This window comes from Macaca mulatta, chromosome 7 (genome assembly GCF_049350105.2).
Source record: "Macaca mulatta isolate MMU2019108-1 chromosome 7, T2T-MMU8v2.0, whole genome shotgun sequence".
NCBI classification, from domain to species: domain Eukaryota; kingdom Metazoa; phylum Chordata; class Mammalia; order Primates; family Cercopithecidae; genus Macaca; species Macaca mulatta.
This window is the reverse complement of record NC_133412.1, coordinates 80,776,438-80,838,293: the sequence shown is the minus strand read 5'-3', so window position 1 is coordinate 80,838,293 and position 61,856 is coordinate 80,776,438. Positions and strand designations below refer to the sequence as shown.

At 54.3% G+C, this 61,856-nt stretch overlaps 3 protein-coding genes across 63 annotated transcripts; all 3 read right to left on the bottom strand.

The window, feature by feature from the left end:
• Nucleotides 1-5,689: 5,689 nt before the first annotated feature.
• Nucleotides 5,690-24,471, bottom strand: MAN2A2 (mannosidase alpha class 2A member 2). 22 transcript variants are annotated; one of them, XM_015143034.3, is made up of 25 exons: nucleotides 24,279-24,471; nucleotides 23,396-23,597; nucleotides 22,402-22,551; nucleotides 21,253-21,510; nucleotides 21,038-21,182; nucleotides 20,745-20,916; nucleotides 20,262-20,389; nucleotides 19,841-20,014; nucleotides 19,259-19,445; nucleotides 17,274-17,451; nucleotides 16,768-16,970; nucleotides 16,377-16,559; nucleotides 16,105-16,219; nucleotides 15,828-15,895; nucleotides 15,516-15,681; nucleotides 14,785-15,021; nucleotides 14,400-14,522; nucleotides 14,050-14,164; nucleotides 13,635-13,768; nucleotides 13,293-13,434; nucleotides 10,797-10,930; nucleotides 10,391-10,465; nucleotides 8,665-8,859; nucleotides 8,298-8,408; nucleotides 5,690-7,261 (listed from the first exon to the last, which is right to left on the bottom strand). In XM_015143034.3, exons 3-25 carry the CDS (start codon nucleotides 22,531-22,533, stop codon nucleotides 7,109-7,111), a joined length of 3,528 nt encoding a protein of 1,175 aa, XP_014998520.3. In that variant the 5' UTR covers nucleotides 22,534-22,551; nucleotides 23,396-23,597; nucleotides 24,279-24,471; the 3' UTR covers nucleotides 5,690-7,108. The 22 variants fall into 22 exon arrangements, 20 of the variants coding, with proteins under 20 accessions (XP_014998520.3, XP_077796477.1, XP_014998518.3 ...); XM_077940351.1 differs by lacking the exon at nucleotides 24,279-24,471 and adding an exon at nucleotides 23,867-24,081 and having other exon boundaries at nucleotides 19,841-20,043; nucleotides 20,213-20,389; XM_015143032.3 differs by lacking the exon at nucleotides 24,279-24,471 and adding an exon at nucleotides 23,867-24,081.
• A 6,481-nt stretch (nucleotides 24,472-30,952) lies between these two features.
• On the bottom strand, nucleotides 30,953-43,152 carry FES (FES proto-oncogene, tyrosine kinase). 27 transcript variants are annotated; one of them, XR_013396003.1, is made up of 20 exons: nucleotides 42,656-43,152; nucleotides 41,943-42,164; nucleotides 41,616-41,789; nucleotides 40,140-40,236; nucleotides 39,827-40,010; nucleotides 37,204-37,341; nucleotides 37,011-37,130; nucleotides 36,685-36,807; nucleotides 36,371-36,557; nucleotides 36,166-36,249; nucleotides 35,459-35,668; nucleotides 34,976-35,098; nucleotides 34,543-34,596; nucleotides 33,844-33,962; nucleotides 33,475-33,569; nucleotides 33,255-33,378; nucleotides 32,860-33,017; nucleotides 32,621-32,743; nucleotides 32,278-32,523; nucleotides 30,953-31,313 (listed from the first exon to the last, which is right to left on the bottom strand). XR_013396003.1 is itself a non-coding variant. In XM_077940371.1 (19 exons), exons 2-19 carry the CDS (start codon nucleotides 42,153-42,155, stop codon nucleotides 31,171-31,173), a joined length of 2,532 nt encoding a protein of 843 aa, XP_077796497.1. In that variant the 5' UTR covers nucleotides 42,156-42,164; nucleotides 42,656-43,152; the 3' UTR covers nucleotides 30,953-31,170. The 27 variants fall into 27 exon arrangements, 21 of the variants coding, with proteins under 21 accessions (XP_077796497.1, XP_077796504.1, XP_014998517.1 ...); XR_013396002.1 differs by having other exon boundaries at nucleotides 34,976-35,152; nucleotides 42,561-42,857; XR_013396004.1 differs by having other exon boundaries at nucleotides 42,561-42,857.
• A 592-nt stretch (nucleotides 43,153-43,744) lies between these two features.
• On the bottom strand, nucleotides 43,745-58,871 carry FURIN (furin, paired basic amino acid cleaving enzyme). 14 transcript variants are annotated; one of them, XM_077938582.1, is made up of 16 exons: nucleotides 58,738-58,871; nucleotides 51,260-51,595; nucleotides 50,797-50,895; nucleotides 50,593-50,688; nucleotides 50,125-50,253; nucleotides 49,938-50,014; nucleotides 49,535-49,623; nucleotides 48,848-49,020; nucleotides 48,213-48,425; nucleotides 47,659-47,759; nucleotides 47,435-47,538; nucleotides 47,225-47,342; nucleotides 46,938-47,117; nucleotides 46,405-46,529; nucleotides 46,181-46,291; nucleotides 43,745-45,937 (listed from the first exon to the last, which is right to left on the bottom strand). In XM_077938582.1, exons 2-16 carry the CDS (start codon nucleotides 51,434-51,436, stop codon nucleotides 45,345-45,347), a joined length of 2,385 nt encoding a protein of 794 aa, XP_077794708.1. In that variant the 5' UTR covers nucleotides 51,437-51,595; nucleotides 58,738-58,871; the 3' UTR covers nucleotides 43,745-45,344.
• Nucleotides 58,872-61,856: the final 2,985 nt, after the last annotated feature.

Sequence of the window (61,856 nt, the reverse complement as noted above, 5' to 3'; positions counted from 1 at the left end):
CAGTTCACTGCAACCTCCATCACCCTGGTTCAAGCTATTCTTCTGCCTCAGCCTCCTGAGTAGCTTTGACTACAGGCATGTGCCACCAGCCCAGCTAATTTTTGTATTTTTAGTACAGACAGGGTTTTGCTATGGGGGCAGGCTGATCTCAAACTCCAGACCTCAAGTGATCCGCCCACCTTGGCCTCCCAAAGTGCTGGAATTACAGGCGTGAGCCACCGCGCCTGGTCTTGTTTAGGTTTTATCTTACATAATTTGCAATATATCTACATGAGGTTATTGTTATTATTATTATTATTTTTGACACGCAGTTGTGCTCTTGTCACTCAGGATGAAGTGCAGTGGCATGATCTCAGCTCACTGCAACCTCCATCTCCCGGGTTTAAGCGATTCTCCTGCCTCAGCCTTCCAAGTAGCTGGGATTACAGGCTATAGGTGTGTGCCAGCATGCCCAGCTACATTTTTTGTTTTGTTTTGTTTTTTGTTTTGTATTTTTAGTAGAGACAGGGTTTCACCATGTTGGCCAGGCTAGTCTCAATCTCCTGACCTCAAGTGATCTACCCGCCTTGGCCTCCCAAAGTGCTGGGATTATAGACGTGAGCCACTGCACCTGGCCCGTTTTTTTAAATGTACCTTTCTTGGAACTTAATGAGCTCTTTGATTCTGAGATCTCACATCATTCTTCAGTTCTGAAAAATTCACTGTCTTTGTTTTCTCTTCCCTGTATTCTCACTAGTCTTTTTTTCCAAAACTGCTATGAAACATTATGCCAGAGCTTCTCAGCCTATCCTCTGTCTTAGCTTCTTTTTTATATTTCTTTTATCTCTGTGGTGCATTCTGGGTGATTCCTCAGTTGTTTTCCAGACCTGCTAAATTTTTATGTCATCTGCTTCCAGTCTAGGATTTATCCCATAAAGCATAATTCAATAATTGTATTTTTACATTTCCAGCATGTATAATTTGTAAAATCTTACTTGCTTTTCGGTCATTTTCTCATTGCAAGACTATCTTCCTTTAGCTCTTTGGTGATTGCACATATAGATATTTTAAAGTATTATTTTAGGTTGCTTGCATGTCATCCTGTTTTTGTTTACAGCTTACATTTTTCCTGCCTGTGTTCCTCTCAGAGTATGGTTCTGGTCTCCTGATGTTACACTTGGTTACCTGTCCCATGTGGACTCTGAAGTCCCAGCACCTACCATCCTGAACTGGTCTCTACTTCTCTCATGCTGCATAGCCTCAGCCTCTGCTAATGGCTGTATTATTCTCTCCATTCTTTGTCAAAGATTTCCTTTGAGTTTGACTGTTTTTGCTTTTTTTTTTTTTTTTTTTTTTTTTTTTTTTTTGAGACGGAGTCTTGCTCTGTTGCCCAGGCTGGAGTGCAATGGCTAGATCTCAGCTCACTGCAACCTCTGCCTCGTGGGTTCAAGCAATTCTCCTGCCTCAGCCTCCCGAGTAGCTGGGATTACAGGTGCCCACCACCATGCCTGGCTAATTTTTGTATTTTTAGTAGAGACAGGATTTTGCCATGTTGGTCTGGCTGTTCTGGAACTCCTGACCTCAGGTGATGTGCCTGCCTTGGCCTCCCAAAGTGCTGGGATTACAGTCGTGAGCCACCGCGCCCGGCCTGTTTTTACATTTTTAATATTTGTTTAGCAATTTTTGGCATTGGGAGTTGAGAGGGCAGAATTATAGGTGTGCTTGCGCCTCTAGTTGGAATGCAAGTCTCTGGGTATCTTAGTCTGTGCTGTTATGACAAAATACCTGAGACTGGGTAATTTATAAAGAACAGAAATTCATTTTCTCACAGTTCTAGAGGTAAGAAGTCCAAGATGAAGGTGCTGGCAGGTTCAGTGTCTAGCAAGGGCTGCTTTCTTCTTCCAAGGTGGTGCCTTGTTACTGCATCCTCACACGGTAAAAAAGCCAGGTTGTGTGAAGCCTCTTTCACTAGGGGCTTAATCCTATTCACGAGGGAGCTCTCATGACCTCATCACCTTCTAAAGGCCCCACCTCTTAATATGCTGCATTGGAGGTTAAGTTTCAGTATGAGTTTGAGAGGGACACAAATATTCAAACTTACAGGAGGCATGCTGATTGGGAAACACCAGTGCTTCCTCCTCCACTGAGGGGCCTTCTCCAGGTCTCCACACTCAACCCTGTCACATTCTGAATGCTGGAGGGTCCGCATCTCCAACACCACTTTGGTTTCCTGTGCCCAGACTACCAAACTACATGGATTTTTAGTTCAGGTTTATTCTCAACTAGGGAGATCCAAAGTCAGGAGCCAAAATGAAGGGAGATTGCAGACCCAGTTCGTCCTGGTGACTGTTACCATCTGAATTGATTTCTCACTGACCCTAAGTAAAACTGAGGGTCATTGTGAAGGATCTGGTATCTTATCTCTTCTCACGATGAAAATGAGAATGACCCCTTGAAGTGTTTGTCCTTCACACACTTTTTTGTTAGGGAAGAACAAAGATTTTGTTCAGAGATCTCTATTGTGGATGGTAAGCCTCATTCCCACCATCCTAGACTGATTTTCCCCCTCTGTGAGTGCACAGATGCCTCATTACTAACCACAGTCACAGAGCAAGGTAAGCAAGTCAGGTTCAGGTCAAATTAAAGATGCTGCTCTCTCTGCACAAGTGTTCAAAGTTTTACGTTTTACCTACCCCGAGGCAAGCCATATGAGGACACCGTCTGGGTTGGCTCACCCTACATGGGAGGACCAGCTCTTAATGGTTCAACTGGAGCCTTTCTCTCTGTGGTTCCAACTGGCCATATAGCCCTTCCTTCTTCATGAAAGCTGGACGGTTCCAAGTAAATGTAGGAATAGAATCCGATCCATCTCCAGTGGTTGAAATGGCTTCTGTCATGTCTTGGTTCATTCTGATGGTAACCCTCAGAACTGAGGCTGGCTGGGCGCAGTGGCTCACGCCTGTAATCCCAGCACTTTGGGAGGCTGAGGCAGGTGGATCACTTGAGGTCACGAGTTCAAGACCAGCGTGCCAACATGGTAAAAACCCGTCTCTACTAAAAACACAAAAATTAGCCAGGTGTGGTGGTACACGCCTATAGTCCCAGCTACTTGGAAGGCTGAGGCATGAGAATTGCTTGAACCCAGGAGGCAGAGGTTGCAGTGAGCCAAGATTGTGCCATTGCACTCCATCCTGGTCAACAAAGCAAGACTCTGTCTCAAAAAAATAAAAAATAAAAAAAATAAGAACTGTGAAGTCTGTGCCACAGCTCTGTGGTAAAGGGTTGCTGCTTGCTTTAAAAGTTGGGCCATTTCCAAATTATGCACGCACAGGAATCACCTGGGAGCTTGTTGAAAATGCAAATTCTTTGGCCTCTACTCCCAGAGACCAGTTCAAAGGTTGTACCCGGGAATCTGCCTTTATCCCCCTGTGCACTGAAGTCAGCTTTTGTTTCTTGCTTCTGTTACACGGCAGTCTCAGGGCAGCTGTGGCTCTGCCCTACACATCTACATTGCAGCCTCCAGGCTGAAGGAGCAGCTCTAGTTAGACCAGAAATCTGTACTTTCAACAGCAATTCTGGTGATTCTGAATTGCACCTTGAGCCATACTGCCTTAAGTCATTTTATGTATTTTTTTCTTTTTTTTTTGAGACGGAGTCTCTCTGTGTCTCCCAGGCTGGAGTGCAGTGGCGTGATCTCGGCTCACTGCAAGCTCCGCCTCCCGGGTTCACGCCATTCTCCCGCCTCAGCCTCCCAAGTAGCTGAGACTACAGGCGCCCGCCACCACGCCCGGCTAGTTTTTTGTATTTTTAGTAGAGACGGGGTTTCACCATGTTAGCCAGGATAGTCTCGATCTCCTGACCTCGTGATCCACCCGCCTCGGCCTCCCAAAGTGCTGGGATTACAGGCTTGAGCCACCGCGCCCGGCCTTTTTTTTCTTTTTTAACAGAGTCTTGCTCTGTCACCCAGGCTGGAGTGCAATGGCACAATCTTGGCTCACTGCAACCTCTGCCTCCTGGGTTCAAGCAATTCTCCTGCCTCAGCCTACCGAGTAGCTGGGATTACAGGCACACACCACCATACCTGGCTAATTTTTGTATTTTTTTGGTAGAGATGGGGTTTTGCCATGTTGTTCAGGCTGGTCTCCAACTCCTGAGCTCAGGTGATTCACCCACCTCGGCCTCCCAAGGTGCTGGGATTACGGCGTGAGCTACCACACCTGGCCTGCCTTAAGTCATTTTAAAGGCTAGTAAATAGAATTAAGCACTCGTTTCTGTCAGACAAATAATTTCATTGCACATCTAAAGCCTCCAAAGATAATGTCCTTTATTCTGCTAATTTTCTAGGTGTTCATAGATTCCCCTCCTGTTTGATTACAGATTCTACTAGCAAATGACACCTGCCACAGTAGAACTGCTTAGCATCCTTTACTAATAGGATTATAGCTCACATTTGTGGAGCTCTTGTATATACCAGGCACCATGCTAAGCAGTTCACATTGATAATCCTATTTCTTCTGCTATGATATAAACAGGGTTCCACTCTGTGGCCTAATAGGGGCAGCAACAACTCTGATGACCTGGAAGAACTCAGCCCTGTCACTCTTGCCTTTAGGTGGCTGCTTGGCAGTCCCTAGTGACTTTCTCTAAGGACCCTGAAGCAAGCTTTTCTCCTAAAGTAATTGTACTCGATTTTTCTACGTGCTGCAAATATTTTCTTCCATATCTGTCATTTGTGTTTTAACCTTGATGTTTTCCATCACACAGAGACTTTTGATATTTTTTGGTGCAAAATCTGCTTATCTTTTCCCTTATTATATCTTTTAAGTCTCATGTTAAAGTTTAGAAGACTGTCCCACACCAGAGGTATAACATTTTTTTGAGTAATTTTGTATATTACTTAAGTATATCTGTAATTAAGTGTATCTTCCCTCTGGAACTAATTTGTATGGACACTGTGAGGTAGAGACCTAACTTACTTTGTGGTTTTTTTTTTTAGATGGAGTCTTGCTCTGTCGCCCAGGCTGGAGTGCAGTGGTGTGATCTAAGCTCACTGCAACCTCTGCCTCCCAGGTTCATGTGATTCTCCTGCCTCAGCCTCCCGAGTAGCTGGGATTACAGACACATGCCACCATGCCTGGCTAATTTTTGTATTTTTAGTAGATACGGGGTTTCGCCATGTTGGCCAGGCAGGTCGAACTCCTGACCTCAAGTAATCCACCTGCCTTGGCCTCCCAAAGTGCTGGCATTACAGGCGTGAGCCATCGCACCTGGCCGAGATCTAGCTTTGACAGCTAGTTGTCTCAAAGTACTGTTTATTAAATAATCCACCTTTTTCCCCACTTAAAACATCCCTCTTACCATATACTAAATTCCTGTAGCCCTGGGTCTGTTTCTGGACTCTCCTGTCTGTCTGACCCCCTCCAGGTCACACCTGAGGTAATGGTGGCATGAGAGTTCTCTGGGAACCTGGCAGGACGTGTGCCTTTTCCCCCTCAGCAGTCCACCCCCCACTCATTATCATTCAGAGTAGTCTTAGTGTTCTCACACATTCACTCTCCCAAATGCACTTTAGAACTGTCAAATTCCAAAGTACCAATCTCATTGGAATTATACTGAATTTATCAGCTGATGTGGGGAAAACCAGTATGTGGACAGGAACATGATGTATATCATTGGGTCGACTTACAGAATACTCTTAACAGGTCTTCAGTTGATTCTTAGGTTTTACAGGTAGGCAGTTTTATTGTCTACAAATATGACAATTATAATTCTTCCTTATTTTCCTCATTTGGCTTGTTGCAGAGGTTAGTAGTGCCGGGACATTGCTGAATAATAGCATGCCCTTGGCTAGTTTCTGACTTTAATGGGAATGCCTGTGGCATTTGACTCTTCAGAATGCCAGTAACTGTTGGTTTCTGAAACAGACCTTTATCTAGATTAGGGTGTTTCTTTCCAGACTTAATTTACTAAGAGTTTTAATAAGGGATGGATTTTAAATCTTACCAAATTATCTTTTCAGCATCTATAGAGCTATCATAAAATTTTCTTTATTAATTGAAGCTGAAATGAAGGCTCCTGCGCAGCCATACTGCCTCCTCATATACTCTACATACCCCTAGTCCCCTGTGCCAGTAACTGAACACCTCTGCAGGATAGACCAAAGGTGAAGCTTTAAGGCCTGCCTGCTAGGCGTGATGCTGAACGCCTTCTCAAGCTGCCCAAGCACATAGGGTCTTGGAGGCTTTCCTTTCCAGAGAAAGAAAGCAGGACCAATCCCCACCCCCTGCCATAATAAGAGCGAGCTCTTGGGGACAGCAGTGTACAGAGCATAGAAGCCAAAGGGGATTCAGGCAGGGTGGAGGACCCCATGCCCCTGCCACCACCCCACAAATCAGTACATAGGCCAAGTGCCTAGTTTGCCAGGGGTCTTGCTACCTGAAGTGACCTATGACCTCTGGCCATGACAATCTCTAGCGAGTCCTTCCTGCCACTCTGCAGCCTCTTAGCCAATGCATGCAGGCCAGGCGGCACTTACAGCAAAGCCATCACAGAAAGCAGCGAGGCCATCAGACTCCTAGGAGAAACAGTGATTCCTTCTACTGCTCCACCCCCATTGCTAACTCTGGGTCCCCATCCCTGTCCTCCCAGAGTCACTCTGATCCTGCTCATCACACCAGGACATGGAGTCTCTACGTAACCAAAGGATTCCCTTAGAGCTGGCTGTTGCCCACGGTGACCCTGATGCCAGGCTGTTACCCACTTAGCCTCCCTTACGTCTTCTGTCTGCTTCCACTTCTCCTATATCCCCTTTTGGAAAAAGGATGGGTGCCTGAGCCTGTGCTCAGTTGGGTGTCCACTCACAACCCGAAGCAGAGCCTGGCACTGCCCACTCTGACCAAGGGCCTTCTCTCCCTGATCTCACTGACATCTGCCCTATTTACCCATCACTGGGTTTGTGGGTTGCCCCCAAAACACAGCAGCAGCAATAAACAGAAAATGAGGGCAGAGCCCAGTGTGTCACAGTTCTGGGAGGCAGATTGGGATGGGATACCCATGTGGCCTGTCCAACGATCTTCATGTTAAGAGGCCATCTCTGTAAATGAATTTTCTCTTCAGGCCACAAGAAGCCCTAACCCAAGCGGAGGCGAAAGGTAGCAATCTCCATGGGCTCCAAATAGACGTCAGTGCTGTTGGATGGGGAGGCCAGAGGGTACAGCAATGTCAAGGAGGTTGGCTGAAGGAATACCACGTCCAGGCCATGGAAAAGGCTCCCCAGGGCTACCTGTGGAGAGGAGAGAAGGTGCAGGGTTGTGCTCAAGTGATCTGCCTTGTCTGGAACTTCCCCTGCTAGGCCGCGGGAGCTCTGAAAACATGTCCACAGCTTCCCCGCTTCTCTCCAGAAAGCCCTGGAGTGACACTTTCTTCTCCCAGCCTGTCACCGAATCTCAGCCCAGTCTTACCAAGCTCTGGCTGGGTGCCGAGACACTAAAGAATGCAGCTGTTCATCTACAATTTGTTAACTCTTTAAGAATCTCAGCCAGGTGCAGTGGCTCACACCTATAATCCCAGCACTTTGGGAGGCAGAGGCAGGTGGATCACCTGAGGTCAGGAGTTCGAGAGCAGCCTGGCCAACATGGTAAAACCCAGTCTCTACTAACAATACAAAAATTAGCTGGGCGTGGTGGCAGGTGCCTGTAATCCCAGCTACTCTGGAGGCTGAGGCAGAAGATCCCTTGAACTGGGAGGTGGGGGTTGCAGTGAGCTGAGATCATGCCACTACACTCCAGTTCCGGCTGGCCCCTCTCAGCAACACCACAGCTTCTTACACATGAGTGTGCATCCAGTATCATGGGCTTGCTGAGATTTGCTCAACCATAAAGCCTGCCTACAGATCTCCAGGTAAGAATCGTTCCACTGAGCTGTGAGCTCTGTGAGAACAGTGACCATGTCTTGGTTCACTTCTGAAACACTGGAGCCCAGCAGAGGACCTGGTGCCCGGGGACATTTATCAGTGCCGGCTGATATGAGCTTACAAAGTAACTAACAGGATGGGTTCTGGTTTTCTATTTCTGGTGTTTTCTACTTTGCCTGACAGAGGTCCCTGCTCAGGGAACAACAGTTCTCAAGTGATCTGCCTTGTCTGGAACTTCCCCTGCTAGGCCGCGGGAGCTCTGAAAACATGTCCACAGCTTCCCCGCTTCTCTCCAGAAAGCCCTGGAGTGACACTTTCTTCTCCCAGCCTGTCACCGAATCTCAGCCCAGTCTTACCAAGCTCACGCCTGCCGTTCCCAGGTGTTCTGCTTCCCCACCCTACTCACCTTGCCTTGGCTTGTGGTGCAATTGAAGCCCAAGTTCTTGGCTTCCAGGCCGCAGTCAAAACCCTTGCGGTGTAAGATGAGTGCCATCTCCACTGAGGGCAGGGTGTCCTCCTGGATGACAGACAGTGCCCAAGGAAGTGGGTGCAGGGCTTTCAGAGATTGGAGATGCAGCAGCACCTCTGCCCAAAGGCAGTGCTGGCACAGGGAGGCATGTGGGTAAGAAAAGACCAGAACCTGGTCCTGGAGGTTCAGAGCTGAGTACCTGCTAAGGGGTCTGGACTTTATCCTGGAGGCTAAGGAAGGAGCTGAGCAGGCAAGGACACCATCAGAACTCTGCTCTCAGCGTGTCACACTGAGGGACACTCACCTCAGCCTGCAGCGTACGTAGGTTGAGCAGGTGGAAGTCACAAGGCAGTGAGGAAGCCAGCGGATGAAATGAGCGCAGACCAGGGCCTGGGAGCTGCGTCCTGGCTACAGGCAGAGCGAGCGCCGGGGTGTTCAGGTACATGGAGGTCAGGTGGCTGAGGAGGGATGGGTAGCTGGTAGAGTGGCTATCTTGGACCTGCAAGATTGACCCGAGATATTAGTGAGGGACTGAAGCCAGGCTGAGGGGAGAGGATGAGGCAGGATAAAAGCACACCCAGGTCAGTTCCTTTGGAAAGAGCTTTCCTGGTGTGCCTGGACTCAAGGGTGTGCCTGGCTCCAGGCGAGGTTCCCCTAACCCTTCAAGTGTGGACATTTGCCATCTCACCCAACTCGGAGGGCTATTTCACTACGCCGTTTCTTTTCCACGTTTTAGTTTCTTGTTCACATAACACTATCATGAGCAACCCACTCCCATCAGCCATATCTCCCCTCACACACAGATCCACAGTGCAGGGAGGATGGCAGACAGGCAGACGCAGGCCTCACCGTGGAGCACGGGCCTCCAATCCAGAGTGCTCGGGGTAATTCTGTGGCTTCATGCATGACACCACATCCACAGTGCCAGCCGGGCTCTCAGGCCCAGCGCTGCCGGGGCTCTGCCAGCAGGGTTACTCCTTAGCAGCTCACCTGGACGTCAGACTCACAGGCCTGGGCTGAATATTCTGGACTTCTGTCCCTGGCGTCCCCCTCCTTCCAAGCGCCTAGCATCTCTCACTTCCCTCTGCATTCCCAGGTAATGCTAAACCCTCTTCCGTCTCACCTCGGCAGTGTCCTCATAGCCACCTGCAACTTCTCCAGCCTCTGGCCTAGTTCAAGCAGCCAGCATGTCCTGCCTAAACAGCCTCACACTGTCACCCTCCTCCAGTCTCCCTTCCCACAGGTCCAACCTGCTCCCTATTGTCAGCGTGACATGCTGAGAGCAGAGTTCTGATGGTGTCCCTCCTTGCTCAGCTCCTTCCTTAGCCTCCAGCATAAGGTCCCGACCTCTTAGCAGGCACTCAAGCTGCTCTGCCACCTGCCCTGATCTCCCCCCAGCACTCTAGCCCAGCACCAGCCAAGAGGGCATTCTGCAAGGATGGAAATATGTGACACCACATGGTCTAATACAGCAGCCACTTAGCCACTTGTGGCCACTGAGTACTTGAAGTGTGGCCAGTGGAATAAGAAAGCAAATTTTTTACTTGATTTAGTAGTATTTAAATAGCCACATAGGGCTACTGGCCACCGTACTGGACAGTGTAGTTCCAGTGTAACTAAGGAACTCACTGCTGTTCCCCAGCCTGCTGTCTTTCCTGCCTCCTACCCTGTGCCCTGGTTCACATCTTCAAATCACACCCCCATTCATCAAAGCCACACCTGGGTGACACCTCCTCGACCTCAATCTCCTTAGCCCACATTATTACCTTGCTCCTCGGGATCAGTGAGACAGAGCCCTTTTCTACCTTGCATTTTTATACACATGGCTTCTCTGCCACCCCTACTCACGAGTAAAATCCTGGGAGAGTCAGCACTGTCTGCACTTATGTCCCTCTGGGTCCTCACAGTAAACCAGGTGCTCAATATCTATCTGATGCACGAGTGACTGAGCGGCGGGCTCTGTCACCTGGGCTCCGGCGCAGCTATGCCTTGCTCATACTAGTTCCCCGCTCCCAGAGCCGACCCCTTACCTCTCGGTTACCGCTCCTGCTGCTGTGAAAGATCAAGCCCCTAAACATGGCTGCCAGTTTGGAGAAAAAGTCAGGCTGGTGGGGCAAAGAAAGCCATGAGATGAGCAGGGTTGGAGCACAGGCTTAGAGAATGCTGGGACAGGGCAGAGGAGGGCAGCACAGAGGAAGGTGGGAGATGAACATGAGGGGCACAGGCGACAGGGCGCTGCTGGGAAAGGAAGGTGCCAGGCTGCGTGAGATGGGACACAAAATGCCAGACTGCCTCCCCCAACCCCAGGAATTCAGCCCTACTCTCTCTCCCTTGTCCACCTCTAGCTACGTTCCTCGAGCCCTAGGCTGGACCCCCCCAGGCCACCCCCAGGGACTAGCTAGACCTGGCTCCCTGTGTGTCAGCCCCAGGTGTTACCTCGCTGCCCACGGTTCGCCGCTCTAGCAGGAGGCGGAAACGGTTGCAGGTTCTCTTGTTGTCCCTGAGCCCTTGGCCTAGGCCCCTGTTGTCATCCTGCATTAGCCGCCGGTCCAAGATCACCTCCAGCTGGCCTGGGGAAGCAAACAGTGAGTGCTGGCCTGCCCCCACCCCCAAGCAGACACTGACCTTTAGAAGGAGAATCCCAGCCACAGACCCTGAGGGAAAAGCCCAGCTGGAGAGACAGAAGCTGAATCACTCAGGAGAGGAGGTCACGGGTTCCCACAGCTGGGAGGGAACCTGATGAGGGGCTGGTCCTGTGCAGCCTTATTTTGCAGATGAGGAATCATGAGGCCCAGAAAGGGGCAGGCTGGCCCTGGCAGTTTATCCCCAAAGCTCTGGGATTCAGGAGTAGGGACCAGGCCTAGGGGCCCAGGCAGGAAACTGAACCAGGATAGGTTACATACAATGAAATAAACCAGAAACAAAAAACTTTGATCAACAGCCACTGATAGTGTTGCTGCATACCTCCATAATCTGGGGCAGGTTTGCTCAGGTTGGGCAGGTTTTGTTGTGACTAAAACACAGGCTCTCCTGCCCTTGTTCTACACTGGACAGCCAGACAGCCCCAGCAGGCCAGATTCAAACTCTGACTGCCTGTTAAAAGTAGGGCTATGGAAAGGACAGCCAGATGGCAAGTCAGGCAGAGGCTCATATTAAGTGTCATCTGGGGTTGCCCCAGGAAAAAGAGATGGCACGTGACCACCTTTGCTTTCTTTTCTAGAGTATGCTTGGAGCAGGGGCTCGGTGCATGGCTGATGTGTTGGGGACAGAGGCCCCCGTGTGTGCAGGTGTTGGAGGTGGGTGCAGCTGTTCTTATACAAGATCTCGAGGGAAACCACACCAGCTGCCCTACATTCCACCGGGACATATGGCCCTATTCTCCCTTTCACCTCTCCAGTCCTTACTGACTTGCATAGTTGCTCAGTCTTTTTACCCAGGACAATCACAGAAAGATGTCTGAAAATCCTAAAATGGATCCCTTGTATAGAAGACAGTCATTTTTTCATACACCACATCCCAGAGGGGTAGAGGAGAAAATCCAGTCAGGGATATTGGGCTGCTGTTAGGAGTCATGACATAGATGGACCAGGGGCTGCTACTGGCAGAGAAAGGCACACTCCTCCCAGCAGGGAGTCAGGCCCCTGCACTCACCAGCCATCAGACCACGCCTAGCCTTGACTGGGTGCTCTCGACTCAGCCCTTCGCAAGGGCTCTTCCCAGAGATAGATCTCAAGGGCCTCAGATGCTACCAAGTGCAAACTGTTCATTTTGCTCTGAGGATATGGGGGCCACACAGAGATTGCCAACATGACCAGCTGCCCGGGTCTGACTCCAGGCCAGTGCTCCCAATGCCCATTTTGATTCTTAAGAACATCAGTCTTGGCCGGGCACGGTGGCTCACACCTGTAATCCCAGCACTTTGGGAGACTGAGGCAGGCAGATCACAAGGTCAGGAGTTCAAGACCAGCCTGGCCAGCATGGTGAAACCCCATCTCTACTAAAAATACAAAAATTAGCTGGGCATGGTGGTGGGCGCCTGTAATCTCAGCTACTCAGCAGGCTGAGGCAGGAGAATCACTTCAAACCGGAAGGTGGAGGTTGCAGTGAGCGGAGATCGCACCACTGCACCCCAGCCTAGGCGAAAGAGTGAAACTCCATCTCAAAAAAAAAAAATGTCAGTCTCTCTTTTAATGATCACTAGTAGGAAAACAGTATCTATTTCTCTCATTTCCTTAATATTTCATAACACTGAGTGCACTTTACAAGCTGTCCCTACTCTCATCCCTGCCCAGAAGAGGGTTGTACACCTCAGCTGAGAATCACTGTTCAATATCCTGATGCTTCTTGCCTTTTTTTTTCAGACTGGGTCTTTCTCTGTCACCAGGCTACAGTGCAGTGGCACAATTTGGCTCACCGCAGCCTCCAACTCCCAGGCTCAAGCAATCCTCTCATCTCAAGTCTCCTGAGTAGCTGGGACTATAGGCACGTGCTACCACATCCAGCTAATTTAAAATTTTTTTTTGTAGAGCCTGGGTCTCACTTTGCTGCCCAGGCTGGTCTCAAACTCCTGGCCTTCTGCCTTGGCCTCCCAAAGCGCTGGGATTACAGGAGTGAACCACTGCGCCTAGCTTTGCTTTTTGACATTTTTTTTTCTTTTTTTGGCCCCAAGAGTCGTAACCCTGACAGTTCTTCAGGGGATCCAGTAGGACACTCCACCCAGTTGCCTATACTGCTGCCTCCATCAGGGGACAGGGGGACAGCAGGTGCCTGCCTCATGTGCCAAGAGCTCTGAATGGCTCGCCCCCTCTCCAAGCATGGAGGTGATGCAGACCAGAAAGAGGCAAGGGAGGCAAACAGAGAGGGGAGCCCTTGAGGGTGGGGATGGGCTTCTTTTTGTCTGATACCTTCTGCAGAGCTCTGGGCCCTACTCACCATCTTTGAGGCTAGAGACACCCAGGGCCTGGGCAGTGTGCAGTGTGAGGCGCTTATGTGCGTCCTGGATATAGGCCATGACTGGCATGGGATAGAAGTTGGCCTGGAGGGGGAGCTTCTTCAGATACCGTCGGGGCTGCACCTGTGGGGGCAAGGTCAGCAGATCAAGGGCACCAGGTGGGCCCCAAGCAGACCCCAGATGGAAGGAGTCCCTGATCACTCTCGCCTCTTCATTCCTCTTTCTCCATCAGGACAGATCATCCCCCAGGGCCTGTGATAGGGTCAAAAGCACAGTCCAAGTTCTACTCTGTGGGGTCTCCGAGACCCAGGCCCAGGAGTCACCTGAAAGCCATTGAGGTCTGTGAAGAAGATACCCTGGCTGTCGATGTCTGTATGGATGCGCAGGGCCAGCTCCTTGTTGACGTAGTCCCGGATGTCCACCAGGGATGATATGTCCAGAGACAGCCCCTCCACCCCTGGGCACAGGAACAAAGTGGTGGCATGGAGAGGTGTGAGGCTGAACCACAGCTAAGAGGCTGGGCTGGGGGATCAGAGCCGAGCTGGGGAGAGGCTCTGTCCACCCTCCCAAGAAATTCCCAGGGCATTTCTGGATGACTTTTTCTCTAAGAGAATGGAGCATCCCTGTCTCAAATGATATGGAACAGAGGTATGAACAGAGAAGCAGCAGAAGGAAGAACACGCCACAGCTGTAGAGCCCACACCTCCTTCCAGATAATTCCTCATGGGCGGGGCTCACCTGGCAGATTGTAAAGCCGGACCACCTGGTGAACATGCTCGTAGTATGCAACCACCTCTGAGAAGAAAGGGCCTTCAGTGACATGCAGCACAGGGGGCTCCTTGGGGACATAGGGCTGGGGAAAGAGCAGACTGCTATCGAAACTATGGCACAGAGGGCAAAGCAGGGAGGTGCCAGCCCAGGGCTGGGCAAGAGAGCACCTATTCCTAGATACCCCTGGGCTGAACAGGAAAGACAAGGCCCCTGGCAGGCAGCAATAAATCTGTGGGAAGGCCTGTGCCCCCTCCTGCCCTCCCTGCTGGTGAGACCTCCCAGGGCCTGCCAGGTTGTTCAAGGCATATTTAGCATACCTTGGCCTCGCCATCGGGCAGGAAGAGGTAGGCTCCACTCTTGTCTTTGGACGTACGGGTGCCATAGACTAGGAATTCCATGTCCACCTGCTGCTCCTGCTCCTCATCCACCCTTCGGATGCTCTGCCAAAAAACACAGCCCTGACCCCTGGCCCCACACCAGCATGTCAGGCCTGCCTCCTGGGAGGACGTGGACTAGCTTCCCCAAGGAGCCACGCCCAGCTTCCCCATGCTGTCAGGCTGGAGCTGAGATGTCCCAGGCCTGGGTCCACTGTGGGTCACGTGGCAGAATGCTCAAAGGGCCGGGAGGCCACTCTGCACAGTGCCACCACCACACACACCCTGCTCTGGCCCCTGGCCCTTCCCCACCACCCTGGCCTTTTACCTTGAGGAGCCCAGTAAGGCCTGAGAACCAGACCTGCATGTAGCGGTTGCTGAGGGCGAAGTCACTGCTGCCAGAGTCAATGACGCGGAGAGGGAACGCTTCGTGCCTGCTGACAGACAGCTGCCGGCCGTGCAGGTAGACACGCACAGAGGAGGGCAGCGTGCGGTGCCCATCCAGGCCCAGCTGTAGCTGCAGCACGCCCAGGCCCAGGGCTGGCAGGCGGACAGGCACAGACACCTGTGGGCACAGGAGGGGTGAGGAAGTGGGGGCATGGCATTCGCCACAGGGGTGCTGGGGCATTTGCTTACTAACAGAGGGCGTGAGCAAGTCCCTGTACCCACTGGGGCCTCTGCCCCACCTCCAAAGTGGAGGTGATATGATTTGCCCTTTCTTCCTCTTCAGACGTTATGATTCTCAAGTGATATTTGAAAAAGTATGAAGTGGTAACCACACATTAAGCTTTCGATATACATCGATTGACTGAATGATGGGGCATTATAACTGCTATTTTTACCATTACTATTACCATACCAACCTTCCCCTTCTTTTCAAGGACAGACTCAAATCCCAAGAGTACCTGTCTGCTGGACAACCCCCTTCCCAGCACACCTGTCCTCAGCCTGGGGAGTAAGCAGGGCCACAAGCAGGAGGGTGGGAAGCTGGCGTCAACAGGCGGGGAGGGGCCCACGATGGGCAGAGGGCCAGGCTCACCTGACGAGCCCGCACCTCACCTGGTAGACATCAGGGACCACCTCGGTGGCAGAGCTCCAGTGTGCGCTGATCTGCACGGCCAGGGGCTGACCCTCCTCCGAAAGGACGCGCACACGGGGCGAGTTGACCAGCAGGGACACCATGCTGAACCGCTCCTGTTCCAGCGGGTTGAATAGCACCACAAACCTGTGCATAGAAGGTGGGCTGACCCAGGAGGCCACTACTTCCGGTCAGGGCAAGCACCCTGCAGTGGTTCAGCACACACTGGGGCAGAGGGGCCTGAGAGCCAGGGAATGGCTCTGCCTCTCTGCACCTGGTGTAGTCCAGCTTACCTGGGCGAGGAATCCAGCTGGATCACCGTGCGCTCTGGCAGGGCGTCGTGACTTAAGCGAGTGTCATCCTGGAATTCAGTGGGCCAGAAGGGAAGAACCATCATGGGCTCAGCCTCCTCCCACCCCGCCTGCCCCGGGTGCGGACCAGCAGCTGCACTGGGCACAGAACTCATTCAGGTGGGGAAGGAAAAAGAGGAGTGGCACCCTCATCCAGTAGCTCTTGGGATGCCACCTGCACACACCGGAGGGTCCCCATGCAGACCCAGGAGGGGCTCACCACTTGGAGGAAGGGTGCCTCAGGGTCAAAGTGGTAGGTCTCCTTGTCCCCCAGCACCAGATAGTGAGCTGCATGAATGATGACCTGCTTCAGGTTGACAAGGGAGCGCAGAAGCCTGTGGGTGGTGCAGGAGAGGGAAGGAGAGATGATCATAGGGAAGCCGTCTGCTTTTTCAGCAGGACAAGCCCTAGGCCGACCTATCCCCTGACCACCCAACATCCCTTTGGGACAGTGAGCAGGGGACCTGACAAGGGAGAAGAGAAGGCTCCCACCTGACCCCATAGTCCACCACCACGGCCTCCTTGGCAGTGCCAGTGATGGCGTCGTGATGCTGGAAGAGCCCCAATGTGCGCCGAGCTTCCGTCAGGAGGGTGAAGTCAGACAGCGGGTACCGGCCAGCCAGGCCAGAGTGGCGGGAGTGAGCTGCAGCCAGGCTGTACAGAACCTCTGCCCCCCTGCCCAGAGAGAGAAGTTAGCTGCCAGCCTGCACCACTCCCCAGGGCCCACCCACGCTCTGCCAGTCCAGCCTCCTTCCTTCCCACCCCTTCTCTACCTGCCCTGGCCTCTGGGCCTAGCTATTCCCTTCTGAGCCGATCCAGCCCCTCCTTAAATCCCACAGGCTGACCCTCCCCCTCCAGCCTGGAAGCGGGGACAGGGTCTCACCGTAGGTGGGCTTCCAGGACTCGGTCTAAGCTCTTGTAGAAGGGCCGGGAAGTGTAATAGCCTGTCCAGTAATGATCCTCCCGGTCCGCATAGGAGAAGAAATCCCCGCTCAGCACAGGAAACCCTGGAGGCCGGGCCCCTGGCTCCACCCCTGTCCTCTTGTACAGGGCATCAAAATAGTCAGAAAGAGTGCCAAACTGGGCCTGTGGGAACCCCAAAAACCCACTCCCATCAGTTCTAGAGCCTCCTGGAAATTGTGGCCACAGTGCTGCAGTCAGGGGTGAGGCAGGGGCTCTGGCCTCAGAAGCAGGAACTGTATATCCTGCCATTCTGGACTTAACAGAAGTGGGGGAGCCTGGGAATTAATTCTGACACAAAAGAGGCACCTTGCCCAAGAGTTGGGAAGGAACCCCTGCTTTGGAGTTGGGAACCCAGGGCACGGTCTCACAGGAAGGGGTGGGCTGCAGCACTGCGAGGTCCCCTCCCCAGACAAGTTCCCCTCACACCTGTACATGGAGGTTAGGCCTGCTGTTGAAGAAGTCAAAGAGCCGCTGGTAGTTGAAGAACTGGGCATCCCACTCCTGGGGCTTGTCGTATCGGAAGTCATCTCCAAGAGGCACGAGGAGGACGTTGCTTCGGAACAGCCGGGACTTCTTCCGGTATTGGTCCAGGAGCAGGGCTGCCCTGGGGCAGGAAAAAAACATGGGCCCAACATGAAGTGTCATCAGTAAAAGAGCGCCACGCACAGCCATCCCACCAGCAAGCCCCTGGAAGATATCCCGTCCATCAAGGAGTGGTTCAGCGCAGATGGACACCTCCTGCACATGAATACCAGCCCCAGGGAAATCCAGTGTTCTCTGGGCAGTTCTGACAGCCGGAATGTTGTTTTTTATGCTTAGGCTGTTGAGATCTTTTGGGATCCTTGTTCTGACACTCCCGCCTCATTTTGCCCACAAGTTAGTGATGCAGCACCAGAGTTAAGAGTCTGGATCCCAGAGCCACATCACACCAGCTCCGCAAGTACTAGCTGAGGGACCGTGGGCAAGTAACCTCTCTGAGCCTCCGTGTCTGGCAAAATAAGGATAACATCAGTAGGTACCCATATAATGTTATGAGAATTAAAATGGATTGAATGGGCTGAGCGCAGTGGCTCACGCCTGTAATCCCAGCATTTTGGGTGACCAACGCAGGCGGATCACCCGAGGTCAGGAATTCAAGACCAGCCTGGCCAACATGGTGAAACCCCATATCTACTAAAAATACAAAAATCAGCCAGGTGTGGTGGCGCACACCTGCAATCCCAGCTACTTGGGAGGCTGAGGCAGGAGAACCACTTGAACCCAGGAGGTGGAGGTTGCAGTGAGCCGAAATCACACCACCACACTCCAGCCCGGGGGACAGAAACTCCGTCTCAAAAAATAAATAAAAATTAAATGAATGGAATGAATATTTGTTAAACACTTAGAACAGTGCCTGGTACATAATAGGAACTATACATAAACATTTATTTTCTTTTCATCCAAATTATTGGCAAAATCAGCAGAAAAACAGCCCTGTGGCATATCAGCAGAAGCCCTTTCCTGCTTTAATTGGCATGTTATAAATATCACAACCCAAAGAGTCAACTAATCTACTTAGCGGCGCTGGCCCAGCTTGTACTTTTCTACTTTGTTCTCGTGAGAGGATTCCTCAAATACTACTTTCCCCTAACTTACCAGTCTAGTAAGCCTTTCAAAGGAGAAAATGATTACCTTTCAGGGCCTGTTCTTACAAACCCAGGCCAGCCTCACTGATCACAACTGCCGCTTTAAGAAACATCATGCCTTCATAGCCCTAGACTCTTGCCTGGAATCAGCATTTAGACTTCTGGAAACAAAAGACCACTTTATTTCCCTTTTGGTCACGTGTTTCAACTCTTGGCCATCAGGGAGAAATCAGAGCATTGCAACATAAAAACCAGTCCAACTTGTTGTATTCTTAAGGTTCTGACTAAATTGCCGTTTGGATCAACTCTTCACCAACACTTTCGCCTGGGCCCTGATTTCAACAAGAGTGATATCTTTAGGGGTCCCTCAATTTTCTCAAAGGGGACAGGTCTGTTTTCTCAGAGGCTGGAGGCTATCTTGTGGGACTGAATATGGATCTGAACAGGATTCTCGTGGTTGACTTAAAGCCAAGTCAGAACACTGGCACTAAGTGAAGACACAAGAGCCTGAAGTTTGTAAGCTACAATGCCTAACAAGGGAATCATTCACCTCTAAGCTGTCACCTTGCCCTGGCAGTTTGTTAGAGCACCAAAAAGTACTCACATGAGAAAATAAAAGTATTCTGTGAAAGGTGGTTGCTAGAGCCATTCGTTTTTCAGGAGACTTAGTAAGGAGCTGCTGCTAGCCTCAACTCACCATCTGAGCCCACCCTCCATGTGGCATGGCCCAGACCAGAGCCAGGCCTCCTGATTCCTCTGTGAAGTGAAAGGGCTGGAAGCAGATACCTCTCTGCCACATTGGCCTCTGTAATGGCCCGGGGTGGCACCTTCCAAGGGCAGTTGATGCGCCCACCAGGCAGGCGTTTGAAATCAAATTGGCAGCAGATCTTGGGATCCGGGCCACAGGTATGGGGGACGTCATAGCTGTAGAAGGGCATCATGTGACAGAAGATGTCTGTGCTGGAGTCCGAGTCTGCAGAAGACACACCACGTGGTCAACGCCAGCAGGCAGCCTTTGGATGTCAGGAGGGCAAGGATCTGCTTGGGCAAAAGGCAGCCTTGATAGACCATGAGGCTGTAACTGGACCTAGGGCTGGAGAGAGTGTGTAGGCCAGGGGGAAAGACATGAGGCGCTCCTTCAGGGGATGGGCACACAGGGCACACTGAAGCCCTTGGGACAGCAGGCCCTGTAGAGGCCAGAGGTCAATGTGACCCTCCCCTAACCAGAGGGTGGGACCATTTCTGGCAGTTCACACCAGTGCCTGCAGGTCTGCTCTGAAGAACAGTGGGGGTCTTAGTTCTGATATCCCTGCTCTTCCCCAGTGAAGACTATGCTGCGTTGACCCCCTCTACCCTACCTGGCCTTACCCCATGTCTGCCTCCACATGAACTCTAGGCTGTGGGTGGCAGCAAAGTGCTTCTTGATGGCATAGTGCACTCTCTGAATCAGCATGCTGGTGAGGTTGGCACGGCGCAGCAGGTAAGGCATGGTGGAGCTGTGTCCAAAGGGGTCCACTGCCCAGCCAGAGCGGGGGGTTGCACCTGGGTAGGGCATGGAAGCCAGAGAGGCCCTGAACACACCTCAGGGCCTGGTCTCTCAGCCTCCCAGGTGCTGGGACCCCAGGTCTTGTCTTGGTAGTCAGTGGACAGATTACATCACACCAGGCCCACATGATGGCCTGTCTAGAAAGGAACCACCCCCTGCTGATCCCTGTGCCTTACAGCCCCCTGCCATAGCACTGTGGGCCCAGTCCAGGGGGCAGACCCCCATGCCTGGGCCTGGACTCACCAAGATTTCTCTCCAGCCACTGGTGTCCTTCAATGAGCTGGTCAATCAATGCAAAGTAGTGGGAGTTGGCCTCATCCGGCATCACCCAGCCTCCTGTCGCAATCTCCAGCTGCCCGTTTCCCACCAGCCTATAGTTAAGGACTCACACTCAAGATGGAGCAGGACGCTTTGCCCAGTCCTGGCAACAAGAAATTGTCAGGGCCTGTGTGCACTGGCCTCACTGAACCAGTTCTCCCAAGCCCAGGACCAAGAGAACATACACTTGCCCTCCTTTCCTTGCAGCCAACCTCCCTGCTGTTCTGGCCCCGCTTATCTCAGAACCTCTATCTGTTCTTGCCTTCCCTCCCTCCACCATCACTCATCTCTGCCACAGCTCCCTGGGCCTCTCCCTGCCACCTTGGCACCCACAGCTTAAGGTAAGAACCATCCACCCAGCCTAGGGCTCAGACGATGCCCTCCCACGCCTCTCCGCCTAGCACTGGCCTTCGGACTGCCGCTCTCTTTTGGGCATTGATGTTGTCCCACCACTTGGCGAAGAAGGAGACCTCTGCCCAGAGGAAGCGCCGCCGGGGGTCCTCCTGCAGCTTAGACACCATGCTATTGAGGATGTGTTGGGTCTGCTCTGTGTAGTACTTGTCAAAGGTCTTGATCCAGCCTAGGGAGCCAATGTAAGATCCCCTGAGGATGCCACCATCTTCTTCGACATCCCTCCCTTGCACTGGCCATCAGAAATCCCACTCCACACTCCAGCTCCCAGGAGTCTGCGGGGCCCTCACCTGGGTCATTGTGAGAGTGGGGCACCACAAACACCTGCAGGTCTTCAGCATCCCAGTCGTGCGGGTCATAGGAGATGTCGAAACCTTGCCTCCACACGCCACCATCCACATTGTCAAACGGCAACTCCTCCGACACAGTGAGCATCTGCCAGGTGAATTGCAGCTCAGTGCCCCAATTGTGGCCGCTGTACATCCCTGCCAGCTCTGACTCTTACCTGCAGCTCTGGCTTCTGGCCCCGGCCCCCCAAAGCAAACTGGCAGTCCTGGGGGGAGATGGAGAAGAAGCTGGGCCGGGGCTCCGGTGGCACCACCCAGGAGCCATTGACCGTGTAGTAGGGCAGCATGGCGGGCGGGCCCTCTGCATTGGCTGTCAGCTCCAGCACAGAGTCCTTGATATGGCTGATAATCTCATGGTTCTCCTCCAAAAGCTGCTCCAGCTGCTCAATGCGGTTCTGCAGCACAGAAATTTGGCTCTGCCAAAAAACCAAAAAGCAATCACACACAGCTCCTTATGCCACAGGGAGGGTCTCTGCTTGGGGTTCACCAGCTGAGGTCTAACTACAATTCTTCCCTCATCAGTTAAAGCCAGACCATGAGCCTACAGGGATAGATTATACCATTCAGACAAAGGGAGTTGTGCACCTCACCACTGAGGACTACACTCCACTTGGGTTGGGAGAACCTTCACTGTCTAGCCCAGGGCAAAGATTTCCTTTCACATACCTGTTCTCAACAATCAGTGTTGTCTGTGCTAAGAAGGATTTCAGTGGGGCTTAATGGCAAAGAATGCTGCAATCAATTAGCAATGTCTGCCAAGAATTCAAGAGGGGCTGGGCACAGTGGCTCACACCTATAATCCCAGCACTTTGGGAGGCCAAGGCAGGTGGATCACCTGAGGTCAGGAGTTCAAGACCAACCTGGCCAACATGGCGAAACCTCATCTCTACTAAAAATACAAAAAGTAGCCAGGCATGGTGGCAGGCTCCTGTAGTCCCAGCTACTCAGAGGCTGAGGCAGGAGAATCACTTGAACCAGGGAGGCGGAGGTTGCAGTGAGCCAAGACTGTGCCACTACACTCAAGGCTGGGCGACAGAGCGAGACTCTGCCTCAAAAAGAAAAGAAAAGAATTCAGGAGAACAGAGCGACAATACTCATTGCCATTGACATTTGTTTTCTTCCTTCCTTCTTTTCGCCATCACTGTTTTTAGCTGAGGTTTCTACAAAACCTGACTATTACTCCTGTCCTGTACTGACATTACCCTCCAGCGGGGTGGTGGGGGGTGTCGGCGGGGCGAGGGGGGCGGGCAATACCCTGAACCCAGGTGACTTGTATACAAAGAAATTAGCAACCAGGCACGACTCACCCGGGGGAAGTTCCCACCATTCTGGTGTCGAGTGGGATCATGCTGCACTCGGTCCAGCATGAGGTAGAGCGAGAAGACTGCCACACAGAAGATAGCAGCCCCACACACTGTCACCTGCTTTTTCAGCTTCATACTGGCCTCCACATACACCTGGCAGGAAGGACACCATCTGTACCTCCAGCATGCAAAATCTCCATGGCAGTCTTTCCACCAAATGCCCCAGTGAGTTCCTAAGGGCTGTTCCCAAGGAACACCCATTTGCCTGGCTCTAATAAAAAGCCAGCTTTGAAATGCCAAAACCCAACACCAGTTGGGGATCCTGACCCAGCCTTGATTTTATTGTCTTGCTGAGACTCAGAGCACAAGTAGCACATCTGGGGCTGGCCCCACCTGGTCCTGGTAGCAGCTCTGCCCCTAGGGTGAAGAGGACGTTCTCCTTTGGCTGGTGCTGTGAAAAATGGGCCCAGGATGAGAGACCCAGCTCCGACTGGAGTGTGCCACACAAGCTCCTGATTACAACAGCTTCCCTGCCTAGATAGGAGGTGCCTGTTCAGGCTCCTCGGCCATGTGCTTCTAGTTTCAGGTGAATAAGCTGGTTTCTATTTTGTTTGATTTAAAAGTTTAGCCAGAACCCAAAGAGACTAATAGGAAAGTCTTTCTCAGTGCCCTTTAGGGTCAAACTGGCACTCACCAGCAACAGCGCCTGGCACAAATCCTTTCTCAGAAACACAGAATGCATTTCTTTCTAATAAAGAAGAAAGATGCTTGTGTTTCTAGCATAAAGCAAGCCCTATGTGTTCTCCCTGTTTGTATACTGATTCCTGCAGTGGGAAACTTCCAGCCGCGGTTTGCAGAGCACTTAGGGGACCCCTAGGAAGCCTACAGTGATGCCGAAGGCCCCCTGGGAAGGGAGAGACCGGGTCCAGTGCTCGGTTGCGAGGCAACTTCAGGGGACCCGTGCCCCCAGCCGCCACCGCCCTCAGGCCCCGCTTGCCTGCTGAGGAGGAGGGAGGACGCTAACTGCCGAGCCGAGCGTGGGCGGGACGGCGCTCCGGTGTCCGCTCCGCGGGCCCTGGGGCCGAGGAGCTCTGTCGCCTCTGCGTTGTGCCCTACTTAGCGCGATCTGATTCTGCTCGGGAGCCTTCGGGCAATATTTTTAGCCGTTAGAGACTGGGTCCAGGCCAGTGTGGGTGGAGCTGGGGAGAGAGTTGGATCACAGAGGACAGGCACCTGCCGCCGCGTCTCTGGCCGCCCGCGCGCCGGCCCGGCTGCCTCCCCACCCGCCCCGACTCCGTCGGCCCCGGGGACCGCAGAGACAAGAGCCCGGTCCGGGCCTCAGGCCGCCTCCAGCCCCCTCCCGGCCCCTCTGACGCCGCAGCGCCGATCGCGCTCCCGCCGCCGGAGCCAGAGCCCGGCCTCGGTCGGGGCAGCCAGAGCCCTCCCCCGCGCGCACCCGGCCCGTTACCGGGCGCCGTCGGCCGAGCTGCCGGTCCTCACATGCCCGGGGGCGGCGGCCCGCGCTCAGGCAGCGGCGCAGGCAGCGACGCAGGCGAAGGCGGGTGCCCGCCCATCCGTAGCCCTCTGCTCCGCGCGCCTCAGCCGCGCTGCCGCTGGACCCAGGGCCGCCGGCGCGCTCCGCTGCGCCCGCCCCGCGCGGGTCCGCCAGCCTCTGAGGCTGCTAGGCAGAGCAGCGTGCGGGGCGGGGATAACCGCGCCGCCCGCCCCGGCCTGCGTGCGCCGGGCTGAGCTGACAGGAGCTCGGGCTTCCCGGGCCCGCTCCGCTGGGCCGCAGTGCGCAGCCGCAGCAGCCCGGGCCGGGCCTGGCGAGCTGCGAAACCTCAGAAGGGACGCGCGACTGAATTTTTTCGGAATCCTACCTGAGTAAGCACATTGTCGGGCAGTGGTCGAAACGCCAGCCTCCGTCTCGGCAGCCGCCTAGCGGGGTGCGTTCTCCGCGGCCTCACCCCGCTCCGGCCCAGGTAGCCTTAGGTTTCTGTCGTTGCGCCTCTCGGGCAAAGGGGTGCTGCCTCCTGTTGGTACAGCGCGTTCATCGAGTCCCTTTCCTTTCCCTGCCTGCTCTATGTTTCCTGCCAGCGCATGAAAACGACACAGACTTTTCTTAGTTGTTTCCCTTTTACTGAGCATCTAGGTTGTTGACAGTTTTTCAGTGTAATCCATACTGCCCTGAACATCTCCATGAATTCCACATTTTTTTTCTTTTTAAGTTATATATAACTTATGATCTGAATGTGATCCCCCAAATTCATGTTGAAATCTAACCCCTCAAGGTGATGATGGTATTAGGAGGTGGGCCTTTGGGGGTGAACAGAGTTTGAAGGGAGAGCTCTCATGAATGGGATTAGTGCCAGTATGAAATGACCCAAGAGTCGGCTCCTTCCACCACATGAGAACACAGCTAGAAGGCACACTGTGCACCACAGGCAGGCCCTCACCCGACACTAAATCCGCTTGTGCCTTATCATGGACTTCCCAGCCTCCAGAACTGTGAGAAAATAAATTTCTGTTGTTAATAAACTACCTACTTTATGGTGTTTTGTCCTAACAGCCCAAACAGATTAAGATGTTATTTTATGATGAATTTGCAACAATGAAGTTACCCGGGCAAAGATAAGGACAGAAATGACTGATGACACTATTGCCCCCCAAAAGACTGTACCAGTTTACACCATCAATAACAAACTGTTGGATATTGCTTAAACAATGTTTTAGTTGATTAATCAGATATACAATGCCATCTCATTTTTAAAAATTTTCCTTTAAGTTCTGGGATACATGTGCAGAACATGCAGGTTTGTTACACAGGTATACATGTGCCATGGTGGTTTGCTGCACCCATCAACCCATCATCTAGGTTTTAAGCCCCACATACATTAGGTGCTCTCCCTCACCTTGCCCCCAACCCCCGACAGGCTCCGGTGTCTGATGTTCCCCTCTCTGCGTCCATGTGTTCTCATTGTTAACTTCCACTTATGAGTGAGAACATGTGGTGTTTGGTTTTCTGTTCCTGTGTTAGTTTGCTGAGAATGATGAATGCCATCTCTTATTTAACGACCATTTATTTTTTTTTTGAGACAAGATACTGTTTGCCAGGCTGGAGTGCAGTGGCACCATCTCAGCTCACTGCAGCCTTGACCTCCAGGACTCAAGCTATCCTCCCACTTCAACCTCCTGAGTAGCTGAGAGTTACAGGCATGTGCCACTACACCCAGCTAATTTTTTGATTTTTAAATTTTTTTATTTTTATTTTTTGAGACGGAGTTTCATTCTTGTTGCCCAGGCTGGAGTGCAATGGTGCGATCTTGGCTCACTGCAGCCTCCGCCTCACAGGTTCAAGCGATTCTCCTGCCTCAGCCTCCCAAATAGCTGGGACTATAGGCACACACCATCATACCTGGCTAATTTTGTGTTTTTAGTAGAGACAGGGTTTCACCATGTTCTCCAGGCTGGTCTCGAACTCCAGACCTCAGGTGATCCACCTGCCTCGGCCTCCCAAAGTGCTGGGATTACAGGTGTGAGTCACTGTGCCCGGCCCTACTTTTTTTATTTTTTGTAGAGTGGGGGTCTCACTGTGTTGCCCAGGCTGGTCTCCAGCTCCTGGACTCAAGTGATCCTCCCACTTTGGCCTTCCAAAGTTCCAGGATTACAGGTATGAGGCACAGTGCCCAGCTTTTTTTTTTTTTTTTTTTTTTTTTGTCAGGCTCTTGTCTGTCACTCAGGCTGGAGTGCAGTGGTGTGATCATGGTTCACTGCAGCCTTGAACTCCTGGCCTTGATCCTCCTGCCTCAGCTTCCCAAAGTGCTGTGATTACAGGGATGAGCCACTGCACTCGACTGCCATTTCTTTTATCACCATCAGGAACAGCTTTCCAGGTTTGTTTACTCACTGGAATGCCTGTTATTAGGGTGTTAGACCTAGACTGGGCTCATCATCCTCTTTGTCTTTTCATGGGGAGATTTATTTTCCAGCCCTTCTATTGAATTTTCCATTTTGGTGATAATTCTTTTTTTTTTTTTTTTGAGACAAAGTCTCACTGTGTCACTTAGGCTGAAGAGCAGCGGCGCGATCTCAGCTCACTGCAGCCTCCGCCTCCAAGGTTCAAGTGATTCTCGTGCCTCAGCCTCCTGAGTAGCTGGGATTATAAGCGCACACCACCATGCCCGGCTAATTTTTGTATTTTTAGTAGAGACAGGGTTTCACCATGTTGGCCAGGCTGGTCTTGAACTCCTGACCTCAGGTGATCTGCCCACCTCAGCCTCCCAAAGTACTGGGATAACAGGTGTGAGCCACCACACTCAGCCTCATTTTGGTGATAATCTTAATTTTCTTTTTTCTTTTGAGATGGAGTTTCGCTCTTGTTGCCAGGCTGGAGTGCAATGGCACGATCTCAGCTCACCGCAACCTCTGCCTCTGGGTTCAAGCGATTCTCCTGCCTCAGCCTCCCAAGTAGCTGGGAGTATAGGCATCTGCCACCAAGCCCGGCTAATTTTGTACTTTTAATAGGGATGGGGTTTCTCCATGTTGGTTGGGCTCATCTCGAACTCCCAACCTCAGGTGATCTGCCCACCTCAGCCTCCCAAAGTGCTGGGATTACAGACATGAGCCACCGCGCCCGGCCTGATAATCTCAGTTTTCAAGAATTCTTGTTTGTTCTCTGGTGGTTCTTTTTTAAAAACTGAGGTACAGTTTACACTAGGTGGCACAAATCTTAAGTGTACAGCTTGATGAGTTTTGATAAATACATACACAAGCACAATCACCACCCAGATCAAAATGCAGGACATTCCCATCTACCCAAAAGGTTCCCCTGTGTCAAGTGGTCAAGCAGTCCCTAAGCACAGCGTAGTGGTTGTCAGACTGTCGTCCAGCTTTGCCTACGTGGCCCAAGTAGAGACGTACATGGTTGTAAGGGCACCATGGTGAACCTTTTCCCCTACATCTTCTCACACCTTTTCCATCAGTCCCCTCCAGACATAAGCACTGCTTTGACTTCTCTGTAACTTAGATTTGCCTGTTCTTGAACTTCATAAAATAGAATAATAAGTATGTACTCCTTCATGTATGGCTTCTTTACTCAGTATGTCTTTTTTTTTTTTTTTTTGAGACAGTCTTGCTGTCACCCAAGCTGGAGCGCAGTGGTACGATCTCAGCTTACTGCAACCTCTGCCTCCTGGGTTCAAGTGATTCTCATGCCTTGGCCTCCTGAGTAGCTGGGATTACAGGCACGTGTCACTACACCCATCTAATTTTTGTATTTTTATTAGAGACAGGGTTTCACCATGTTGGCCAGGCTGGTCTCGAACTCCTGGCATCAAGTGATTTACCCACCTTGGCCTCCCAAAGTGCTGGGGTTATAGGCATGAGCCACTGTGCCCAGCCACATGTCTTTGACATTCATCAATGTTGGTGCATATATTAGTGTTTTGTTTTGTTTTTATTGCTGTATATATGTTTGTGTCATTTTCTGCTTGTTCTGGACCTAAGTTTTCTCTCCACTTCTTCTGTAACTTGAATTACTCATATGGTCCCATGTTTCTTAGCTTCCATTCTTTTTTCCTCTCTGTACTTCAGTTTAGGTACCTCCTATTAACCTATCAAGTTCACTAATTCTGTTTTCTGATATGACTAATTTCTAACTGCGATTGTGATTTTATCCTTTACTTCTATCAATGTTTATGAAATCCATCCAATGAGTTTGTAATTTCAGAGGTATTTTTCAGTTCAGTAGGCTCTTTTCATTCTCTTTTAATAGATTCCAATTCTGTTGACATTCTGTACATTTGTTTCTTTTTGTCCATCTTCTTCTCTATTTGACATATTAACCATAGTTATTTAAAAATCTTTGCCAGTTCCAATATCTGGATCATCTGTGGGTCTGGTTTTATTGTTTATTTTTTCTCTTGTGTATTAGCCCCATATTTCTCCATTTTTTGCATGCTTTATGATTTTTAATTGTATGTCACATACTGGGTATAAAAGGATAGGGGCTTCAAATCTTGTTATTCCCTATAGGAGCTAGTCACCTCGATGCAATTAAGTACTAAACTGGGTTGGGGCAATGTTGCAGTTCCAGTAAAACTCAATCCCCTCCTGGTTGTCCTTGTTCCTTAGGAATGACCCTCTTGATTTTGGATTGAAAGACTGGTCAGTCTCTGTCTCTCTCAGATCTTAAAGTTCTGCTCTTCAGAGATTTATAGGGAGCTCTTTAGCTTCCCAACCCACACAGGTACAAAACCTGGCAAATACCTTATGTTGGGGAGGCCAGCTATTTGTTCACTCCGGGCCTCCTCTCTAAACACTGCAAGACTGTAGGACTTGTCTTCTCAGTCTCCTGCACTGCCTCAGAACTCAGCAAATGTCCCATGGGGAAAACGCTCTGCATTTTGTGCTACTCTAGGTCCTAATCCATAGCAAGTCCTTGCAACCACCAAAAACTGTTCCTTTCTGTCTTCCCCGGTAGAGTCTCTCTGCTTGGGCCAAGTCTGATCCTCATGTCCCAAATGGGCAAATGTTTCAGGGAAGAAAATAGCTGCCTATCACTAGTTCAACTCGAAGGGCTCTTTCCTCCTTGAACTTTTAGTCCATTCATTCTTTATTTCTGTGACCACTCTTCATTCTTTTTAAAAATAAGATATTTTCGGCCAGGCGTGGTGGCTCATGCCTGTAATCCCAACACTTTGGGAGGCCGAGGTAGGCGGGTCACTTGAGGTCAGGAGTTTGAGACCAGCCTGACCAACATGGTGAAACCCCGTCTCTACTAAATACAAAAAGTAGCCACACGTAGTGGTGTGCGCCTGTAATCCCAGATACTCAGGAGGCTGAGGCAGGAGAATCACTTGAACCCGAGAGGTGGAGGTTACAGTGAACTAAGATTGCGCCACTGCACTCCAGCCTGCGCAACAGAGCAAGACTCCGTCTCAAAAAAAAAAAGACATTTTCATCTTAGCTTTTTCCCTAGCAGTTGCAATGGGAGTGGTGGCGTGTGGAGATCTACCATCCCCTACCCAGCAGAAGTGTTTCAGTTCTGCTTTCTACCATTTCCATTGGAAGTATTATTTCACTTCCTAGTATTTTTACTTAATTACACGACAACACAACTTCCTCTTGTTTAAACAAGTTATAGGGCTCTCTCTCATCTCTTTCAAAATAGATTTTTGTTTTGTTTTTTTTGAGACAGAGTTTTGTTCTTTGCTCTTGTTGCCCAGGCTGGAGTGCAATGGTGCGGTCTCAGCTCACTGCAACCTCAGTCTCCCCAGCTCAAGTAATTCTCCTGCCTCAGCCTCCAGAGTAGCTGGGATTACAGGTGCACACCACCACGCCTGGCTAATTTTTTTGTGTTTTCAGTAGAGATGGAGATTTACTGTGTTGGCCAGACTGGTCTCGAGTTCCTGACCTCAGGTGATCCACCTGCCTCAGCCTTTCAAAGTGCTGGGATTATAGATGTGAGCCACGGCGCCTGGCCGATGTTAACTATTTCCTGAACTTTCTTGAGGGATGGCCATTTTACTTCAAGTTTCTCATTTCCCTGTTCTTCTGTATTACAAATACTTCCCACTCTGTTTTTTAGTATGTTCACACTTCCTTATCTTCTCAAACTTCGCTTTTGGTGATATTAACATTTCAGATGACTTTATAGGTTTCACTGAGACTTAGGGGAGGAGGTGAAGGCTCCCCAGTCTGCCATCCGATTCCTCATTAAATTCGTCTTGAGAAACAACTTCCTCAAAAGCATTTTCTTCATCAGCCACATCAGTCTCCTTTGAGTGGAACTCTCTTCTCGTCTCCTCCTGAATTTTATGTGAGTGTTGTACACATCCATAGTGTCAGCTGTCCTCTAATATTCATAAGCCAATGATTCACATATCTATGATGAGCCTTCACCTCCATCTGGGCTTCCAGACCTATTCATCTACATTTTAATTATTTATTATTTTTATTTATTTATTTTTGAGACAGGACCTCGCTTTGTTGCCCAGGCTGGAATGCAGTGGTGTGATCACAGCTCACTGCAGCCTCGACCTCCCGGGCTCAGTTGATCCTCCTACCTCAGCCTCCTGAGTAGCTGGGACTATAGGTGTGTGCCACCATGCCTGGCTAATTTTCTTGTTTTTTTTTTGTTTTTTTTTTTTTTTTTTTGTAGAGACGGAGTTTTACCATGTTGCCCAGGCTGGTCTCAAACTAGGCTCAAGCAATCCACATGCGTTGGCCTCCCAAGTACCTGGGACTACAGGTGTCTACCCCACACCTGGCTTCACCCACACTTTTATCTCCAATAAAATGCAACATCTCTAAACTCACATCCTCCTCAAAGCTCTGATCCTCTTCCTATAATCCTATTTCTGGGGATGATACCGCCATCTGGCCATAGCCTGTATTATCATCCTGATCTCTCCCCCTCCCCATGTCTCACATCCAGTTGCTACTAAATCATGTCCCATGCATACTGCCTGTCCTCCTCCTTCCCCACGGCCACCATACCAGCACTCATGCCTTCTGAGACCTGCCTTCCAGAGGAGCGCACATGCCAGGAGCGTTCAGTGGGCACAAGTGGTTTTATTGTTTCTGCCTGGAAGAGGAAGCCCTGGCAGCAGCAGGGACACAGAGAAGACACGGAGCTGCATCCTGCCAGCAGTGTGGATGCTGGTGGCAGGAGTCCACGACTGTGAAGAGCTGTCAGTGTGTGAGCTGGAGCCGCTGAGGAGCTGCACCTAGGCCTGCAGAGGTCACCAGCTTGAAAAGGGGGTCCCAGCCTCACCGATGCCGCTTTCGGATGCTCTGCAGCTCCTGGTAGATGGTGCTGAAGCTGGGCCGCTGCCCAGGCTCATAGGCCCAGCACTGCTCCATGAGCCTGAACACGGCATCAGGACACAGCTCTGGGCAGGGCAGGCGGCCCCCTGTGAGGAGAGGCACAGCACACCAGGCATGAGGAGGGAGTCTGAGGGTCCTCAGCAGACTCTGAGGGATACCATGAGCCATAGGAGCTGCTTAAGATGCACTGTTCTGAAGGTCACACTGTTCTCCACCAAGGGCCCAAAGGACAAACAGGCCTGGCTTCTGATCCCAATCCCACCACATGCTAGTTGTGTGTCCTCTGCCAGCCTGTTTTCCATCTGAGAAAGGGACATATTAATCCCTACCACACATGTAGTGATGAGTAAATTAAATAACGTGTGGTCTAGCACAGAACAGGTGCTCACTCAGCAGTAGCTACAGGGATATTCTATTTTTTTTATTTTTTATTTTTTTTGAGATAGAGTTTCACTCTGTCACCCAGGCTGGAACGCGGTGGTGCGATCTCAGCTCACTGCAACCTCCACCTCCCAGGTTCAAGCGATTCTTGTGCCTCAGCCTCCCAAGTAGCTGGGATTACAGGCTTGTGCCACCACACCTGGCTAATTTTTTGTAGTTTTAGTAGAGACAGGGTTTTGCCATGTTGGCCAAGCTAGTCTCAAACTCCTAGACTCAAATGATCCACACTCCTCAGCCTCTCAAAGTGTTGAAATTACAGGCGTGAGCCACTGTGCCCGAGTTTTTTTCTTTTTTCAGTCAAGGTCTCTCTCTGTCACCCAGGTTGGAGTGCAGTGGCATGATCTCAGCTCACTGCAACCTCTGCCTCCCATGCTCCAGTGATCCTCCTGCCTGAGCCTCCCGAGTAGCAGGGACTATAGGCACATGTCACCACACCCAGCTACTTTTTGTGTTTTTGGTTTTTTTTTGAGATGGAGTTTTGCTCTTGTCGCCCAAGCTGGAGTGCAGTGGCACAATCTCAGCTCACTGCAGCGTCTGCCTCCTGGGTTCAAGCAATTCTCCCATCTCAGCCTCCCAAATAGCTGGGATTACAGGCACGTGCCACCATACCTGGCTAAATTTTGTATTTTTAGTAGAGACGGGGTTTCACCATGTTGGTCAGGCCTCCCAAAGTGCTGGGATTACAGGTGTGAGCCACCGCGCCCAGCCTATTTTTGTATTTTTTGTACAGATGGAGTTTCACTGTGTTGTCCAGGCTGATCTCGAACTCCTGGGATCAAGTGATCCACCCAGCTCAGCCTCCCAAAGTGCTGGGATGACAGGCGTGAGCCACTGGCCAGGTTATTCTTATTCTGCCTGGTGGGAAGGTTGGCATTAAGGGAGTTGGAAGAGTCTGGCTGGAGCATCTGGAAGAGGGTGCAGCCTGAGGCTGCTGTCATCACAGGGTGCTTACCCTTCTCCACGAACTCCCGTGTCTGCTGATTGCTAAGGTTGGGATAGGGGGAGGCCCCCAGGCTGAAGGTCTCCCAGAGCAAGATGCCAAAGCTCCACACGTCGCTCTCGGAGGAGTAGCGGCCTGCAGAGGAGGCCAGGCAACATGAGTGGACCCTCCCTGGGACCAGGGCGAGGCAGGAAGCAGGACCCAGGCCTTGCCTCTGGCCATGCAGTCCAGGGTGGACAGGGACTAGGTACCGTAGTTAAGGGCCTCAGGTGCGGTCCACTTCACGGGGACTTGTCTGAGGCCCCCTGAGGCCGCGTAGACCCCATCAGCTTCCTCTCGGGACATCCCAAAGTCACTGATCTTCAGGACATTCTTCTCTGTCACCAGACAGTTCCGAGCAGCCAGGTCCCTGGGTGAGACAGGGCAGGGGCTCATTTGGCCAATAGTTGCCTGTCCAGCCCTGGCTGAACACTCTAGAAAAGCCAAGGACAAAAGCTGCTCCCAGCTCCGGTTACCCCTGTCTACCGGAGAGGCCCACTCCCGCTCTGGAGCTATGCCTGATAGTCCAGCAGGGGCCCTAGAGGTATAGGTACTTCTTGACTCTGGTCGGAGGTGTCGGCAGGGCCTGTGGCCACCACCCACTCACCGGTGGATGCAGCACTTGCTCTCCAGGTACTCCATGCCAGCAGCTGCATCCCCCACCATCTGCAGCAGAGTCTTCACCCGCAGGCGGGCCCCCTCCGTGCGGAGGAAGGTCAGGAAGTCGCCCCCTGCAGGTGGGGAGGACCCGTGCTGAGCCTCCTGCCGTAGGGGTGCCACCTGGCCAGGCTGTGCACCCTACCTGGAGCTCAGCACCCCATGCTCACCCTGCACAAGCTCCATGACGATGTAGATGGGCTGCTTCTGGGTGCAGACACCAATGAGACGCACGATGTTGGGGTGGCTGTACTGCTTCAGGATCCTGGAGAGCACTGCTGCTCAGACTCCATGTGGCCAGGCCCATCTCCCCAGGGCCCCCCAGGGATGACAGGAGAAGAGCTTGGCCTCCAAGGCCAGCAGACCCAGACGTGTGACCTGGGGCAGCCTCTACCCCTCGGCACTATAAGGGGTTACTACCTGCAATGCGGGGCCTCGAGGATTAAACGCCACCACAGAGGTCAAGCACTTTACACTGTGCCATGCAGTGTAACCTCTGTGTATGCGGGACCCGTGGTGATCATTAGTTTATCACCCACCTCGCTTCCTGTAGAAACTTGGCCTTGATGTCAGGTGGGAGCGTCTCTCGACAAGACTTCACTGCCACCAAGGTGTTGTCGGCTCGCAGGCGTCCGCTGAACACTTCGCCAAAGTTCCCCTGAAACGGTCTTGGGCTCCTACCACGGCCTTCCCAGTCCCACAGTTCTCTTCTCTGCTCCCCGCCCATTCTTTACTCAGCCCCCGTGCTCGGACACCTCACACAGGCTCTCTGGGAGTTTGTCCCTCGCTGGGGAACCTAGAGAGCACATGGGGCAGGCAGGGAAAGTTGCCTCCCATGTGCCACCCTCCCTGAGAGAAGTGACATGGAAATCCAAAAATCACTCTCCCTTGGGTTTGAAAAGCATTCTGATTTTTAGGAAAGTGACTTCTTCCCTAAACAGGTATCTTATGGCTTACAGTAACAGGGTGTCTCCCTGTGTGCACACAAGAGCTCGAGGGGGGCGGCCTGGGTGGGGGTAATGAGGTCAGGGTGCTGGCAGAGCTGTCTGCTGGGAGTTTTCAGGGTAGGTACTATCCCATTTCCCGGAGGACGGTGTGTGGTGGGGGCTGGGCAGGGAGTTGGGGTACAAGTGGGGAACCAGATGGGGCACGGAGGTCTCTGGGTGGCAGCGCAGGGGGCCCAGGCGTGACTCGGGAGAAGCCGCCAGCGACAAGGAGACCAGCAGAGGTGCACTCACCCGTCCAATCTGCTCGCCCAACACCAGGTCCTCATGGTTCAGCACCCACTTGTCCTGGGGAAGAGAGGAGTTAGGGGATCAGAAGTCTGAAGAAAAGGGGTGCTGGACCCTTAGAAGGGCTATGTCCTCCATTTCTTGATGCCTCCATATGTGACCAGGGGTGGGACCACATGGGAGCACACTGAAATGATACGGGGTCCAGGCAGGTGCCCTGACCAGGTAAGCACCAGCCTGGTGTGTACAGCCCATGGTGTAGGAGTGGCCCTGACATTCCAAACCTAGAGCGAGGCTGGCCCCGAGGGTCACTCACTCTGCACCTTGTATGTAGATGGAAGGCCTGGAAAGCCGTTTCTGCTCAGACGCTGGGTGGGCCTGACCCACACTCCCCAAGCCCTGCCACAGGTGGCATGGGCCAGGCTGGGTGCAGGCTCACCTTGGGCACAGCCCTGTGCAGGACGACACCGCTCTTCTTGGTGAGGGGCTGCTGGGTGCTCAGTAGGTGGTCGATGAGTAAGGGAATGCTGGGAAAGCCTTCCCCTTCCAGTCGGTACAGGTTCTGCAGGGCAGGGGACCCGGGGTCAACAGCCTCCATTCTGAGGGGGCCTGAGCCCTGGGAGGGGAAAGGGAGAGCAGCAGGGGAGAAACGGCCTGCCCAGGACCAGGGACAGAGAGACCTCCAGAAAAGATGCCATCTGATAGCGCATGACATCCTGCTGCCCCACCAGGGAGGACTCACACTTAAGCCTCTATTTTGTTGCAGGGACTGGGTGGTCTCTGTGGCCCCTTTCAGCCAGCCCTGCTAGGGAGGCATTCAAGACCTGGCAGCTATCCCCTACCCTGAAAGGTCATTCCCCTTGGAGAAGGGAAGGGAGGGTTAGAGTGAGGCCTGGAAGGCTCGGGTCCCAGCCCCACTCACGTCCAAGGACTGGATGATGAAGTGTCGGGGCAGACCATCCCACAGCACTGACAGCACGTACTCCTGCTTGCCCTGGCTCTCCCGCACCAGGAAGTCCCCAGAGTGCACCAGCAGCTCAGCCACCTCTGCCCTTGGGATGGCCCCGTGGTACCACAGCTGCTCATGCAGGGGCTTCTGCACCTCTGGAACAAGCTGCAGCGGTGGAGGGAGCTGGGCAAGGGAGGATCGAGGAGGATTCACTCAACCAGCTTGTTGAAGAGGCCATAGGGGCAGCCAGGGGTCTCTCTCTCCCCTCTATATGCCCTCAGCCCTCACAACCACGGAGTGGCATGCAGAGCCATCCACAGGTCCCTGGAGTGGGCAGTGGACTGGCCCAGGCTCATGCTGGGCAGAGCTGGGAAGGGAAGCCCAGGCAGGAAGACCCCAAACCAAGCTGGTGCCTCCTCCTCCAGGCCACAGGCCCCCAACCACTCCTGGAGCAGGGAGAGCCATGGAATAGTCAAGGTTGCTGGTCCCTTTAGCACACAGGGGCAATGAAGAGGGAGGGGTCAGGGGTGGCAGGGTCTGGGGACATGTGCAGCCTGGAATCCCAGGGAAGAGAGGAACTTCCCAATAAAAGCAGCCTGGGCAGAGCCTCCTCTCTAGGACATCCCAGTGACTAAATTTGAAACACAACAATAGGGGGGTCCAGGCTGGGCGTCACTCACCGAGAACTTGGGACGGAAGATTCCTGAGATGTGGCTCTTAAGGATCTCCAGCGTGGGCGTCCTTCCCCCCTCTCGCTCCTGCTCCTGAGGCCAGGGACAGACGTCAGCGGGTGGCCAGGCTTAGGGAGGGGGAGGGCGAAAATGAGGAGCGCAGCCCCAGGTGGGCAGGCCGGTGGCGGGCAGCGGCGCGGGCGGGGCAGCTCACCGAGGACGATGTGGAGTGGCGGTCATCCTGCAGGAGCAGCACGGGCGGGGGCTCGCCGGGGCCCAGCTGCTCCAGCTTGGTCTGCAGCAACTCCTGCTGGGCCTGCAGCTTGGCCTGGCTGCACCGTGCTACCTGCAGCCCCTGCAGTGCTTCCTGCAGCGCCTGCCTCTTGCCCAGCAGCTGCACCCTGCAGGCAGGGGCGGGTGGGAGGGTGGGTGAGAAAGGGCTCAGTCTGCGGCGGGTAGCCAGCAGCAGGTAGGGGAGGCAGGAGGGAGGGAGGCCCAAGAGGCTGCTGCAGGCAGGGGCCCACTCACCGCCCCCGGGGGTGGGTGTTCTCCTCTTCATTCCGGAGCTCCTGTTGCAGCTGTGTAACCATCTCCTGCCGCCTTAACACCATCTCGGTGGCCACAGCCAGTTCATCTGTCACTGAGGTCAGCCTGCACCCAAGAGAAGGGCAGCATTAGAGCCAAGCCCTCCTGCCCCCTCAACCCATGTCCAGTGCATCCCTGTAGAGCCAAGCAAGCCTGGCCACCTGGTGACAGCTCTGTGTGGGCAGTGTCCACGACCTAGCCCTGCCTACATAAACACCCGTGGTCTGCTGAGAGCCCCGCCGCGGCCCAGGTGCGAAGCCACCACCCACGTGTGCTGCACGCTCTCCACAGTCAGCTCGTTCAGCTGGAGCTCCCCAGGCTCCAGCGGTTCACTCTCCTCAAGCAGTGACTCATCGAATGTGACGCAGGGTGGGACGTCAGGTGCGGACCTGCGGGGGACAGCGCCCCATCAGTGGACAGGCCGGCAGCCCTGGGCCCAGCAGGAGCAAGAACGGGGCTTACCCATACTGTCGAAGGAAGCCTTGGTACTCAGCCTCAGGCTGGATGCGGGCAGCAGCTGCAGCCATCTCCCGGTGAATGGCCACCACCTCATCCTGCACCAGGCTGCTAATCTCCAAGTATTCCTGCAGGATCTCCTTCCTGCCCCCCACATGGAATCCCCAGTCAGGGAGGCCTCAGGCTGGGCAAGGTTGGGCCATTCAGGCCTAGGACCCTGGGTTTGGAGTCAGGGCTGGGGTTGATCCCTGCCTCACTTCGTGCTAGCCATGCCACTCTAGGCAAATTATTTAATCTCTCCCTAATCTTCTATTTCCTGATATGTATAAGAGGGACACTGGCAGTTGTAATAAGGATCCAGTGGGCCAGGCACAGTGGCTCATGCCTGTAATACCAACACTGGGAGGTCGAGGCGGGTGGATTGCCTGAGGTCAGGAGTTTGAGAGCAGCCTGGCTAACATGGTGAAACCCTGTCTCTACTGAAAAAAACAAATACAAAAATTAGCCAGGCATGGTGGCACATGCCTGTAGTCCCAGCTACTTGGCTACTTGGGAGGCTGAGGCAGGAGAATTGCTTAAACCCGGGAGGTGGGGATTGCAGTGAGCCAAGATCACACCACCGCACTCCAGCCTGGGCAACAGAGTGAGACACCATCTCAAAAGAAGGGATCCAATTGAGATCCTGTGTGCAGAGTGTCTGCTGTACAGGGAGTGCTCAGTAAACATGAGCTACAGTCATCCCTGCCCTGGGCAGTTAGCTCTGCACACCCACTACCAAATAAGCCATCAACATGCTGCCCACCCCCGTCCATATCTCTCAGCCCAGGCACCTCCCCTGGGCCCCAACCTCATGTACTCGCTCAGCTACTCAAAATGTCCCATTGGCTAGCTCTAAGACACCCCAACCTCTCTAGTTGAAAATTGAGGCCAGGCGCAGTGGCTTATGCCTGTAATCCCAGCACTTTGGGAGGCTGAGGTGGGTAGATCATGAGGTCAAGAGATAGAGACCAGCCTGGCCAACATGGTGAAACCCCATCTCTACTAAAAATACAAAAATTAGCTGGACATGGTGGCACGGGCCTGTAATCCCAGCTACTCGGGAGGCTGAGGCAGGAGAATCGCTTGAGCCCAGGAGGTGGAGGTTGCAGTGAGCCAAGATTGCGCCACTGCACTCCAGCCCGGCGAAAGAGTGAGACTACATCTCTAAATAAATAAATAAATAAATAAATAAATAAATAAATAAATGAACGGCTACCCTTGTATCCTAAACCTCTTCCTCCCACACCCTTCCCTACATAAGTTAACAGCCACTCCATCTTCCAGCTGCTCCAGGCCAAATCCCCAGAGTTACTGACTCCTCTATTTCACGCTCCACTTCCAATCCATAGGGAAATCCCACTGGTTCCATCTTCAAATTAGCCCCAGGACCTGACCGCTCCTCACCTCCATTGCTACCTCCCCGTCCTAGTGGCCAAAAGCTTGGATATGGATTCCTGCAAGAGCCTGCTCTCTGGCCTCCCAGCTTCTGTCCTTGCCCCCTGAAGTCTATTCGCAGCATAGCAGCCAGAGTGGCCTTATTAAAACAGAGGTCAGGGCTGGGCATGGTGGCTCACGCCTGTAATCCCAGCACTTTGGGAGACAGAGGCAGGCAGATCGCTTTGAGCCCAGAAGTTAGAGACCAGCCTGGGCAACATGGTGAAACCCCATCTCTACTAAAAATATAAAAATTAGCTGGGTGTGGTGGTGCATGCCCATAGTTCCAGCTACTCGGGAGGCTGAGGCAGGGGAATCGCTTGAACCTGGGAGGTGGAGGTTGCAGTAAGCCGAGATCATGCCACTGCACTCCAGCCTGGGCAACAGAGAGAGACTCTGACTCAAAAAAAATTAAAACAAAATGAAACAAAAAAACAGAGGTCAGATCATGCCATTCCTGTTCACCCAGAGCCAAAGTCCTCACCATGGCCCTGCTGAACCCTCTATCACCCAGTAGACCTTGACGCCTGACTCTTCCAGCCTCGTGTATGACTGTCCCCCTCCCTCACTCTCAGAGGCACCACTGGTTCCTGGCTATTAGTCCCTGGTACTCTTCTACCTCAGGGCCTGTGTAGTTGCTGTCCTCTTTTCTGGAATGGTCTTTCTCCAAATAGCCCCAGGATTCACTCCTGTGCCCCTCTCAGGGGCCTCTTTGAATGTCACCTCTCAAGAGGCTTTCCCAGACCACTCTGTGGACAACTGTCACCTCCTCCCTTGCCTCCGTGCTCTCAGGTCCCAATCCACTTCTCTTACTTTATTTTTCTCCATGGCTCTTAGTGCTCCTCAAATCCTCACTCCACTAACACGAAAGATCCCTGAGGACAGATGTTTTTGTCTACCATTGTTCTCTGCTATAATCCAGAGCCCGGCACAGTGCTCAATGAATGTAATAAAACCCTGGAATAATGGGACCCTGGAACAGTGTAATTCGGAGGTAAGTTGCCTGTTTCCAGTCCTTGGTCCAGGTCCCGTTCTCATGTGGTTACATGGCCAGCACTTTCCCAGCAATGGATTTTCTGGGTCCTGCCTCTGGGCCTGATGGCTGGGCTGAGGGCCGCTCAAGGGTGGGGGCCAGGGGACGGGGCTGTGGGCTTACAGGATGCAAGCCATCTCCTCGTGCAGGTCCTGCAGTGACCGCAGCAGGCCGGGCAGCAGGAGCTGGTGGTGGTGCTGGTGGTGTAGCTGTGCAGCCCGCACGCCCAGCACATAGCGGTTGTGGTGAGCAAAGAGCTTCCACAGGCTGCGCACATACTTGTCCTTGGCCTTGTCACGGTCCTTGTCTGCCGGATGGGGGGCAAGGGGTATAGATGACAGCATGGAGGCCCAGGCAGCCACCACTCTCTGAGTACCCAAGGACAGGTCAGCACTGGCTTCGGATTCCCTCCCTGCCAGCAAGGGAAGCCACGAACCTTTGCTGGCCTCCTGGTACTTGCGCTTGGCTTGGGCACTGTCCCGTGCCAGGGCTCGGTACTGGCTCTTCAGCTTCTCAATGTCCTGGCTGTGAGTCTAGGGAGAGAGGAGAAGCCAGTGTGGGGCAGCAGGTCCCCAACTATGGAGGATTCTTGCCTGGGGTGAAGCCCTGGAAAGGTCCTGTCATCAGGCAGGGAGTACCTGGAGACTTCTGGGAAAGCTGGCTGCTAGTGTGAGAGTCAAAGATCACAGGGCCTGTTAAAGACAGGCCCCTTGGGGAGGCAAAGAGGTAGACTACAGGCTACAACGGTCCCTCCTTGGACTGAGAATGGTAGCCTGATGGCAGGCAGGGCCAGTTGCAGGTGTGTGCAGCCTGTGCAGTCACACGGGGCTCTACATGTAAAAGGGCCCTGTGCTTGGTTTCATGCTCCATTATTACCACCTTGAAATTCTTAACAATCTTTTAACAAAGACCCCCACAATCTCATTTTGCACTGAGTCCTGCAAATTATGTTCTTGGCAGTAGGAATAGATGACAGCCCGAGATCAGTGTTCTTGTCCCCGTTCTTCTGTTTATGTGCTGGGATATATTGGGCAAGGGCCCAACCTCAGTTTCCCCATCTGTAACTGAACTAAATTCCTCGACTAGATCAGTCTTTTCCTTAAAGGGCCAGATAGTAAATAAATATTTTAGGCTTGTAGGCCATATGGTCTCTGTCACAATTACTCAACTCTGTCACTGTAGTCACAGACAATATGAAAACAAAGAGGCATAGCTGTGTTCCAGCAAAACTTTATAAAAATGGGCCCACCCTTGAATTAGATGATCTTTTGGGGAGAGGAATGGGGCCAGGGTGGCCACCAGGGGCCGCTGTGGGTCCATGGCTAGGCTGGGCTCTGCACTTGAGGAAGGGGTGTGGTGCAGGGAGGGTGACCAGCACACTGAATGGGGGCACTAGGCTCCCAGATAAATAGCCAGCTCCAAATCACACAGCCTCTAGACCGAGGAGCTCGGTGGGATTCAAACCTAGGCAGGCTGACTTCACAGCCCGAGTCCTTGACCTTCAGGAGGCCATGCTGCTGCCCAGTCTCTGGGGCCCTGAGAGGAGCCTGCCTAGGTGGAAGGCAAACAGACTGACCCTCCTTCCTCTCCCTGACTCTCAGAACCCAGAGTCAGATGGCATAGTGTGGACGTGAGTACTGATTCTGAGCTTCTCCCAGGCAAATGACCGGTCACTCATCCTTAACATTCCCAGCACTTTGCCCAGGCACAGAAAAAGCACAGAGAGGCCTTGCTGCAAGCCAGCCCAACATAGGGGAGGAAGAGAGGAAGCTGCATCAAGGTTAGAGCAAGCCAGGCCTGCGGTCAGGGACTTCCACTTCCCCAGTGAATCCAGTGCCTCTTGTGCAAAACAACCCCTTGGAGGCTCAAAATTTAGATAGAACTGACTGAAGCCCCATTGCTGCCCGCTCACCTTGGTGAGCTCCTGCTGCAGCTGCTGCCACTGCTCGCTGTAGGTCTTGCGAAGCTGCTGCCGTTCCCGGATGAGCAGGCTCAACTTGCTCAGGGGCCCTGAGTTCAGATCCTCCGCGTGCTGCCGCAGCAACCGGCTCAGGCCCTCAGTTTGGCTGGTGATCTCCGCCCAGGACTATACAGCACAGATGGGGGAGGCAGGGAGGAGGGGACAATGGCTCCCAAGGCTGGGCCTGCCAAATCTCCAACCACTGCCCCAGAGGGCCCCCGGGAGAGGAAGGAGAAGGCAGTTACAGCCAGCACCCACAAGAGTCCCATGGAGACCCACCTGGCTGATGGGGCTGTCGGGGCTGATGCCCCGGCTCTGGCCCCCACTGTCCTGCACGGACATGTGGTGAAGCAGTCCTGCATACTCCCTGTCACTCTTGACCCGTTGGGCCATCCACTTTCTCATGCCCTCCAGTAGACGAAGCTCAGCCTCCTGCATCTGCTGCAGGACCCCGTGGCCCTGGGGGGTGCACAGCTCCGAAGAGAAGCCCATAGTGCTGTCCTGGGGACAGAAAGGGGGCCATCCCTGGGGGCAAGGCAGCAGCTGGAGATGGAGGCATGGGAAGAGGAGGCTGGGGACTGTAGGGTCAGGATGGGCTACAGACAGGGAGGAGGTGGGGTCCTGCCTCTCTCACAGGCAGCCATGGGTACCTAGCAGCAGCCTGGCCTGGGGACTGGCCCTCATGGCTTCCTTAGTGTCAGGGATCCCTCCCCCGTTCGGGAACAGGAGCCAACCTGGAGCCTCTCTCCCCAGGCCCTTCCACCCACCGCCCCTTACAAGGACACCCTTGCCCAGGTCCTCGACAGGCCAAGGCTGCCGCAGCTGAAGCCTCAGGCGGCCACAGCCTGAGCCCTGCTCCTGCGGCCATCCCCGCCCTTCCGCGGCCCCTACCCCCACCTGGGTGGGTCTCCGGCCCTCGGAACGCCTGCTCTGCCCCTGCCTGCCGCGCCCCCTGCTCCCACCGGTCCTCCAGGCCCCGGGGCTAGAGTTACCCGCGCGGGCAGCTGCTCCTGGGGTGGCCTCGGACCGACTCAGGCCCGGTGCCGACCCCGGCCAGTTCCTGATTCCGCGTTTCCTCCTCCCGCGGTTTCAGTTGGCCCAGGCCCTGGGGCGGGCCTGTGGAGGGGAAGGGGCGGGCGGGACCGGCCCGACGGCCCCGACGCCTGCCAGCCCCCCTGCTCCGCGCTGGGCCGCAGCCTCCAGCCGGCCGCACGGCCACGGAAACGGAAGGGAGGAGGGGGCCGGCAAAGAATGGCCCAGCCGAGAGCCGCCTGCGCCCCGCAGCCCCCAGGGCCCGGCAGCGCCCCGGGAACACCGGGAAGGGGTGCAAGGTGGGAGTCAGGAGGGGGGGCGCAGGGTGAGGCCCCAGGCAGATGCTGGGCCCAGGGAAGCCCAGAGTGTCCGGGGGGAACTGAGGGGAGGTGCGCAGTCCTAGCACCAGGCCAGGGGCACCGCAGAAGAGGAAGAGTGGTCCCAGCCCTCCCCACCTCACGGAATTCCCTAAGGAGAGGCTCAGGCGCCAGCTTCCATTTGAATAAAATTTCCAAGTAAATATCCCGAACAGAGGCTGCTTCTCAGGGACAGGTCCTGGTGGCTCTGTCCCCATCCTCCTACTCCCAGGCAGGGGCTGCCTGTCCCAAGGGAGACCTGGGGCAATCAAGGGGCAGGGGTTGGGGAGTGGAGATGTGTGGAGTTTTCCATTTGGGACTCAGGCTCCTCACAGCAAGTCATCTCATTCAGTCCAGCCCCCACCTTAGGCCTCAGCCCTATAGCCCACAGCGGCCAGGTCACTTCAGCCAAGGAAGACACAATAGGCCCAGTTCTTCACACTGCTGGAAACCAGGACTTTGGGAGTGAAGTGCTCAGCTCCTGAGGACCAGGGGTCACCAGCCCCACCCCAGGGGGCTGGCCTCCAGCCGCAGTCTCCTTCCACTAGGGGCTGGCACATCCTCCCGCCCCTTGGAGGACTTTGACCTTCTGACGGGCCCACGTCCAGGCAGGCAGGCCACTGTGTGGGCCTAACTGGCCCCCTATCCTCAGCTTCAATGCAGGAGCAATGGTAACACACTGGAGACTGGCCCTGGTTTGCATAGTCTGCACGTTTAATCACTTTAAAACCTCTAACATTATCTCGTGTCCATTAAATAGAACCAACAATGCTGGGCCTGTTTAAATTACAAGAAAAAAATCACTGTGCACCAACCCAGTATCTTACAAAACCAGCCGGGCTGGCCACGAGGGTAGGGGGATGGGAGAGGAGGGGGCACCCCTGGGCAGGTGGCTGGGTACCAGGAATGGCTAGGAGAAAGAAAAGGGGGCTCCCAGATGGGAGGGGACTGATTGTCCTAATGGGAGGGGTGCAAAAGGCACGTCAGAAGAGGAGGTTTGAGGGGGGCATGACAGGTCAGTGCTTTCTCCACCAGGGCACAGTGTTGGAGGGGGCTAAGTGCCACCACCTGCCTACTCCTGGCACTTGGAGAGCCAGTGACCTATGAGCCCCTGGCATGGCGAGCCCCACTTGAAACACAGATGTCAGCCTGTCCCTCCCACTGGGACCCCCTTTCCTTGAGCCCGCCTGGCTGGCCTGCCTCTTCAGGACTTGGGGCTTAACTATTCCTCACTCCTCAGCAACATGCTGCAGCCCCCACACCTCAGGGCCAGGGCAGCCAGGGAGGAGCAGGGCGGACGGTGGGTGTGAGAAGGTGGGTAGTCCAGCTGCTACCCCCATTAAAAATACAAAAACAAATCATCAGCATCTAAAGTGAAATAATCACAAAGTGAAAATATATCCTCAAACAGCCCCTGAGATCCCCACAGGGGAAAGCAGCATTGGGTGGGAGGCCAGAGAGGCTGGCTGGGCCACCGCCCCTCCCCACCACCCACCCAGGGGCTCCAGGTCTGTGAGTGCCAACAGCCCAGACAGCCCGGGCTCAGAAAACAGGGACTTGGGCCCTGATGGGAGAGGCAGGTGCAAAAGAGGGGAGGGTGGTCAGGACACCAGCACAGGGTTCAGCCAGAATTTCAGCCTTGGCTGCGCCAGCCTGGTGGCCAGTGGTGGTGGAGGCAGGGAGCACAGGGGTGGGTCATGGGACACAGGCCACAGGCCAACATGCCACGTGCACACCTGGAGGCACCTGCCTTGCCTTGGTCCCTTCCTATGATGGCTGCTGCTGCCAAGACTCACCAGAGCTGGGGGACAAGGTGGAGGGTGCAGAAGCCCTTGGAGAGGTGGCCTCCTCCCTCAGATACCTCCTAGGCCAGCCCCCGACTGCCTGGATGGGACCATTATTGCTTTAGAGGGACAGGGAAGGGCAAGAGCTACGGCCTGGGTCAGGAATCCCAACAAGCAAAGGCTGCCCCTCTTCACTCCGCAGGAACTCTGGCTGGGGCTGGGGCCTGGGCCTGGGCCTGGGCCTGGGCCTGGGCAAGCTGCCCTAAAGGTTTCACTCCTTTCTCCACATGGAGGGGGTGCTGAGGGTGGGGTACGGCCCTCCCCGCACCCCAGCTGGTCCTGGGCCCACCTCAGGTGGCCAGATGGGCCCGAGGGTAGGAAGGGCGCAGTCTCCACCCCTCTTGCCTCCCAGCTGGGGTCCAAACCCAGTCCCAAGATAAAAAAATACTTTGGTGAATTAAAAAGTGCCCAAGGAGGGGATTGGCTTGAGGGGGTGGGCAGTGGGCTCATCAGAGGGCGCTCTGGTCTTTGATAAAGGCGGTCCTCTCGCCCCGGCCCTCATCCTCTTCTGAGTCAGACGGACACTCCTCCTGCCAGGCTTCAGGGGGCAGCCCCTTGTAGGAGATGAGGCCACGGTCCATGGTGTACACCTTCACCCCCCGGAAGCTAAAGCCAGAGCGCAGCTGCAGGACCAGGAAGACAGTGACGAAGACCAGCACGATGAAGGCGCAGCTGAGGCCAGCCACCACCTCAGGCAGGTGTGAGGGCAGCAGCCCTGCCCGCAGCCGCGGCCCCGCCTCCATCTCTGGGGGCAGCCGGGGTGGCTGCTGCTGTGGCGGGGACTCTCGGCTGCTCTGGCTTTGCCGGGAGCAAGTCTGCTCCACAGGGTCCAAGGAGGCATGGCTGGGGCAGCTGAGGCAGTCTGTCGGGGCCGGCCCCTGGCATGTGGCACATGAGGCGTGGCAGGGGGCGCAGACGCTGGCCCGGATGGTCTCCACGTCATTCTCGGTGCTATAGTGTGTATCGAGGACTTGGGGGGCAAAGCCTGGAGGGCAGTGCTGGACACAGCTCTTCTGGTGCAGGGAGAAGCCTTCCTCGCACACTGCCGGCGTGGGAGAGAGGGCAAGTGTGTGTCAGCTAAACAGACTGTAGCACCAGGACCATAGCAGCCCCAAGCCAAGTCACCACATCCCCAAGATCCCCCAGCCCCAGGACTGTGGTCATCCCAAAAGCCCCAGGGGCCCTAGGTCTCTTGAGACTTTTTTCTTAGAGCTGGGCTTCAGGACAGGCACCCGCCATCCCCCCAGACTCCGGCCCCCAAAGCCCAACAGCACCCACTACTGACCCACACAGGCCTGACTGGACGTGAGGGTCTTGCAGCCACTGCTTTCTGGAGGTATGGGCAGCCCCTCAGGGGCAGTGCCATAGAGTACGAGGGTGAACTTTGTCAGTGTCCCTGTTCCAGAGCGGTGAGGAGGCAAGAGTTGGACAGTGCTGGCACCACGCCCAGTGCCCTAGATCCTGCCAGCCCTCCACCTCGTACCCCTACCCCTCAAGTGCCCCCAGTACCATAGTTGTTGGCTTCGCTGGTGTTTTCAATCTCTAGGACCCACTCGCCAGAGGGATCCTCATCCCAGGAATGAGTTGTCATGAAGGCCCAGTCATTAAACCCATCTGCGGAGTAGTCATGTGGCCTGGGGAGGGGAGTGCACACAGCCCTGAGGCCTCTGGGGGACCCCAAGCTAGGGACATCTAACCCACAGCACACGGGCCACATACCCTTCCCCCACGCAGACCAACCTCACGGGGCCAGAAGTGCCTGCTGGCTTGGCTGTTTCCCAGCGAGCCAGACATGCTCAACCAGGGGATTCTAGAAGGATACACAGGCACTGCACAAGGTGGGGCACACTACTGACATTAAATAGGTGCAAGCCAGGGATTCCTGCAACATGGGACAGTCCCACAGGACAAAACTGTCCCTCCCAAAATGCCAAGAGTGCCCCACTGAGTAGCACTCAGTGCCCCCTGGGCCGTGTGAGCGAGCAAAGGCAAGCACGCGGGCTGTGAGAGGAGGAGGTGATGGGCAGGGACAGAGCAAGCACCTGGCTGCCAGCAGGGTGGAGCGGGTGCCCATGGGGCTGACCAGGTGGATGGCCAGGTCGCCACGGCGATTATAGGACAGGGTGAGCCGCGCCTGAGCGTGCTCCAGCCGAGTGATGTGGTTGGGCTCGCCCAGGCACGCGGTCACGGTCTTCCGCACCTCGAGCCGTTTCCCGATGTCTCTGTGCAGGAGAGGACCATGATGGTCAGCCTGGCCCAGAGGGACCAGCGGGCACCCCCTGCGACTCTGGTCCCACTGGCCCCCTCCCAGCCTGGGTCCAGCCCTCACTTGGGCTCCGTGAGGATGTCGATGATGCACTTCCGCTGGGGGCCCACTGTGGTCCAATTCTGGGCCAGGGCCACCATGGCGCCTGCGTCCAAAAGCCCGTAGCCATACGAGTGGCTCACTGTGGGAACAGGGAAGGTGAAGTCAGCTGTGAGGCACAGAGTGCCTTCCACCTAACTCCACATCCAGCCTGCGGGGCCAGCCTGTCCTCACCTTTCCGGCCCACACCATTGGTGGCCCAGTCGTTGGCGTTGAGGTGGGCTGGCTTCGAGGTCTGTACCACCAGGTGCTGCATGTCCCGCCATGTGAGGTTCTTACTGCAAAGAAGGAAAGGAGAGGTCAGGGATCAGTCTTTTTTGGGAGCAGCTGGAGACTAAGGGCTGCCCTACAGAGAGTGCTGGTAGAGACAGGGTTGCCCCTGGCCCCCACCCACTTACTTGGCCTCCAGGGTGAGAGCAATGATGCCGGCTGCTAAGGGGGCAGAGGCTGAGGTGCCCGTGTGAGACTCCGTGCACTTCTGCCGCAAGTCAGTCGTCACCTGCCAGGAAGATAATCTTATTGGGGCCTGTGATGGGTGGAGAGGGCTAGAGGAGCCACCTGCCTACAGGCCCTGGGCACCACAGATGGTATGAGAAGCCAGGGCCAAGACCCCTGGGTCCCAGCTGCTGCCCTGTTAACTTGCTGTGGACAGGCTAATGATGAGCCCCTCCTGGACCTCATTTTCCAAAGGAATAAGGGGGTTTAACTAGCAGTTGGAGATGAATAAGAACGACGTATGTTTTTAGGGAGAGACTAGGCTTTTCAAAGGCTTCAGGTATGGCTCCACCGCCTCCCAAGAACTTAGAGAGCCCCAGAGTTCACATTCCATGATGCCTGAGCCACTATCACCCAGCCACATGGGGGTGGAGGCAAACAGCCTCCAAAAGAGGGTGCTGGGCAAAGTCAGCCAGCAGCCCCATTTCCCCAGCCCCCAAGCCCAGGTAAGACTCACAATCTGCTTCTCATTCTGGTTGCCACTGCTGTAGGTCGTGGCCAGTGTGGATGAGCAGGCCTCACTGTACCAGGGCACGTTGCCAAACTGCGTGGCGCTGCTGATGGACAGCGTGTAGATACTGTTGGTGTAGCCGTCGCAGTTGCAGCTGTCATGTTCCCGGCCCCCGTTCCCCGAGGCCCAGACAAAGATGGAGCCCAGCCCCCCTCGGCCCTGTGGACAGAGTGGGCTGGGGTCATTCAGGATTGGGACTTGAGGGAGGGTTGGCAGGAGGACACTGCTGGAGAACTGGCCTCATTCTCTGGGAACCTCCTGTCCCCTGTGAGATCCCTGGTGGATCAAGTGTGTATCCAAATATATCTATCTAGACACACAAAAAATCAGACCAGGAGACCAAGGCGGGAGGATTGCTTGAGGCCAGGAGTTCAAGACCACCCTGGGTAACATAGCAAGACCTCATCTCTAAAAAAAAATTGTTTTTTAATTAGCCAAGTGCAATTGGTATAAGCACTTTACTTTTCTTTTGTCCCTTAATGTTTCAATAAACATGTTTTGTGTAAAGTTAAACACGAGAATAAATAAACCAAAAAAACCGCCCAGCCTGCCCCCATGGGCTGGACCGATCCCCACCTCACCTGGCTAACCCCACGGAAGAAGGCCTCCTCAGCGAGGCGGGCTGGCCCATCCACTGTCTTGCCGTCATCCTCGGGGCCCCAGCTAGCACTGTAGATGTGGATGTGGTTGGGGTTCAGGCCCAGCGAGCGTGCCTCCACTGCATCTGTCACCTCGCCATCCAGCATGCGCACCCCTGGCCATGAAGAGGGGGCATGAAGAGGGATGCTGCGTGGGTCCAGCTGTCGGGGCTCCCACCCCAAGGAGCACACCCAGCCCTGCACCCCAGGGGATGAGCAGGGGAGGGTAGAGGCTGATGCTGGGAAACCCTGAACCCCCAACTACCCGTTTGCCTCTGCCTTTCAAAGACAAGACCCAGAGAAGGGAAAAGAGAACACCTCCTGCCCCCAACCACACCTTCTGGACTAGAAAGAGTCTCCGGTTCCCAAAGGAGCCTGGTGATCAAGGATCTGCCACATGAGGACTCACAATGGGTCGTGAGGATTTCAGGAGACTCCTGCTAGGAAACCCTCACTCCACAGGGGTCCAACTCTTTCAGTCTTTGACCCTTTGAGAACCCTCCATGGAACAGCCATGTGATCAAAGGATCCAGTGGGAAAGTGGCAGGCATTAGCCAGATGGGAAGCGGGCAGGGAAAAATCCCACTGACGGGCCCTCCCGAAGACAAGGTGGCCCAAGCCCACACTTACCTCCAATGCGCGCATTGTAGGCCACACCTACACCACAGACACCATTGTTGGCCACCGCAGCCACTTCCCCCGCACACCGTGTGCCATGCCTGCCACGGCCAAGTGCATAGCATGAGTAGGACGAATGGGGTAAACAGGGCCCAGCAGATGTGGCCTGAGGAGCACGAGGGATCTGCACATCTGACACCCACCATCCCCTGAGTGCCCAGCCCATCTCCCACACTCCACTGGGCCTGTGGCCATCTCCACTCTGACCAAGCCCTCCCTCAGAGCCCCAGGTGGGCCAGGACTGTGGAAAAAGCCTCACCCTTTTAGGCAGGGCACATCTCACCCAGGCTCAGCCCTGTTCCTCAGTGGAATAAAGGAGAAGGGAGGCAGAGGCCAGGGGCCTGCCACTTCTTACCTGTTGTCATTCATCTGTGTGTAACGAGGCTGGGGGTCAGGGTCCTGGTCATTGACATCAAAACTGGCCCCAGGATCCTAAGAAGGATTTGGCCACCATCAGGAGAAGGCTGACCTCACTGATAGAACAGGACAGCCTCTAGACACACCTCACCACGGATCACGGCCTCCCTCCCCCACTTCCTCACATAATTGCCTGCCAAGTCTGGGTGGTTCTTCTCGATGCCATCGTCCAGAATGGAGACCACAATGCCGTGCCCTGTGTAGCCCTGCGCCCAGGCCTCCTTCACATTCAGGTCCCGCTGAGTGACACCAGACTGCGGAGACACCCACCCCATCACTTATGAGAGATGATTGGTTTTGTGAGGCTAGGGACAACTTGAAGAATCCCCTTGCTACCCTAAAACCTCCTCCTCTACCCATCCCTGCTCCTGAAAGTCCACCACTGGCTGTTTGGACTCCATGGGAATGTAGAGGACTCTGGGAGAGCCACCCCCAGGCTTGCTTATTAGGATGGGCCAGGAAGAGACTGCCCAGCAGGAGGAAAGGAAAAGAATCAGAGGAGGCCTCGAAGTCAGTCTCCTCTGGCCAAGAGCTCATGGTGGGTGGATGGTGCATCTGGGGAGGAGGTCCCAGCAGCCAAGAAGGCCGCATACCAGGTACCACTGCTGAGGAAACTTGGGGTCTGTGGGCTCCTGGTACAAGTCCCGTTTAGTCCGTCGCTTTGCCACCTGCTGTTCCAGCCACTGTACCTGCGGGGGAGTGGAGGAGAGATGGTGTGGGTGGAGCAGGAGGCGAGAGGGGCTCCTGAGAGCAGGAGGGGGAGGGTGGCATCAGGAGGGGGCTGGGGCCACACTCACTTGAGGCTCCCGCTGCAGCCGGCTGTGCCGCGGGCGGTGAGGCGACAGGGACCGCTTCGTCACTCCTCGATGCCAGAAGTGGTAATAGTCCCCGAAAATCTGCAATAAAGCAGGGAGACTGAGCTGGGCTTTCCATCTGTCAGTCCCCAGGGAGGCGGGGGACGGGGGTGGACAATGGCTTCACCAGAGGCTCGCCATGGTCGGGGGTGCGGGGCATCTGCTCCCTGTCCAGGACCCAGCAACATGCAGGGACCGTGAGGACTCACTCTCACTGGGATATGCTGCTCGCCTGAACCACCTGTGCTTTGCTCCTGGCCACCCAGAACATGCCAGCTACCCAGATGCCCCTGAGCAAACAAGGCCAACAGTTCCTGCTCCCTGATGCCAGAATCCCTGTCTTCTCTGGTCCCACCCCCTGGCAATGTCCTGTGCCTAGGCCAGCAGCCCAGGTAAGAACACCTACCTGGCCCAGGTTGAGGAACCCATGCTTCCGTGCCACGCTGTTGGCCACTGCTGGGCCCCCAGGGATGTGCACAGCCCACGTGTTGGTGAAGACCTTCTGGCCCTGAGCATCAGCTGCTAGCAGGACCAAGGTTCCTGTTGCTGCTACCACCCATAGCAACCAGGACCTCAGCTCCATGGGGGGGACAGGTGGCTGGGACCCTGGAGCGCCCGTCTCCTTGGCCTGGTCACAGGGCCTCGGCTCCCAGGTGCCTGCTCACTGCCTGTGGCCCGGGGCTGACTGGTGGGGGCATGGGGACAAGATGGGCAGGGCTCGGGAGGGTGAGGAGTGCCGACTCTGAGAGGAACAAGAAGGGAAAAGGGGGGAGAGGGTCAGTTCCTCCCCTGCCATGCACTAAAGCTGCCCTGCCCACCTCAAGTTTCAATTGGGGCCTGAAATGAGATCTGGGGGAGAAGGGTAAAAAAATAAGTGCTCCCCAGAAGAAATCTAGCACCCAAGGCCAGTCAGATAGATGGACAGATGGATGCCCTCACAATCCCACCCAATCCTTTCTCCATGCAAGAATGTAAGAAGTGTAACAGAAAGGCCAGGCATGGTGTCTCACTCCTGTCATCCAGCACTTTGGGAGGCTGAGGCGGGTGGATCACCTGAGGTCAGGAGTTCGAGGCCAGCCTGGCCAACGTGGTGCAACCTCGTCTCTACTAAAAATACAAACATTAGCCAGGTGCTTCCAGTCCCAGCGACTTGGGAGGCTGAGGCACAAGAACTGCTTGAGCCCAGGAGGTGGAGGTTGCAGTAAGCCAAGATCGCGCCACTGTACTCCAGTCTGTGCAACAGAACGAGACTTCCTCTCAAAAAAAAAAAAGTGTAACAGAAGCAGCAGGATGAAGACTATCAAGCCCTGAGTCACTCAAAATCAGAAACAACAAATGAATAAATATTCAACTGATCAAGGTAAAAAAGATGCATTATAAAGCAGTACGTACACATAATCCCATTTTATTTTTTAAAAACTATTTTTACATGTATATTTATACAAACCAAAACAAAATCCGGAAGGACACACGCTATAAAACCTTAACAGTGGTTCAAGATGGTGAGAATTACAAGTAATTGTTATTTTTTTCTTTGTGTCACTGTATTCTCCAAATCACCTAGGTACATTTTACATAGGAATAAGATGCTGGCTTTTCAAGGTTTTTAAATGAATGGCATCTATACAACTCACTAGGGTTTCCTAGTTCAGCGAAGCAGATTCAGCCATAGGGAGTTATTTGCAAAGCCCCACAGCTCCTAAGAAGAAAGAATGGGTGACCCTAGGTGAGATGGTACTTTTATGGGCCATGTCCTGAGGAGGTGCGGGGTGGCAATCACAGAGGCTTCACCTCCCTCTATGGCTGAGATGGCTCTATCAGCAAAGTCAGGGGCCCAGGCTCGTTTTTACTGTTTCCTGGGGAACGCTGGGGCCGCCAAGCCCTGCCCTGCCTGGGCCTGGAGGCCCCCAGCTGCCCCCTTGCTTGCTCCACGCCCACCAGCCTTGCGTAATCCGAGCCCAGGCAGCCAGGGCAAACACTGGCTGCTGAGCCAGGAGCGCCAAGGTGAGGCTGAATCAATAGTCCGAGTGTTGTTTTTCCTCCTTCAGCAAACAGACGGCGGGACCTCTCTGCCTAGGGCCACATAACTGTCCCCACATAGAGCCCCTGACTAGCCAGAAGCCAAGCCCCTGGAGGAAGGAGGGAAGCTGGGGGAGGTCCCAGCAGTGCTGCTGGGGGTATCCCGTATCAGTGCCAAGTTCCATGAGCAGCGGCAGGGCCCTGGATGCCCTTACCACTTCCATAGCCAAGGCCACTCTTTGCCGGATACCAAAAGGAAGGCACCCCAGCTCACGTAGGCCCTGGGGAGCTACAGAGGCAGGCTCACTATAGAGAACTCTTTGCTTCTCCAGACGCTGCCCTTAGACACAACCGGCCTCCCTGACTGCTGCAGTCCCACCCTGCAGGCTGGGGGTACTCCACACACAATTCCTGGAGTATTTTCAGTTTGGACCAAAATAACCTGACAGCTGATGGCAGGAGACATCTACAATACAGCTCCTGCACATCCCTGTGGGCAGACTCCACAGGGCTCCAGGGCAGGCCTGGGAACCACAGCCCCATGGTGCCTTGGGTGGTTGGTTCCAGAAAGCTGGCCTGATCAATGGCTGGACAGCTAGGCACCCCAGCCCTAGGGGATGGAGGGACCTCCTCCCAAGTCCCTCATTTAAGAGAGGATGTGGGACCCTGGGGGCAGAGCCATATAGGAACAGGGCCTCATCTCTCTCCTCTTGCCACCACAGCTGCCTCTTGGATCATCCCCCTGCCCCCACCACCACCAACCACAGTGCTGTGAGTCCTGCTGGAGCCCCCAAATCGAGGCTGGGTTCATCTGGGTCTAGCCCAGATTCCAGCACACTGTAGATGGAGCCGCAGCTGCTTGGCGTTAAAAGTGATTAACCAACTATTTAATTACCTTGCAGCACTCGGAAAGAAAGCAGGCTTCAGGCGCAATTGAACAGTCCCCCCAAAGAAAGAGGGCCAGCCTCCCTCCATCCAACAACCCCACCCATGGTGAGGGGTGGGGACGGCTTCCAGAAAATGAGACCCCCACAGACGGCTCTGCCACAGCATGCGGGACAAGGGAGGATCCCCGAAAAGAGTAAGAACTGAAAACAATGAATGAATGGGTATCTCCCCACCCCCATCCCAGACTCTGACTCACCCTCTAGTCCCAGTTTGTCTCAAACCTGGAGGCTTGCTGTATTTCTCATGATCTTGTTTCACATGGGACTGTGCTCCAGGCTGTGGCCAGAGAGAGCTGTGGGTGCTCTTCCTGGCTATGTTCTTGGGCACAGCCCTTTTCTCCAGCTCCAGAACCTCCCGACACAGAGAGCCACTCTGGGCCACTCAAACTGCGCCTTACCCCAGGACCCACTGCTGTTTCCCAGACACTGGGGGTCTGGCTCTGACACAGCCACAGAGCAGGCCACGGGAGGGCCACCCGGACACCCAATCAATCTCTTCCTCTAGAAGAGACACCACGCCGGGTCCTGTTACCAGCCCTGGGAGGCTCCCGTGAAATTATCGCTCCCAGTTCCTGCCCACTACTTGCTGGATGATCTTAACAAGTCACTTCCTCTCCCTGGGCCTCAGTTTCCTTGGTGGTAAAAACTGCTAGACCAGCGGTTTTCAAACTTTTTTTAAAAAGCCACAGAATCCTTTTTAAAATCAAATGCTCCAATATAGGAAATAGTAAAACGAGGGCTGCTCTGCTTGAGAAGAGGCCAGGCTTGGCTACTCTCCTATGCTGTGTCCACACCTGCTCAGCAGCCGCTCTCATCAGGCCACATCACCTGGGTTCCCCTCGCACTTCCCAAGTCGGAATAAGAATCCCAACACCCTCCAGTGGATGAGGGTCTGCACCCCAGGGGCCATGGGGTAGAGGATGATGGGAAAGCGGGTTCCGACCAGACAAGTGACTGCCGTCAGACCTGTCTGGCAAGCAGGCCGCCCCTCGGTTCAGCCACCCCGCGGGGGCACAGGGGCCTCGGCCAGGCCGCGGCAGAAGGCAGCCCCGGGACCTACCTGCGCCCGCCGCCGGCGCCCGCGGATCCCGCACCTGAGTCCTCACCGCACAGGTGTGCGGGCGGGGGCGAGGCCCGGGAGAAGGATCCCCCGCCTCGCCCCCGGCCGCTCCTCCCCTCCCCGGGCGGAACGCAGGCCCTACGCGGCCGCGGAGTGGGCGAGCCGGCGGCAGCCCCCGAGGCGGCGGGGAGGCGGGAGCACCCGGAGCCTGAGGAATTTTCTCCCCATCCCGCCCCCAGCAGGGGCCCCGCAGGCGCTTCCTGAGGTCAGAGGGCTCGCCCTGGCCCCACGCGGAAAAGTACCGGCCAGGGCCGGGGGTCCGAGACCGGCCCGGCGCGCTCAGGTGGGCTGCTGAGCGCCCTGTCTGCTCCCGGCAGCTCCACCCTCGGGGCCGGCCCCGGAGCCAGTTCCCGAAAGCGGGCGGGCAGCCGGGCCCCGGGGGACCCGGGTCGGGGCTGCACCGGCGCCAGTGCCCTGACCCTCCCTGGCCCGGGCACCCGGGCCGCGGAGCCCGCTCCTGGGGCAGAGCGGCCCGGCCCGGCCGGCTCCCCTCGGGCCCGGCTCCCAGGCGCGCTTGCCTTCCCCGGGCCCCGGGCCCCGCGCCCTCGCTGCTTACCCTCGGGAGCCCGGACGGGGAAACTTTTACAGGCGAGCGCCGCGGCGGCTCGGGTGCCCCTCGGCCGAGCGAAGAGCCCGGCGGCGGGGGCCTGGGCTCGGCGCGGTCCCCGCGCCCGGCGGCAGCGTCACGGCGCGGAGGCGGGGAGGCGCGGCGGCGCGGCCTCGGCCCGGCCGGCGACCAGGGCAGGGCTCGGCCTGGGCTCCAGCTCCGGCGCGGGCGGGGGCAGCGGCCGGGCCGCGGCGGCGCGGCTTGTTTACTCGGGCCGCTGTCAGCGGCGGCGGCGGCGGCGGCGGCGGCCCGGGCTCCTCCTCCTCCGCCGCCGCGCCCCTCCCCCTCGCGGCGCCACCTCCGCGCTTCCCCGGCCGCCGCCACCGCCGGCTCCGGCTCGGCCGCCCGCCGCCCATGCCGCCCGGCCCCGGGCCCGCTTTCCTAGCGCTGTGCGCCCCAGCGCGTCCGGCCCCGAGCGGCGGCCCTGCGGGGCCTTCTGGGGCGCCCGCTGCCTCCGACTCCCGGTAGGGACAGGTAGGAAGTGGGGCAGGCGATCCCAAAGTCCTCGCGGCCGCCAGGCACGAGGCCCCGCTGCCGTGCCCCCGCCCCCGGGCTCGGCTCTTCGCCCCGCGAGCTCCCCGGGAAGACGGCTGCGGAGACCCGAACTCGGAACCGAGGGGAAAGGCTTGAGGGAGGCACTCTGAGCCCTGCCTCGGCCGGAGTCTTGGGGGGCCGACCCTCTCCGTCCCCCTCTTCCCACTCCTGGGCCACGAGTTTGAGCCTAACCGGGTTAAGTGCCCAGGGACGGCGGACCTGGGGTCCTCCAGTCCAAGGTCGAGGGAGGACTGCACGGCGGCGGGGCCAGCCTCCTCTGGGCCTGCTGTTAGAGGAGTCACGACTTCGTCTGCATTTGTATAGACAGGTGGATATATGAGCAGAAGTAACCCACCTCCTTTTAATATTTTTAGCTTTTTTTTTTTTTTTTTTTAAACACCAACCGCTTGCCAGGCACCAGGCCAGTCACTTTATATTATCTCCTCCTTATGTACATGATTTGATCCATATAATCCTGTCAGGCTGACATTATTAATCCCATTTTACAGATAAGGAAACTGAGGCGCACAACGTTTAAATAATTTGCCCAAAGTTCCGCAACCAGCAGACCTCAGATCCTGCAAGAGACTGGGGTGTTTGGCAGAACCTGAATCCAAGCTACTTGAAATATACCAGCCGGAGCCTCTCCCTCCCTGGGCCCTAGAAAACGTTTGTGCTACTTGGCTGAGGCCGATGCTGCTTGAGCTGAGAAAGAAAAGAAGGAAAATGTGGCCAAGAGCTTCCCAGGCTGGGTTATTCCAAGGTTGCAGAGCAGCCTGTGCCCATCTCTTCTCGCTTCCTGTGAGATAAACTGGCTGCACAGGATCTGCCTGTGGCCTCCTGAACACAGGTTCCCGGGTAATGGAAAGAAAAAAAAATCCACTGAGTGTTTTCTGTGAGCCAGGCACCATTGAGAACTCTTTTCTTGTGTCAACCCCTTCTGTCCTCACCACATGCCCCATGAGGTGGGTACAGTACATTTTCCTTTAAGTACCTTTGATGTATCACTGTCTACATTTTATATAGGAGGAAACTGAGGCCCAGAGAGGTTAAATCATGATAATTCTTAAGGCAACTGATGAAAATCAGCAAACCCGTTCAAGTCCCTGGGGCACTATTTTTTACTGGGACACCTTAGACAAGTTAATTTATCAGAGACTTCCTCAATTTACTCCTCTATAAAATGGAGATAATATTTAATGAATGCTGATCCCATTCATTCAAAGGTACGATTCGGGCACCTTTAGAAACACTGCAAAAACTGGAAACTGGAGGAACAATGCTGGGTCCTCAAAGTTGAGCTGGAAGGTAAGTCCAGTTGGCCTTGTCCCAAAGTGGGGACTTCCCCTCCACCAAGGAACTAAGACTTGTAGGGGCCACACTGGGTAGTGCCAGCCACAGTTGGGAGAACAATACTCCAGCAGTCAGACTGAGGCAGGAAGTGAGTCACGCTTCTTCCTTAGGCTGTGAGCAAGAGAACTCCATTGAGGGGAAACAGGGACAGGGCTGGCCCCACCTATCTTCCCACTTGTCCTCAGGCCTAGAAGAAAGGTCAGCCCAAAAAAAAGCAATACTTGCTGCTTCAGGTGCCCCACCCATCCTGGAGGCTGGCCCCAGGGGAGCCCGAAGTGGGTCTTTGGAGGGGGAGGGGCTAGCCTAGGCTCAGATGGCTGCCACCCAGGCAGAGGCGGTGGGAAGTGGAGCTTCCCAGTTTCTCCCAGCCAGCTTGCCTCTTCAATCCTGACTTTGGCATAAGGCAAAATTCTTTAAACTGGGTTCTCAGAGGTGCAACCCTCAGAGGGAGGAATGAGGACAGGATTGAGCAGGTGAGCACCTCTCTCTGCTTCAACCAGAGTGTCTCATATTTTAGGGTTTCACATGAGATTGTATTTTACAACAATTCTGCTGCTAAAAAGAATTTGAAAGCCACTCTCTGTGAGACCTCTCTGGAAAAAATCCCATTTGACCACAACTGGTGACTTCTGCCTTTATCTCATTGCAACAAGTCCTGTGGGCAGGTATTGTTCTCTTTATCACTCCCAACTGGCCCTGGAGCCCAGGTCTCCTGACTTGGGGCCCTCGGGGCCCAAGGTCCTCGGGATCCCACCTTATCAGTTTTACACAACAGTTAGCAGGACTTGAGCACGTGACAGAAGTCTGGAGATGAGTGGGAGGAGCAGGGCCTGATGGGTAAGTGGGGGCTGCAAAGGGGCTCCCATTTTCCCAGCAGGGCTCTGGGAGGAAGAGTTCAGCCAGGCCTCTCTTTATCCTTGATTTGGGGCTAATCCAGGGAGGCTCCTGAGAGTAACATAGTCCTAAATCCACCCAGTCATCCTGACTCCAAGTGCTTCTGTTGTCTTCTTGGGGTGCTCTGGGAGTCCTCAGTGAAATCTCTGGCCCACCTCAGGCACAGCAAATAAAGCCTCCGGCAGCAGCACCCACACCTAGTTTTAAGCAGAAAGTCTACACAATATTCAGACTTGCATAGAAGGATGCCCAACAAAATTCCATTGGTGTTCTCTCCGAGTGAAAGGGTCACATTTGCGATCTTTGTTTTCTTCTTTTTGCTTACCTGCATTTTTCAGGAATGTCTACAAGAACTCCTAAAATAATTAAACCTTTAAGTCAATGCGAAATCGAATAAAGCGTGTCCATACTTCACCATCCAGCTCCAGAACACCTGGGATTCATCCTGGCCGCTGCTGCTTCCCCACCACAGGCTGCAGCTGCAACAGTCAGGCTCCTATCCCTTCACAGGGCAGGGCTCTTCCAGTTCTGGCTAAACCACTTTGGGAAAACCTTCTTTATATGACAGGCAAATAAGGTGTGTGTGGGTGGGGGGAGGAGCTAAAAGTGATGTGGTGGTGACATATCTGGTCGCGCTGGGACTGGATCCTAACATGGCCAGCCCTTCTCATTTTCCTCACGTACTGGGGTGGATCTGCACTTACCTTCTGCCTAGCTTTGCTGCATCCCAGCCACTGGCTGACTTAATGGCTTCCTTCCACCAGCTCCAGCTCCTTGTCTTCTGCCTTGCCTTCCATGGCCAGCAAGTGCTGCCACATTATGTACCTAATAAATGCTTTGGGTGCAGTCTCACCTGGCAGACATTCATTGAGCAGCTGCTGAACGCTGGGCTGTGGTGCACCATAGCTGAATCCCTTAGAGCTTATCCCTAGGAAGCCAGAGACCACCTCTAGTAGGGTTGCATGGAGGTAACTGGGACACACCAGGATCTTCTTCAGTCTGCAACCCCCCTGACCTTCCAGCTTCAACAAGCCTGCTGCCCTTCCTTCTCTCTGTTGATTCAGAAATGTGAATCACTCAATCCTCATAGTTTCTTTTTGTTTGTTTGTTTTATGTTTTTTTTTGTTTTTTGTTTTTTTTCCTGAGACAGAGTCTCGCTCTGTTGCCCAGGCTGGAATGCAATGGCCTGATCACAGCTCACTGCAACCTCCGCCTCTTGGGTTCTGGCAATTCTCATGCTTCAGCCTCCCGAGTAGCTGGGATTATAGGCACATGCCACTTGTATTTTTGTGTGTGTGTGTGTTTAGTAGAGATGGGGTTTTGCCATGTTGGTCAGGCTGGTCTCGAACTCCTGACCTTAAGTGATACACCCACCTCGACCTCCCTAAGTGCTGAGATTATTAGGCGTGAGCCACCGTGCCTGGCCCCCTTGTTGAGTTTTCAGTCGGTTTGTCATCCTGAACAGGGTTTCTCAACCTTGGCATTATTGACATCTTGGGTGGGATACTCTGTAGGGGAGACTCTGCATTGCAGGATGTTTAGTTGCATCCCTAGTCACTAAACTTAGCTGCTAGTAGCACTCCCGCTCCCATGATGACAACCAAAAAGATCTCCAGGTATTGCCAAATTTCCCTTGGGAGACAAAAATCACTCCCAGCAGAGAACCACTGTTGCAGAGTGAGGAGTGGGAACATCACAGGATGGTGGTTAGTGTGCCAGGGTTCGAGGCAGCAAGAGTTGTCTGCTGGGAACTAAGCTCTGAGACAGCTGGCAGCGAGGGAGAAAACTCCCAAACTTGAAACCGCCCAGTATGCCAGCACAACAATGGGCCATTTAGTGAGGGCAAAAAATCATGCATCCTCATGACATCTGAGGACATCACTTTCTTTTTTTTTTTTTTTGAGACGGAGTCTCGCTCTGTCGCCCGGGCTGGAGTGCAGTGGCACGATCTCGGCTCACTGCAAGCTCCGCCTCCCGGGTTCCCGCCGTTCTCCTGGCTCAGCCTCCCGAGTAGCTGGGACTACAGGTGCCCACAACCGCGCCCGGCTAATTTTTTGTATTTTTAGTAGAGACGGGGTTTCACCGTGTTAGCCAGGATGGTCTCCATCTCCTGACCTTGTGATCTACCCACCTTGGCCTCCCAAAGTGCTGGGATTACAGGCGTGAGCCACCGCACCCGGCCGACATCACTTTCCATCGTGTTGGTGATAATGCTGAATCAAGGAAAGGATCAATCATGTTGATCATACTCCATTTTCTAAGGCAGGGAGGTGTGTGGGTCCTTGTAGCATTAAAGACGTATTTGGAAAATAGATCACTGGTTGCTTGGGGAAGGGGGCAGGGAGGGGTGGGAGGAAACTTTTGGGAATGATGGACATGTTCATTATCTTGATTGTGGTGATAGTTTCATGGGTGTGCCCATATGTCAAAATATATCAAGTTGTACACTTTAAATCCATGCAGTTTATAGTGTGTCAGTTATACCTCAGCAAAGCTGTTTTGAAGATGTGTTGTTTAGTTTTAGTGCTTGAAGGGCATTATTTTGAAAATTCACTACTGTGGAGTAGTCCGTTTCTTGACTGTGCTGAATAAATAAGGAGTCACTATAATACTTAAAAAGGAAACAGGAAGAAAAAACAAAAAGAAGAAAAGTGATCATGGGCTGTAAGGTCGTCCTAGGCAGGGAAGGAAAGGAATGGCATGAAGAGTTGGCTCAGTCACCCCTGAGTGTGGACCGGAGAGCCTGTCCTCTGGCCTACAGCAGGCCTCAGAGAGTCTTTCCGTTGACTGATGCCATCAAACCAACATGTCTGGAACGGTATTATCAGGGGCTTGGGAAAATAGAATAACAAATGTGCTGGCTGCCAGGAAAGGAACAGATGATTCTGGAAATTATAGGCTCCTCCACAAACTTTAATCCCTAAAACAAACATTGCTGGGGAAAAGTCGGTTAATACCTGGAGGAGGGTAAGTGCTGTCCTTCAGTAGGGCATGGCACACCTGGGAGCAGAGAGCATTTACAGAAGCCAGACGCCATGTGCCAACCTGTGTGTTACAGGCTCATGCCCAAGGGGCTGCACCTGGCAGGAGGGAGCACTGCAAGCAGCAGTCAGGGGCCGTCTCTGACTGTGCAGATGCTTTTTGGCTGATGGAGACCTCTACGGAGGTTCTTAGGAGCCCCTCAGCGAGGCAGGGGAGCAAGGAGAGGGGCTGTGACAGGGATGAGTTATATGTGAAAAGAAAAACTGCTTTCGTGGAGGTTGATTGTGCACCAGGCATTTCATTCATTCATTCCTCAGATACTCATTGAGTGCCTACTGGGTTCAGAACCTCTTCCAGTGCTTCAGTTATAGCGAGGGAAGCAGGCAGTTCGCTGGTGAATAACCCAGTTTATGAGAGAAGTTCAGATCATCCTAAGAGCTCTGAAAGAAAATGGTAAGGTAATGTGAGAGTGCCTGGGGGAGGGGGAGGGCTACTATCCCTGGGGTGGTCGGGGAAGACCTCTGGGAGAAGATGATGTTTGAGCTGA

What these genes read in the sequence shown, in the direction of transcription:
- MAN2A2 (XM_077940351.1), bottom strand. Translation starts at nt 22,533, where the DNA reads ATGAAGCTGAAAAAGCAGGTGACAGTGTGTGGGGCTGCTATCTTCTGT. An exon ending in GGCCTAACCTCCATGTACAG is followed by an intron (nt 16,971 to 17,273) that starts GTGTGAGGGGAA and finishes GGGTTCCCACAG; the next exon opens with GCCCAGTTTGGCACTCTTTC. An exon ending in TGCCCGATGGCGAGGCCAAG is followed by an intron (nt 14,165 to 14,399) that starts GTATGCTAAATA and finishes CTCTTTCCCCAG; the next exon opens with CCCTATGTCCCCAAGGAGCC.
- FES (XM_077940369.1), bottom strand. Translation starts at nt 42,155, where the DNA reads ATGGGCTTCTCTTCGGAGCTGTGCACCCCCCAGGGCCACGGGGTCCTG. An exon ending in TGCAGCAGGAGCTCACCAAG is followed by an intron (nt 40,237 to 41,615) that starts GTGAGCGGGCAG and finishes CTCTCTCCCTAG; the next exon opens with ACTCACAGCCAGGACATTGA. An exon ending in TGGGCGAGCAGATTGGACGG is followed by an intron (nt 33,963 to 34,542) that starts GTGAGTGCACCT and finishes AGACCGTTTCAG; the next exon opens with GGGAACTTTGGCGAAGTGTT.
- FURIN (XM_077938582.1), bottom strand. Translation starts at nt 51,436, where the DNA reads ATGGAGCTGAGGTCCTGGTTGCTATGGGTGGTAGCAGCAACAGGAACC. An exon ending in GACATCCTCACGGAGCCCAA is followed by an intron (nt 47,118 to 47,224) that starts GTGAGGGCTGGA and finishes TCTCCTGCACAG; the next exon opens with AGACATCGGGAAACGGCTCG. An exon ending in TCCACCCTGCTGGCAGCCAG is followed by an intron (nt 46,530 to 46,937) that starts GTGCTTGCTCTG and finishes TCCCCTCCCCAG; the next exon opens with GCCACATGACTACTCCGCAG.